The following is a 72089-nucleotide window of genomic DNA, read 5'->3' as shown; positions in this document are numbered from 1 at the left end:
AGAGATACCCTTCCTCTTCCCAGCATGAGGTTGGATGGTGGGGCTCTGGACAACCAAAGGAACTAGTTTGTCCTAAAGGACTTGGACTTCCTCCTTCTCCTCAGTTCCACTGGCAATGTTCTTACCCTTGTTCTCCTTCATGGTGGCTAGCCCTATAATGGAGAAAGCATGAAGAATTAGACGACTAAAAAAAATTGAAAGAAAACTCTTACTTCTACAAGTAGTCTCCTCATGAATGAGATTCTCCTCAGTGGGCTCAAGACGACACATCATTGCCAAATTATGGAAGGACCTATCAGGATAACTGCAAGCTCTTTCTATAGTTGTCTAAGTGTGGACAAGTAACAACTGCATGGATGAGAAGAATTGTTAGACGAGGGAAAGAGCAAATGAAAAGACGAAGTAAACTTCAAAGAAAACATACCCTCAGGATGAAGACGACCTAAAGCATTGGTAAAAGGAGGGAAGGGAGTTCTATTTACATCAATTGGATCCCTAGCCCAATTTCCAAAGACGAAGAAAAATTCCCTCTTCCATAACCTATCAGAAGAACTATGACCCTTAATCAACTATAGATGACATTTTCCTCCTCGTCTTGAGAAGGAGTCTTGGATGATTCAGCCCTCTTGGACAAGCTAGCTCTAGAACTGGAAGTTGCCCTCCACCTCATCTCTTCCTAGAAGACCTCCAAAGGAACTCCAGGAACCCCAGACGAATAATGCTCGTCTTGGGAACTAAAGCTACTACTACCATTGGACTCGTTATGATACTCATATATTTCTCTCACAGTACTACCACTAAACAAAGACATGATAGGAAAAATACAGAATTTTCTAAGGTAAACCTAAGGACGAAGAAAAAGAAGAAGTACCTGACGAAAGCCTAAGGACAAGGATGACTAAACAAGGCTCCTAGATGAGATGGCAGAGGAAAATATCAGAAAAATGAGAGGCCAAGAGAGAGACTGTACCTATTTATAGGCTCTAAGGAGGGTCAGCGGGTTGACATGGACCAACCAGAAGCTGACATGTGGCAATCTCCTTAGTAAACGAATCGACATAATAGGTTGGTCAATGAGATAATGACACATAGCACAATCTGAGGCGTCGAAAACCAGCCACAACAGTGACACCACGCCGTATGCCAATTGACCAATGAAACATCGACACGTGTCAAAAATGAACAGTGAACAAGAATTTTGCTACAGTGACCAAGACGACTCTTGGACAAAGGGGCAACTGATGGTGAACTAAAAATCGGACTATCTCCAGTTCGTCCATAGGGTCATCCAAGACCAGAAGGGTCATCCAAGACCAAAAGTGTCATCTAAGACCAGAAAAGTCATCCAAGACCAGAAAGGTTGTCCAAGATCGAAGGGTCATCCAAGACTAGAAAGGTTATCCAAGACCAAAAGGGTTGTCCATAAGAGTTTTCCAGAGCAAAAAGGTCATCCTAACATAAGAAGACCATCTATATTAAGACGGTCGTCCATGGACATGAGGGTCGTCCATGCGAAAAAGCACCTAGACGACCCCCCAACACTTGGGAACTTGTAATTCGGACCACATGTTACCGAATCCTTGTTCATCGCTATTAAGCACTCAACTTCCAATGGTAGTTGTAAAGGATAAGATTGAACATTCTAACTTCCATAGCAGTTATGGAAGTTAAGTCTAAACTTTCTAACTTCCACAAATATTAAGGAAGTTACTAGACAAGTAACCGCTCCAAGAATTCACTATATAAGGACTCATCCACATCAAATAAAGGTAAGTTTTCACTACTCCTAAAAAGTTGGAATTCTTGAGTTCTAGAGAAAAAACTAACTTAAGCATCGGAGGGTTTTTGGCCGGTTCACCCTAGTCACCGTTGATCTTGTGTTTCTTTCTTTTGAGGCCTTCCAAGCAATCACTAGCCCATTAAAGCCCGGTTCATTCAGCCTACTGATTTTCTGTGCATCATCATGCCTTATAATGAATATCTTCAGAAATGGGCATCAAAATTTAGCATGATCCAATATCAATATGTGCCAAGGATGCATAATCAAATTGCAGATGCTTTAGCAACCATGGCATCCATGATGGATGGGCTGAAAGAAGATGAAGCCAAACTAATAGTGTTGGAACAAAAAGAAGAACCAGCCTACTGCATGACAATAGAAGAAGAGGAAGAAAAAAATGGGGAAGGCGAGTAGTATTCAAACATCCTACAGTATCTCAAGGATGTGGCATATCCACCATCTGTAGACAAGAGTGATCAGTTAACCATCAGAAGGTTGTCTACTAATTACATTATTTGTGGTGAAAGACTTTACAAAAGATCATATGATAGAATTCATCTCCTTTGTGTAACCGCTAAGGAGGCATAGCAAATAATTGAAGAGGTTCATGAATCAAGTTATGGACCACATATGAATGCACACATGCTATCGAGGAAGATAATGAGACAAGGCTACTACTGGACCTCCATGGAAGCTGACTGTGCGGCTTGTTCGCAAATGTCATCAGTGCCAAGTCCATGGAGATCTGAAACATATCCCGCCCATGCCACTGCATACTATGACATCACCCCGGCCATTCTCTACATGGGGGATAGACATTATTGGGAAGATTCATCCAACTGCATCCAATGGCCATGAATTCATACTTGTTGCTATAGACTACTTCACCAAATGGGTAGAAGCTGTCTCATACAAAGTCTTGAATTCAAAGAAAGTTGCTCAATTCATTTAGACCAACATCATCTACAGATATAGGGTACCACACGAGGTTATCTCTGACAACGGGTTACATTTTAAAGGAGAAATAAAGAAGCTACCAAAACAGTTCGACATTTAGCACCACAAATCTTCACCTTACCATCCTCAGACTAATGAAGCAGTTGAGACTGCTAATAAAAATATAGGGCGAATCTTGAAGAAGAGTACAAAGAACTACAAGGACTAGCACCTACAGTTGCCCTATGCATTTTAGGGGTACAAAACATCAATTCGATCTTCCATAGGAGCCACCCTTTATTCATTGGTGTATGGGACGAAAGCAGTCCTTCCTATTGAAATGGGTGTCCGATCACTAAGGACAGTACTGGAAAGTGAAATCCCTGAAGAAGATTGGTTGCAAAGCAAATATGACAAGTTATGCATGCTGGATGAGAAAAGACTCAAAGCCTTGTATCACATTCAGGGATACCAAAGGAGGCTTAGGAAAGCTTTTGATAAGAAAGTAAGAATCAAGGATTTGAAGTTAGGAGATCTAGTGTTGAAAGAAATTCAAGCCCAAATTCAAGATGCAAACGAGAAATTCAAGCAAAATTGGGCAGGCCCGTACATTATTAAATAGATATACTCTGGATGAGCAGTAAGGTTGATGGACTTAGATGCAAATCCTTTCACTAAGCCAACCAACATGGATCAATTGAAGAAGTACCATGTTTGAAGTGGTAGTTGCAAACCAAGCCATAATAAGAAAAATAAAAAATAAAAAAGAGCTCGCTAGGCTGAAAACCCAAAAGGGTGGTCTAGGCAAAAATTAGAGCAACAAAAAAAAAAAAACAAAAAAACAAAACAAAAAGGGTAAGTTGAAAACCCAAAAGGGCAACCTAGGCAAAAATTACGGCAAATAAAAAAATCAATGAACTACATGATGACCTGATCCTTCTATCAAAGGGGGTGAAACCATGCATTGGTCCGGTCACAATTTCCCAAAACCCACCGTTTGCCCATTAACCAAAATTTACCAAAAATTCAACATTTCCATTAAACCATGTCATTACACAAAAACCTAAACCCTAAGCAAACCATAGAAAAACCAAACCCCAAAAGCCTATAACATAAACAGAACCCCTAACCTACAAACCCTAAATAATTCCTAAAAATAAGAGTTTTTACATCAACTTCTAAATAAACATGCTCAATGCCAAAAAATAAGGTCACTCTGTCTTCGGTCTTTTCTTTTTCTGGTCATTAATTTCTTTTGTGTTAGGTGTTTCACCCTCCCTGTCCCTTCTTTTGAATTCATAGTTGTCTTCATTGAGTCTTTCCAAGTCTCTGAGAAATTTTCCTCTAAAAGCAACCCTCTCAGCTTCCTTGTCAACAATCTTATCTATCAGCCAATTAGAATATTCTATAATCATCCTGTGAAAGTGAACCTTAACAAAAGATTGGTCCACCCGGTCAGCCATCTCTAAACCCAATAGCATGTTCTTTATAGAAGTAGGATTTCTTTCCACAGGAGAGAAAGGTCTTCTTCTTTCACCACCAAGCATTCCTAGTTCATATTTCAATTTCCTCAAGAGTTTATCTACTTTGTAGAAAGTTGCCCTCCGCAACCCAATAAGGAAGATGTGATCTGATCCTAGAGACCGTAATAGAAGGGGTGGACACTTCCACCAATAACAGTCCCATTGAATTGAGGAACTGGATTTCTTGCCCAAGAACTTCACCCAATCACTCTCAGTTTGGCACTCAATTTTGATTACAGCCCTGCTAAGAAAACTACTAGGCCCATAATTACCGGTTGTAGGCATGGCAATCATATCCTGTCGCTCTATCAGCCATATCTGCAAAGTCAAAGGACTCCCTAAGAAGTTTCGAGTTTCTCCACCATGAAACATAGCATCCAGTCCTAGAAGAGTTTCTGCCAAGATCAAAGAAATAGGATTGTCACCATCCTTAATCTGGTTCATAACATTTATGGCTCGAGCATCCACAAAACCGTGTCTCCAAGAGCAAAGTAAAAATTCTACCATGAAGCGTAAGGCTAAACCGAAATTTTTCTGCATATTGTCAGTCACTCCATAGGTGCGTTTGGCAATTAGCCGAGAGATAATTGCACGAAGATTCACCATATGGCCTTCAATCATACTATCAGTAATGGAAGTAGGTAGACCGATAGCATCAAACAAAGACTCCTTATGCCTAGGATCACAAGAAACCACTATAGATTTTTTGTTGGATCATAGCCCAGGATAGCAAAAAACTCTTCAATGGTCGGACAGAGTTCAACAGTGTTAAATCGAAACACATGATCTTCTGGATCCCAGAATTTCACAGTAGCACGAAGGAAGTCCCACTTGATTTTGACATTCCTCAAAGCCTTAATCCCCTCTAGTTTGAAGGTTGTAAAATTTGTTCTGGTGCTAAAATCAAAGCTATGAACCCATTTGTTGATATCATGAATTGTTGAATGAGAAAAATTTTGATTGCTAGCCATGGATGACTTTTGCTTGCAATTATTGTGAGTTGCTAACCTTTATGCAGAGAATTGTCAAAGGAGAATTCATTTATATAAGCTACATCAATTCCTAATCAGGTTTGAAATAGGTTTCAAAAGTTGGTAGCTAACTAGGAGAGTGTTTCATGATCACAAACGAAGTAAACATTTTTCAAAAAACGCGAAAATGAGAAACATGCATTGGAAAATTGTAAGGAGTCAGCCCACCGTGGCACAAACGTCATAACGTGGCCCAGTACCGAACAACACTCCAAAAGTGTTGAATGGTACTCCTCACATGCAAAGTGGCATGCAGCCTCTCCATCGTGTACCCATGCAATCCCATGGAATTTCGGGTTCTCAGATTTTTTTTTTAGATCGTTTAACACTCAAAAATATTTTGTTTTAGTCAAACTAGGACAATCTAGCGGGTCTAACTCACTTGTTTTCAAGAATTATCACTTGCATCATTGTTTTCAAAAATAGATCAAATCAATTTTTTTATTAAGACTCATGAATTTATGTTCCAAACTAGGGGCATTCGTCCATGCCTCATGCAATTTAAAAAAAAAAAAGAGATCATCATCATCTTTTCAAAAAAATCATCATTGAGATTTCCAAAATTCATGCATTCCTTTTTAAACTAAGGGCATTCGCCCACAACTCATTTAACTTCAAAAAAAAAAAAGGCACCATCATCATTTTTCTAAATAAAAAAGAAAAAATTTTCATCACCAAAATTTTCAAAAATCATGCATTCATTTTAAACTTGGGGCATTCGGCTCTGCCTCATTCAAGCAAGTGCAGATTCCAACAAAACTAATCAGGATAAGTTTAAATAGATACTACAAGACCTCATCAGGTGAATTCTAAACTTATCTTAGTTAAAGTTGCTACATGATCTAAGGTTATGCCAAGGACAAAGTGCTAAACATGGAAATTAATACAAAATTTTCCAAGGAACACTTCCTTTTGTTTTGCAGGAAAAATAAAAATACAAGTCATACATCACTAGGACTTCGAGTCTGCTTGCGTGAGGATCTCCTTGATCAAGCTAGAAGAGCCACCTTCAGTATTTCCTTCTTGACTCGGGAAAAAGCGAGGATCGTATTGACGATTTTCAAGTTCAAGGCTCCCGATCCTTTCCTCCAAAGTTCTTCGAGTAGCATCAGCAGCTTCCATTATATGTGCCTGAAAAGTCAACAGAATCAGGTGTTAATTACATCATCAAGTACAATTCAAGCAAGAGATACTCAGAGAATGACAAGGCATACCCAACTCGAATCATTGAGCACATATTGGGAAGATTGAGTGCAAGCCAACGATTGCAACCCTCCTATCATCCGCATGCTTTCCTCTTCAAGATCCACATCAACCTGAAACACAAATCCGCCAGATCATAAACCATCAATAAGCCAAGAAGAAATAAGGACAAGGAACTGAAAATTCAAGAACACACCGGATTAGGCCAAGGAACATTCGGCACATGCTCTGGCCTAGTCAAGGGCAAGGAACTATACGTTCCATTAGGATTCATCACATCATAATGCCATGCCGAAAAATGAGGATAAGTCTCCACAATTGAACAAGAAGAACTACCAGCATGATAAGGAGAAGGAATTTCTTCTTCTTCATCTCCCTCTTCTTCTCCTTCAGAAGGTGGAGGCTAAAAATCCAACATGCACATTTTGTCACCAAGCAAAACTATGGAATGAATTTGCAAGATGAAGATTTGACTTTAGAAAGGAAAATAAGTACCGTTTGGCTAGCCAAGTAACCTTGCAAACGAGTTTTAATAAATTCAGGATAAGATTCTGCTGTTCCTAGAACAACAAAGCCTGCACAGGCCTAAGCAATCTCTTCATCAGTTAGAAAGTCAACTTACCGAATGGAGGGACAAGAAGGAACTAGAATTGTTGTAGGAAGATACATATGATGAACTTGGGGCGACACTCAATCACCAAGATACCAATATCTTCCATGCCTACATTCAAACAACCATTCAGCTCCAAAGCCCGTTCACACTCTGCATACCCCTCACATCTAGCCCAAGGATCTAAAGACATCTGAAAAATCACAAAGAAACCCAAAATGTGAAATGGACAAACCATAATCAAGCACTAAAGACCCCGCGCAAAAAAGAAAGAAGAGGTGAAGAAGAAGAAGGATTTACATCATCCGCAGTCAAGTTGTCAATCACCAAGCACCAAATTTCCAAAGAATACCTGGAGGTCACTGACGAAAGATACTAGGGCAACCAACGGAGAAATCTAGGAAAAATGCCAGCAACTTCCTCCCGTATTTCATGACCCACTCCAAAATACTCATTCATCCAAACCTCAAAATTGCCATAACACCATTACCTCAAAACCTAAATAACATTCCAAAGCTCACACATAGCCAAGAAGAATTCCAAACCTCACTTGCCATGTAAATGGAGCCCCAGCCAAGCTTGAAAGACTCTGCCTAGAGAGTTGGGTCATGAAGTGCATCAGAGTAGCATAGGCCATGCTGCCCCAGTCATAATTCCCAATTTGTCCAATTTTTCTCAAGCTTTCTAGGTAGTGCAGATTCACAGTACTGCCTAAATCTGGACACAAGAAAGTCCCAACAAAAAGAAGCATGAACATACGGGTACATTTCGCCGCAGTCTCACAATGAGGAATATTTTCACATAGAAGGCACTACACCTTGAAGTTTTTTAAGTTCAGCTGGAGTAAAAGAATCATTAACAAGAATTCTTTCACCACCCAACCTCAGACCGATGATAATAGAGAAGTCATAAGCTATCAACATTACCTCCCCAATACAAGGAAAATGGAAGTTATATGTAGTGTCCAAGAAGCGTTCTGCCAAGGCGAGAAGTAACTGAAGATCTTTGTATTCATACGTCTCATGATTCAATAAGGCTTCAAAGAAAGTTCCAAATCCTGCTTCATTAATAATGTTTTGATGCTAGGAGACAACGCTGTCCATGCACTTCTTAACATTTAGTGACTACCTCGACTCTTAAGGCTTTGCAACACAAAAGTTCAACTCATCAATTTTCCATGACCAAAACCACATCAAAAAAAAAAAAAACAATGCCCCACCAAAATTTCACCACAATCAAAATTCTTCACATATCCATACACCACTACCATTTTTTTTTCCATAGCCATAGAAAAGTTCCTACACTTTCAAAATAGCAAAAAAATTCCACAAACTCATGTCGATGCACAAATAAATTCCCACATGGCCCAAAATCATAATCACAAAAAATTTCCAAGAACCCACATCACATACCCAACAAAATTTTTCCATGTCCAAAAATCTTCCATACCAATAAAATTTATCCACAAAATCTTGTCATGTCCATAAAACAAAGTTTACACATACCAATAAATTTTCTCCACATCTATCATGAACATATTCACATAAGCCTACCACAAATTTTTCACAATACCAATAGTCCCAAAATCCAAACCAAAATTCATCCAACAACATCACAATATCTACCTACATTGTCAAAATTCCATAAGCTACCAACATTGTCCAAATTGCACCATGATCAAAAAAACATTATACTTCAAGAATGCTCCAAAGCCATTTTTTCAACAAAACCCATTACACAATGCCTCAAATTTCAAACAACCAAATGACAACATCTCACCATGAAACTTTCAATGAAACATGCAAAAACATTTTTTCCAAGCATAGAAACCAAAGAAAAAACTCACCTTGGTGTCTACATGACAATATGGAGCATGGGTCCTAAGGTCTTGAAGAAGTCCATCCTCCTCATGCCAATCAAATGTTGGATCATATTTCTTACCATGAAAAGTAAGAAAAGAAGGTCCTTTGAAAGAAGAAGCCATCTTGATGTAAAAAATGGATTTAGAAAATGGGTTTCACCAAAATGGGTGTGTGATGAAAATGCTCAAAACACAAGGATCTAAAGAAATATTGATAGGGATAGATTGAAGGAAATATGCATGTGCGTAGTGGAAAACAAATGGATCTACTTCATTCATAAAAGTTAGCATGTACTATATAAGTTTCAGAATTTAAGAACAAGGGAGTGTACCTTGGAGTGGTGAATTTAAAAAACCGAAGATCAGTAGCACTTGGGAATACTTTCAATCTTCACTCCAATTCCACTAACGCCCAAGATGTGTGGTCTCTCAATCAGTTTCAAAGGGAGAATGTCAAGAAGTGTCTAACCCTTCTTACACCACTTCACTATATGGTTCTTACAAAAAAACTCTACAGAAAATTCTGTATGTTTTTCCATTTATGTCTAACCGATTATCTAATTGAGCTTGCCTTTTGAGCCTTTCCAGTTGGCTTAAGTGTGTGGCTTGGAGTGGGACCAAAAGGGACCAATAAGACACTAGCTCCAATGGGCCTTAGGCTTTTCTGTCAACTCTTGACAAGTCCAAACTTACCATTAACTATATTTAATACCACTATATAAATATAGTTGCACTCTAGGCCTTATCTATAAATTTTATCTCAAGACTTTATTGTACATGCAACCCCTTCATAAAATATTCGTAGTAACACAAAGTCATGAAAGAAGACTGTCACTTTGTAAATTACTACATCTTAATTCCTTGAGTACCCGGTTCAATCCTTTAAAGTTATTCATTATATATATTTATGAAATCAAATTCCATAAATATATATATATATATGTATATACACACACACATACTTTAGTAACTCCTTACTAAAGTGGTTAGGCCTAACTCTCTGAATAACAATCTCATTAAACTTATCTCAAGGGAATATTTTGTATCTCCGTTAAGAGACTATGAATTTCATCTTGAGAATATATGTTTCATCAACACTAAATGTGGTTGCCCAACATACTGAAGTTTTGACCATTACTCTAGATCTCACTCCTGATATATCAAAGCAACCTACACCTCATGATCAAGTCCATTATTCTCTCAGGATTAAGAGTTCATGCAAATATAAGTCGTGAGTTTATTATTCATTTGACAGTCGTTACAAGAATAATAAATCTCACACGGTCCAGTTCAATATGTTTTAACTCTTAAAACATATCAACATACCAACTATAAATCTCCATTTCCATGATCAAGACAAATCATCTTAGTTGATATGTTATAGTCTTCGCAGATGAAATGGCCAATTTTCATCACCGGCTACGAACTACATTTTGAGTTTACAAGGAACTTGTGATTTACATCTTCTGTGACTAAATCACATCAATCACATACAATGCATCTCATGGACTATATGATAACGTCCCAATATTCATGTTACCATTATTTTTAGATAATAATAAAACAACTTTATTAATTGCCTTAGTCAAGATCAGAATCATTGGTCACAAGAACCTACGTATCCAACATCAATGTCATGGTCGCAGACATTACCTCAATCAAGATCAGATTCATTAGTTACAGGAACTTATGTATCCAAGATCAATGTCATGGTCACAGAAATTACCTCTGTCAAGATCAAATTCATTGACCGCAAGAACCTACGTATCCAAGATCAATGTCATGGTTGTTGACACCTCTTTCGTCAAGATCAAGCCTGTTGGTCGCAGACACCCCTTTCATCAAGATCGAGCATGTTGGTTACAGACACTCCTTTCATCAAGATCAAGCTTATTGGTCGCAGACACACCTTTCATCAAGATCAAGCCTGTTGGTCGCAGACACTCCTTTCGTCAAGATCAAGCCTATTGGTCGCAGACACCCCTTTCATCAAGATCATGTATGTTAGTCGCAAACAGCCCTTTCGTCAAGATTAAGCCTGTTAGTCGTAGACACCCCTATTGTCAAGATCAAGCTTGTTGGTCACAGACACCCCTTTCGAGAAGATTAAGCCCGTTGGTCACAGACACCCCTTTTGTCAAGATCAAGTCTGTTGGTCGCAGACACCCCTTTCGAGAAGATCAAGCCCGTTGGTCACAGACACCCCTTTTGTCAAGATCAAGCCTGTTGGTCGCAGACACCCCTTTCGTCAAGATCAAGCCTGTTGGTCGCAGACACCCCTTTCGTCAAGATCAAGCCTTTTGTTCACAGACACCCCTTTTGTCAAGATCAAGCATGTTGGTTGCAGACACTCCTATCGTCAAGATCAAGCCTGTTGGTCACAAACACTCCTTTCATCAATATCAAGCCTATTGGTCTCAGACACTCCTTTCGTCAAGATTAAGCCTGTTGGTCGTAGACAACCCTTTTGTCAAGATCAAGTATGTTGGTCATAGACACCCCTTTTGTCAAGATCAAGCATGTTGGTTGTAGACACCCCTTTCGTCAAGATCAAGCCTGGTTGTCGCAAACACTCCTTTCATCAAGATCAAGCCTATTGGTCGAGACACTACCTCCATCAAGATCAAGCCCCCTTGGTCATAGACAACTCCATTATCTAGATCTGAATGAAAAACTCTCAGTCACATCAATTGTCAAGAATCATTCCAAAGTTCATTAATTACCAGCTAAGTCAAGTATTTCATTGTTTTCTTAAAATGATAGGGCATTAGTTCTATGTTCCAAAGTTTTAGGTTTGAGGGTTAGGTAATCTTTGAAAATTCAACCTCAATTAAATCATGGTCACTAAAATCCGTGTCTTTGTTTCACATTGACATTCGCTTTTCAAGCTCTGTCAATGAGGGGCATTCAGTAGACACTTGATTCTGCACTCATGATTTAATCAAGAAAGATGACTGGAGTAACCACTTATGTACCCATGCATCAATTTTGTTCTTGCATTACATGCATCATTTTGTTCTTGCATTACATGCATCAATTTGTTCTTGCATTACATGCATCAGTCTATTCATTACATATCATAACAATAATCTTGAGATTCTAATGGTCGCAACGATGTGTCCAGTTTCTAAATCGAACAATCGGATCGAAAGATATCGCATGATCAAGTTTGCACGGTCCATATGCATTGTGGCTAGGAAGAGTTGACCGCACACGATTAATTTAAGTTAATTCTGATTGGTCAAACAATTAAAATTAATTAAATAATTTTGTGATTGGTTGATGATTAGTGTTTAAAATAGGGTTGCACGCATAGGAGTAAAAGGGATGATTGGGTAACAATAAAATTATGGATAATCAGAACTTTATCAAGATTTATTTTAAGGGATTTATCAACAAGATATTTTTTAAGATAATTGTTCTTGAAAAGCCTGAATTATCTAGAAAAGAGATTAAAAAAAATCATGGATGGAAGATGAAAACACATCTAGATACAATGACCAGTCAAAAAACTTTAGAGGGAGAGTCCAAATGGCACCCGAACACGAAAGTGCGTTTGGCATCCAAGAGCCAATTCAGCACTTTCGGAGTTTTGAACGGCACTTTAAAAGTGCCGAATTGCCCCTTTTTGGGCTTTGGCCCAACGGCCTTCGGTTGACGGTAAGGCACACCTTTTTTGACCTTTTTCGGAAAAGGATGAGTCCGGATTCACATCCTAATCGCCCATACCTATTTTTTAGAGATTTCTAGCCTCTATAAATAGTGTGTGGGTCTCATAATTCAGCACCTTTTTTCTTACGCTCTGAGAGGCATACATTTTGAGACTCCCGAATTGCTGATCCTTTCTGAGATTTGCTGCTTAAATTAGGGTTTTTTAGATTTCAAAAATAACTTAATAGGTTTCTTTGAACTCTAAAACATCCTCTCAAGAACAAAGAGTGCTCATGCAAGAGGTTGTTTCTATCACCCTATCCTTTTTATGCTTCTCTTATTGATGAATGTTTTTATCCATAGTATGAATGATTCACCATTGATTTGTTTAAAGCATGATTATTTTTCTATGTGATTGTTATAATCTCTTTCTTGAATGTCAATAATCTACATACGAGCAACTCTTTTTCTTAAAATAAAACGGATCTACATCTTCCTTAGATGTAGATGTGAATTTTTCCTCAAGATAAAATAGATCTGCATCTTCCTTAGATGTAGATCTAAATTTTTCTTAAAACAAAAACAGATTTTGTATCTTCTTTAGATATAGATCTAATTTTTTTTAATTCGTGCAGATTTTTGAAATAAAGAAATAAATCATGTATTGTTGTTTTTGTTGTTTGTTTTGTTTGAGTCATGTAACATAAAATTATTTTATGAATGAGATCCTCGCCATAAAAAAATCTTTTCCAAATGGAAAACAAATCTGATTTTCCTGTTATAAAAAACCATTTTTTTTATCATCACAAAGCAGTTTTGATCTTTTACAAAACTCAAAACCAATTTTTTATCTCTTAAAAACAGATCTGGATTTTTTAAAACCAACCAAAAGACTTTGTTTTTATTACATACAAAACAGATATGAATTTTCTCCTCAAAAACCATTTTTTTTTTACACATAAAAACAAATCTGATTTTTCAAAATCAATTTTTCTAACCATTAAAACAGATCTGAATTTTTATACAAAAATAGGATACATTCATCAATGGTTTTGTGTGGTTTAGTTTATTTCACATGTTCAACATATCATTCATAACATGCATAAAAATGGTACATTGGTCACAAGAGTCTAGAAGACCATACTCTATCTAGGTGGAATGGGTGCCTAACATCTTCCCATTTCGTAACCTAGCCTCCGGATTTAGGTTTTTGGCTAAGTAGATCTAGTCTTGTCTTTATTTATTTTGGGTAGATTATAATTAGGACAAAAAACCATGTATATTTGGTAGATTGTAACTAGAACCCAAAGCCATGTAAAGTTCAAATTTTCAAATTTGTATTTTTTATTTAATCAATGAAACGAAGCAATTCAGTCATGTATTTGTATATTAGTTTTTCTTATTTTTTGTACATAAAAAATAAGTGGTGACTCCATACCACTTACCCAAAAAGAGAGGTGCCCTAAAAAGCACACCACACAAAAATCTATCTTTTGTTAGGGGAACTTTTAAGGTCTCTCATAGGTCCATTAAATCTTTTCCATTTATCTAGGTCAAATGGTAATACCTACTTGCATGTGCTTCCCTTAACATGAAGGGTCCCTCCCATTTTGGCTAGAATTTAGATGGTCTTGCCATACCTCGCTTGACATGGTTTGTTGTCCTCAACACAAGCTGTCCTTCTGCAAACATTCTTTGCCTGTATCTGTGGCTACACTCTTGGGCTTCCTCCCTCTTTTCGTTTAACCTCTCCAAGTCCTCACACCTTTCTCATCACCTCTGTCCCATAGACTTAGGAGAAGGGAGAGAATCTTATGACAGATTTAGGGGAGCTTCGATAAGCCTAAAGCGCGTCTTGTAGATGTGTTACCCAAACCCCGGTGTACTCCTGGCTCATCTTACTGATGATCTTCATGAGGTTTTTGTTTGTTGCTTCCGCCTGCCCATTCCCTTTGCAGTAATAAGGCAATGACTGATGGTGCTTCACCTGATAAAATTCCAACATCTTTCTTACCTCTTTATTGACAAATGGAGTACCATTGTCGCTTATGATTCTGTGAGGTACCCAAAATTGGACAATTATATTTTCTTTAATGAAATTTGTCATAGCTCCTCCGGTGGCTTTGCGGAATGGTATGGCCTCTGCTCATTTAGTGAAATATTCTATAGCCACAAGGATCCATACGTACTTGTAGGAAGGTGGATTCACTGGTCCTACCAAATCGAGCCCCCAAGTGTGGAAAGGTCATGCATGGAGTGACCATGCTATATAAACCTTGTGGGTGGGTATGGATCAAATTGGCTTGCACTTAGCAACTGTGGCACTTTTTCACAAATTCTATTGTATCCCTTTTCATAGTGGGCCAATAGCAGCCCATTTGCAATATACACTAATGCAACTTCTTCTTTCCTTGGTATTCTCGGCACTCTCTTGCATGCACCTCCTTTAACATCTCACCCACTTCTCTTGGGCCCAAACACCGTAATGGGTCCCCATCATATCCCTTCTTAAAAAGAATTCCTTCATGCAGGAAATAACGGGTCACCAGCTTCCTGAGCTTATACCTTTCACTATGCTTCCATGGCAAGGCACATTTTGTCAGATATTGTATGAACAGGCTTCTCCAATTCTTAGTGGCAAACACAGCATAGCTCTCTTCCCTATCTGCAATCAAGTGGCAGGGCTCACATTGGGTTTGGATCAGGTTAGCAACCTTACCTATGTTTGGCCAATAAAAACCCGCTTTTTGTAGCCTACAATATAGGCTGATCTCACAGTAGAACCCACAAGTTCTTCAATTTTCTTTGGGCCTTTTCACGCCCCACACATCTTAATAGAATTCTTCCTATTATTCTGCAATACAGCTCCCCTTTCATCAGGACATAGTCATTCAATGTCTTCAACTCCGCCATGTCTCCATCTCTCAACAAGGCTTCCCTAATAGGAACCCTTCAATCCTTTTCGCATCCTTGCTTCTCTTGAAACCACTGTTGGAGTATTTCGACAATGGATTCTCTTCGCTTGTTGATCTCCACTCTGGTACTATTCCCTTTAAAGGCTATCTGAAAGCCCATCGTGGCCAATGCATTTGCGTATCGATTTGCGCTCCTCTAAGTGTGCTCTATTTCAAATGTGGAAAACTTTTCCTCCATTTTTTGGGCCAATGTTCTGTATGGGGCCAAGCTTGGTTCCTTTAAGGAAAAACTCATTTTAGCTTGGCAGACCACCAGATTGGAGTCGCCTATCACCTTTAAATGCTTGATCCCCATCTCGAGAGTTATTGCTAACCCCGTTAAGTAGGCCTCGTATTTAATAGTATTGTTTGAACACGAAAACTCTAATTTTAATGAGAGCGCTATGATCTCTTCACCATTGTGATAGAGGACCACCCCTGCACCTCTTGAGTTTGCAGTAAAGAAACCATCAAACTTCATGACCCACGGTTCTTTGGCCACTTCTGTTGTAGCCACCTCTCTCCGTACCTCATCGTCTAGCGAGAATTCCTCTTCTCTTGAAAATTGAGCCAACAGGTCTGCTATGGCCTTACTTTTCACTGCCTTAGGTGTTCCCAACTTCAAGTCATATTGCAACAGCTATAATAACCATTGAGATATTGTACTAGAAACAATAGGTTGCTAAAGAAGAGCTTTAATCACATGGGATTTCCTCATTAAGTGTATCTCATAAGCTAGGAAATAATGACATAGTCTTTGCGATGCATAGACTATTGCTAGGCATACCCTTTCCACTGTGGGATACCAGGTCTCCGCATTCCTTAGGATGCGACTTATGTAGTAAACTGGTTGTTCAATGCCACCTCCATCCTCTTGGGCTATCAAAGCTCCAATGGTAAACGAGCTTGAAGCTAGGGAAAACAACAATGGTGTCTTGCGAACTAAGGCTTGTATCGTGGGGAGGTTCATCATGATCTATTGTTGCTTCTGAAAAGCTGCCTGTTGTATTTCTCCCCACTCAAAACCTTGTCCTTTCTTCAGTAACTTCGTAAAATCCAAATTGATTGATGCTAAACTAGGGAAGAACCTTCTAATGTAAAAGACTTTTCCCAAAAAACTCATCAATTCCTTAACTGTGTCTAGTGGCTTCATGGTCACTATTGCCACTGCTTTGGCTAGATCTACATCTATCCCTCTGTTGTGGGCTAGAAACCCCAGGAATTTCTCGACAGACACTCTGAAAGTGCACTTTAGTGGATTCATTCTCAGGTTGAAGAGTTTGCAACTTTCGAATACCTTTCTTAATACTTTGACATGATCTCCTCGTCTTCTTGATTTTACCACTATGTCATCCATATAGTCTTCTAGCTCTTAGTGCATCATGTCATGGAATATAGCAGTCATTATACACTGGTAAGTTGCACTTGCATTTTTCAGCCCGAAGGGCATCACAGTGTAGTAGAAATTTCCTATAGGCGTCCTAAAGGCGATTTTCTCCGCATCCTTTAATGCCATTCGAATCTGGTTGTACCCGTTGAATCCATCCATGAAGGAAAACATGGCATTTCCTACAGCAGAGTCTATTAACAGGTCCATATTGGGTAGTGGGAACTCATCTTTGGAGCAAACTAGATTAAGATTTTTGAAATCAACACAGCACCATATCTGCCCATTTTTCTTCTTCACTAGTACAATGTTAGACAACCATTGTGGGTGTTGAATGGGTTTAATGAAACCGATTGCTAACAACTTTTGTACTTCCTTTACTATTTTCATTTCTATTTTGGTGTGAAATACTTTGGCAGGCTGAGCTACTAGCCTAGCCTCAGAATCCACGTTAAGCGTATGTACCACTAGGCTTAGGTCTAGCCCGAGCATTTCATTGTAGTCCCATGTAAAGACAATTTTGAATTCTTTCAACAGCAAGATCAATTCGTCCTTTTCTTCTTCTAACAACTTTGAGCTTATTGAAATTGCTCTTAGCTTTTATGAGTCTGTGCCCAAGTTAATCTCTTCTAGCTTTTCTTTTTTTCACTTTTCATGTCACTTTTTTCCTCTAAACTTTCCTAGGCCACATAGCATACTAAGCTTTTATTTTGTGACCCTCCTCCGAGACCCCCTCGCATACTGCGAGTAGGTCCCGCGAACCTTTATAATTTGTAAACTATCCTAGCGTTAGGTGTTCAAACTCTAACACATCGTGGCATACCGCTTAGTTCTGAAGTTGGTGCTTCTTTCCTTTTCTTCTTCTGCATCAACAACTCTCTCAAGTTAGGCTCTGGGTCGTCTTAGATGTCCTCCCACTTGGGGATAAAGGTGCCTTATAGTTTGGATATTGAGCTTTCTCTAGATGGTGCCCATTTGTCTGAGAATATGGTTTCTACTAAATGGGCTTCTGCTAGCTCAAATGGCAACAGGTTCATGCTATCCGTATCATCTTGCCATTCAATTTCCCTTTCACACACTGGTGATAGGTAGATGATGCTTGTGTAGCCATGGTCTTCCCAATAATATATGATAGGAAACTTCTGTTTTTATCACATGAAAATAAGCCAAGAAGGCTATTGGTCCCACCTTCAGCCATAGTTGTATGTGGCCTGCAGTATTCTCATCTCTTCCTCCGAACCTTGCTACTTAAATTGTGCATCCCTAAATCTTGCTTTCTGAAATTCTCGCTGCTTGTAGTGTACAGACTGGGATGAGATTCACTGAAATGCCTGTATCAACCAGGGCTCTCTTGATGGGGATTTGGTTTATGGACGTTGCCAAGTAGAGGGGTCTCCCATGGTCTGAGTACCCCACCTCCATGTCCTTATCGCTGAAAGTAATCTCGTTGGTGTCTTGCAGGAAAGCTTTATCAGCTTTGGTTTCTATCGCGATACATTCTACTCCTACTCCTAAGGCAATACTTACTAGAGCCTCCATGGCAATTCTTCATTCGTGAGCCATGAGCTCTAGTTGGTCAAACAAGTTCTTGAATCGAGAGCTCTTCTGTAAGGTAGTAATAGCTACGACAGGCAAGGCCAGCCTTTCTTCTTCATCCTCTCTCAAATCTGCATAAATAACAACTACTGCTACTCCCTTTCCCTTGTGATTCAGGAATGGGTTTCCTTGCACTTTTGATTGGGACAACTCAAGAGTTCCCTCTCTGATTCTATGGTGCACTAATTTGCAGAGTACCTAGCACTCTGCGGTAAGATGCTGCACATAATTATGCAGATGACAGAAATGCAGGTCTCTCCATTCTTCCTCAATGGGTTCTATGGAAACTTGATTGGGTTTGAAAACCCAATCTACGATCCATTTTTCTAGGAGCACGTCTAGCTTCTTTGGTGTACATGGTTTTGGCAGAGGATTCTCATACTCTCTTTCGTCTGACTTCCTCTTTTTTGCATCGGTGGTCACCGTCATGGCCTGCGGCGTGGATCTCCCTTCCTTAGGCTTGTTAGAAGTACGCCTGATTGATTGGGCGGTCTTTCTAGCTTTTTGCAATAGTTGCACAAACTACTAAATTTTCAAGTTTTTCAAGACACCTCTATACTCCATGATCATGTTGCCCATGCACATTTCTACCAATGTCTTCTCTTCACTGTGGTCATAGCAATCGAGGGCTATGTCCTTGAACCTTTTGATGCACTCCATCAAGTTTTCACCGCTTTTCTGCTTAGTTCCTTGCAAAGTTGCAAGCGTTACTATTTCCTCTCAATGGAAATACTTGGTGTAGAACACGTCTACCATGTCATCCTACGTCGGGCTTGATCTTAGTTTCAAGCCAGTGTACAAGGTGTATGCCTGATCTCACAAGAATTTTAAAAACTCTCGAAGACACAAGTCCTCGTCCACTACGTAGAGACCGAGGGTGTCAATAAACTTACTTATGTGCTCAATAGCACTTCCCATTCTACCATCATACTATGCGAAAGTTCGCGGTTCACATCTCTCGAGATACGGCCTACTGAGTATCCTCAGTGGATAGGGAGGTCTTCATATGTAGAATCTCTTCTTGGGTGCCTTGGCCCTTTCTTACTCTAAAAGTGCTATGACTTCAGCCATTGTAATGAAACATTGTTTTGTGTTCTACAGGCTACCACCTAAAGTGGTTTCTTCCTTCTCTACCACGTGCTCGGGGTTATGTTGGTTTCCTTTCTCCTTAGTCTTATCCGCCTTCAATTGGTGAATCTCTTCCATCAACTGCTGCTATGAATGATGGCAGATTGCAACACTTCAATAAATATGTTAGTGTTGTTAGCAAGAATCCTTTGTTATTGCTGCGGCCCAGCCCTTGCTCCATTAGTGCTTTCTACCTGGTTGGGCTAGTGCGGTGTGGCTAGCCTTGATTCCGCCTGCAATGGCATGGTACTCATGTTTCGTGTTATCTTTCATCTTGGGGGCATAACTTACAAGGGATCTATCTGCTTTCCCTGTCTTTTTCCTAGCTGCCAAATGAAGTCGCCAATTTAAATATGATGGGTCTTTGTGTTGTTGGGCTTAGGCTTCTCCTGCTGCACTTCGGCTGGTGATTCTAGGGTAGGAGAGTTGGGACTAACCTAAGTAAAACACACCTTAGGTTAGCTTGTGCACAAGTTGGGTCATCCCAATATAGACGCACCTTGGCAAAAGTCCTAAAGGTACAGCGTGCTCACAGAAAGAATAGTTGTTGTTAGGACATATGTGAATGATGTTAGGAACATATGTCATTTAGAATTGGCTAATCCTTTGGAAAAATGCATTTTACCTGTAATTGGGGAGATCTAGGATATGTTTAATACTTCAAGGAACAAGAGTTCAAGTCCAAGTATTGAAACCATGCAAACCTATCCAAGAAACAAGTGAAGAAGTGTTGGATTTTAAAGCTCGACAGATAGCATCTATCGAGGTTTAAAAGACTTGTTTAACCCGATGCTCGACAGCTGCTCGATAGATAACCTATCTATCGAGATTAATGAAAATCTGTTTTTCAAATTTGATTTCACATCAATTTGTGTATACATATTTAGGCTTTCTTTTGTCACAACCCTAAACATATATAAGGATTATTTTAAGGGCCGTCAAAGGTTGCGCAAGTGTAAGACAAAGTTTTGTTCACGCAAATTGTGATCAAAGACAGAATTTACCCTAGTTCATCTTTCTCTTGAAGAACCTACTGCGTTTATACGCCGTTGGATTTTGTAACCAAGGAGCTTCGTGATCTTCATCGTGTTGATAAACTGAAGGACTTTGTAGCCAACATCCTTCTCAAGTTGGTGAGTAAGCCGCGTATTAAGATCTACGCATTGATTGGTTAGTCACGTACTAGGAGCCATGCATTGAAAATGAGAGATTGTTACTACAGAACAAGTCCAATTGTGTATTGGGGTAAGGGTTCAACTATAGGTTGGTATAAGGTACTGGTATAAGTCCAATAGTGGATTCTCGAGAATGTAACCTTAAAATCATTTAGTGGGGTTTTTGCCTTGGAGGTTTTCTCCATTCGTAAACAAATCACCGTGTCAACTTTATTTTCTGCTGCATATTAATTTAGTTGGTGATTTGTTTGTGCTACCACACATATTGCATGTTAATTGAATTAATTAATTAACTTGGCCAATTAATTGGTTAATATATCACAAAGGGTCAATACATTCTTAGCCTATCAAGTGTTATCAGAGCAGGCACACTCTGATTAGGGTTAATCTTTGTTGTGTGATCCATTGACCTCTATTGTTATGGATAGAGAACAATCGTTAATTATACCTCCTTTATTTGATGACACTAACTATGCATAATGGAAAGTACGCATGAGAGCTTTCTTGTAATAATTAGATGAAAAAGTGTGGCAAGTTGTGGAGATAGGCTGGACCAAGTCAAAGGAAGCGCCGGCCGATTGGGATAATGCTAAGATCAAGGCGACTAACTTCAACAACAGGGCATTGAATGCGTTATTCAGTGCGGTCACGAATGAGGAGTTTAAGAAGATATTCTCTACTGAAATGCCAAGGAAGCATGAACCATCCTCTAGACAACCTATAAGGGAACCAAGGCTATCAAGGATTCGAAGCTTTAGAGGATCACTACAAGCTTCGAAGAGATCAAGATGGAGGAGGATGGGTCATTTGATGAGTTCTATGCCAAGCTTAAGGACATAGTGAACTCAGCCTTTAATCTTGGGGAAACCATTCCTGAACCCAAGATTGTTAGAAAGGTGCTCAGATCTCTACCCGAGAGATTTCATGCTAAGATCACTGCAATTGAGGAATCAAAGGACATCGACAAAATTCTTTTGATAGAGCTGGTTGGCAATCTGCAGACGTATGAGTTGGGTTTGACAAGAATCGAGAAATCGAGTAAGGGAAAGAGCATGGCACTGAAGGTCAAGAGCAGTGATACTGATGAGTCTTCTGATGATGAGGATTCTAAAATGAAATCCTACATTACAAGGCAGTTCAAAAAGTTTATAAGGAATGTCAATGCTAAAGGATTTGACAAAGACCGCAAACAGTCCAGTTCGTCTCAGTTCAAGAGCCAAGACAAAGGGAAAAAGGATACTAGGGATGGCAGTCAGTACACTATTCCCTCAGGGCCTAAGTGTTTTAGGTGTCAAGGTTTTGGACACATGAAACAAGAGTGCCCGACGTATCTCAAGACCATTAGGAAAAGTAAGGCATGAAGATTCTAAAATGAAATCCTACATTACAAGGCAGTTCAAAAAGTTTACAAAGAATGCCAATGCTAAAGGATTTGACAAAGATCGCAAGCAGTCCAGTTCGTCTCAGTTCAAGAGCCAAGACAAAGGGAAAAAGGATGCTAGGGATGGCGGTCAGTACACTATTCCCTCAGGACCTAAGTGTTTCGGGTGTCAAGGTTTTGGACACATGAAACAAGAGTGCCCTACATATCTGTAAACCATTAGGAAAAGCAAGGCACTTGCTGCTACCTTGAGCGACACCAATCTTGAGGATGATTTGGAAAATGAGGATGATGGAATCCTGAATGCCTTCACTGCCACTGTAAATCCTACTGAGGGGATTGTTGAAGATGTGGATGAAGAAGAGGCCTTGGTGGAATCTAAATTTGAAAAGATGGATGAACAAGATGACATCCACACAGCCTATGCAAAATTATACAAGGTCTCGAAAAAGCATGAGAAGTTGTATAGGTTGGCCACCAAGAAGCTCAATGATGTGGAGCTTGAACAAGAAGAAATCTCCACAAAGTTTGATGAAGCTAATCAGACTATTAGAGCACTGAGGTTTGAGAACAATTTTCTTCGCTGAGAAGACCAAGAAGCTTGAGGCAGAACCGTTACAAGTCAGAGCTCAGTTGGAGAGGACTTTAAGTGCAAAGCTTAATGAGATGCTCAGCCTTCAAAAATTTGCTTCTGATCAAACCCGTTTAGAATATGATTTCTCTTCTCCTAATATTGCTTCCTCTAGTACTACTGTGTTTGTTTCTCCTACTAACAATGTTGAATTTGCGAACACTGATGTCAAAACTGTTTTAGCTAGTGAAAACATAGACAAGAGTAAATCTATCTTAGGAGCACCCTCTAAGCTTGTTAAGAAAGAGAACAAAAACCATAGGGCTAAGAATGGCAATACTTAAAAGTCTAAATAGAAGAAGCAGCATCTCTGTCATCACTGTGGAGCGACCAGACATACTCGACCTAATTGCTATAAGTGGTTAGCCACTCAACAGAGCAACAGTATGATCTCATCGGGAAACCAGATTCAGTTTCCATCCTCTCTTGCTTCTCTTAGAGATCTACTCAAACCGTCATGATTTTTTCAATCTTGAACGGTTTCAATACTTCTCCCTCACCGCCGAATCAAGGGTTCGCTAAATGGAAAGGTTCTTCCAAGGTGTGGAAGGAAAAAAGCTTTAAGTGATTTTATCACTTTTCTCTCTCTCCCTCTATTTTTTTTATTGCATTACTTATGTGTTTTGCTTTCTTGTTTTGAGTCAATCTAGTTTTGTGCTATGCTTTGTTTAACATGTTTTTGTTTATTTGTTTTAAGTTTTGCTTTATTTTGTTAACAAATCAGAAAAAATATAAAAACAGTGTGTGTTTTGTGTACATTGGTACTTTTGTACCATGGATGGCCATTGAAACAAAATTTTCTAAACTTGTATCTTTTGTAGCTTAGATGAGCATCTTTATGCACAACTAAGCAAGTGAGCTTTGTGGCTCGTGTTTGTGATGATTAAAATTAAGTAATCTCTTGTACCTAACACTCGTATCACTCTTTTTAACGAGAAGGACTATAAAATCCTAAGAGAAAGGCATAAATAACTATCTCACCACTGTTGCCTGCCAATCATGAAATGAAATCTGTATGCTTCAACATAGCAAAAGTGCAATGTCAAAAGCTTAACATCATTGGATATATCTTTTCTCTCTTTTATATGCCCATGAATGATATGCTTAATAAAAGAAAATATGCAAAGAAAAATGAAAGCAAAAAGAATCAAAATGCTTTATATATGATTGGAAGCGTGTCTTCTAGGAGATGTGAGAGTTATAGGATGTACCTCAAAGGTGATAGTCCCCATCAAGCAATTATGATCATATGTGAGTTAAATGGATTTGCTCATATCTCAAATCGTCATAATGTGTAGACACTTATGCAATCTTGCAATGTTTTTCACATACAACACGTAATATTCTTTGCTACTCTTGATACATGTGCAAGTATAATGTAATTTGGCCATCACAAAGGAATACATGTATTAATGTATGCTCACTAAACTGTCTTGATTTGTTCTTGAAATATAAAATTGGTTAGACTTGTTATGTGTGTGTGTGTGTGTGTGTGTGTGTGTGTGTGTGTGTGTGTGTGTTTTCTATATGCTTGACATTTTTCTTGTTGAGAGATGTTTTTGAGAGCTTAATATGTTGTTTGGATCTTTGGTTGAGTAGCATGTTTGATTGCATTCATGTTTGTGTTTTTCTCTTATTTGAAAATTTTTTTTCGAGCAATCTCGACAGCTTTTCGATACCTCTCGACAGCTAGGCTATCTATCAAGCCTCTTGATCTTCCTTTCTCAATAGTTGCTATCACAATTTCGATCCATCTAAGTGTTTGAGAATTTTTCTCGATAGCTTCTTGACAGCTTCTCAATCCATCGAGTTAGTTTCTATCTCCTCGATAGCTTCTTGATCCATCGAGGTCTCTTCACTGTGGACACCTCTCGATAGCTCCTCGATAGCTCCATCTGTCGAAAAATAAAGCTCGACACCTCTCGATCATCGAGCTTTATGATTTCTATATATAGTCTTCAGCGCGATTTTCTCTCATTTCTCTCTGATCTCTCTCGACAGAAACTCTCTTTTCTCTCTCCCAAACACTTCTCACTCAACCTCTTCATCTTCCCCACTCATTCTTCGACCTCAAAGGTGATTTCTTCCTCTGGTGTGATCTTCTTTCTTTCATTTATCATGCATTTAATCTCCTTTGACCTAACTTTTGGGGTTTTTGAAAACTTTTTGGGGGTTTTTTGGGATGGGTTTTGTTTAAATGATCTTAAATGTTCATGCATTGCATCACATTTGCATTTGAACAATGATTCATGCATTTTAGATGTGTGTTTACTATGTTGAACTGATGTGTGCTGGTAGGTTTAGATTGGACTGAGCCCATGATGTTTTTATTGTTACATGTCACATGCTCATGCATTTTTCATGCATACGTACCTTCCTTTTCTATCTTTTTTATACTGATCAGTGTTGGTACTTTTCTATTTGTCCCTCTCTCTCTCTCTCTCTCTCTTTCTTTCGGTTAGTTGCTCTATAGCACCTAAACATACTCTGTCCCAGAACCCTCTTCGTTCCGAGGGATCTACTTCTGATTCTACCCCCTCTCATATCAGTATCTATGATGATAAAGCCTGTAAGGACTTTTCGGAGAACTTTTCTCGACGAGGCATTCATTCAAAACGCAAGTCATCCTATCGGATTTTTCTGATACTAACCTTCCCACTATCATCTACAGTAGGGGTTAGGAGTCACTTTATGATGTCCCGGTCATTTGTCCTCATGTGATTATACAGGAGTTTTACTCCAATATACACGGATTCGATTACACCGTACCTCAGTTCTCTACTCTTATTAGAGGTACACATATTGTAGTCATTCCGGATCTTATATCTAAGGTGCTATATGTTCCAATGGTAGTGCATCGTGATTACCCCGACTATGATCGTCTTAAGATTGTGTCTAAAGACGAGCTTATGTCTCTATTTTGTGAGACGCCTTTATCATGGGGTGGTCATCAAAACACCCCTTACTTGGCCTTTGCTAAAGGTCCGAGGTTCTTGAATATGGTGATGACATTTGTTTTACATCCATTGTCTCACTATAATTCGATTATTGAGCCTCGTGCTAGCTTTTTGTTATCCCTCCTTGAGAGGCTTACCATAGACTTTCCCTCTCACTTCATACTCTCCCTTATAGATGTCTATAAGGATACGATGACTCATGATAAGCTAATCTTTCCATCAGCTATCACACGAATCATTCGCCACTTCTCTGTCTCCTATCCCATGTCAGACCACTTCTTCATCATGTGTGCCATAGACACCGTGACCTTTAGACTGGGTAAGGCCATAGACCGAGACGGCAACTCCTCCGGCTTCCTCGGCTCCATCCACATCCACTTTTTCTTCTTCTGAGGGTGGTGTGACGCTTGAGGCAATCATGGTATTGCTTCAGCGCATGGATGCTCGTCTTGACACTCTTAATGATGAGTTGTGTCAAGTGAACACCCGTGTCGGTCATATTGCACAACGACAAGCTTGCCTTGGTGGCTTCGTCGAGTCTCCCTCTCCTTCTCTAGAGGCATCTAAGGACAAGGACGATGATGGTGACTCCGATGGTGGTGATGCTAATGAGGATGATGGTACTAGCTCTTCTGGTGACGAGGAGATGACTACTTCTCAATGACTTACCCTTTGTCATTCGTGACAAAAAAAGGGAGTAGTTTTGGGTATGAGAATAGTCATGTACTTAGAAGGAGAGTTAGTATAGGAGATATTTATGTTAGGGGGAGTGCTTCTTTTTCTTTTAGGGATATAGTGAGGACTTTTTGTATCTTTTCTTTTCTTTCTTTTTAGATACATTGTTCTTACATTGTGATAGCAAACCTTGTACTCTTTTATTGATATATATATATATATATATATATATATATATATTGAAGTTGTTATTACATTCTTCTACCTATCTCTTCATGTGTTGTTTTTTTTCTCTCTTTATGCACATGCTTCTTATTACTTGTATGCAATCTTTTATTTATGTTTCACACTAAGTTGCCGTGATGAGTTTTGTTTAAAGTGTTTCAGAAATACAGGTTGTCAAAGTCTTTCTTGCCATTAAATCTCTTCTTGAAAAGTTTTTCAAAAGTTTGTGTTAGGATAGAATGTATAGTATTCAACAAGTGAGCATAAGTTGAGTGATTTATGACTTCTCTCATATGATCATTTGTTTGTTGTGATTTTGTTATGAATTCCCATGGGGGAGATTGTTAGGACATATGTGAATGATGTTAGGAACATATGTCATTTAGAATTAGCTAATCTTTGACAAAACACACTTTACTTGTAATTTGGTAGACCTAGGATGTGTTTAATACTTCAAGGAACAAGAGTTCAAGTCTAAGTATTGAAGCCATGCAAATCTGTCCAAGAAATAAGTGAAGAAGTGCTATATTTTAAAGCTTGACAGCTAGTTCGACAGATAGCATCTATCGAGGTTTAAAAGGCTTGTTTAGCCCGATGCTTGACAGTTGCTCAATAGATAACGTATCTATCGAGATTTATGAAAATTAGTTTTTCATATCTGATTTCACACCAATCCATGTATACATGTTTAGGCTTTCTTTTGTTACAACCCTAAACATATATAAGAATTATTTTAAGGGAAGGTTGCACAAGTGTGAGGCAAAGTTTTGTTCATACAAATTGTGACCGAAGACAGAATTTGCCCTAGTTCATCTTTCTCTTGAAGAAACTACTGCGTTTATACGCCATTGGGTTTTGTAACCAAGGAGTTTTGTGATCTTCATTGTGTTGATAAATTGAAAGACTTTGTAGCCAACATCATTTTCAAGTTGGTGAGTAAGCCGCGTACTGAGATCCGTGCATCGATTGGTTAGTCACGTACTGGGAGGCGTGCATTGAAAATGAGAGATTGTCACTACAGAATAAGTCCAATTGTGTATTGAGGTAATGGTTCAATTGTAGGTTGGTATAAGGTACTGGGATTCCTTTACTTGTAACTGCTTGTTGTAATAATAGTGGATTCTCAGGAGTGGTAACCTTAAAATCACCCGGTGGGGTTTTTGCCTTGGAGGTTTTCCCCATTCATAAACAAATCACCGTGTCAACTTTATTTTCTGCTGCATATTAACTTAGTTGGTGATTTATTTGTGCTACCACGCATATTACATGTTAATTGAATTAATTAATTAATTTAGCTAATTAATTGATTAATTTATCACAACGGGTCAATACATTCTTGGCTTATCAGCTGTTACAGATATTATAGTAGAAACACAATACGGCAAGGTAACTAAAACATTTTTACGAATATCACTAACGCCTAAATAACAACAAAGGAAGAAAAACATGGTCGTGGCAGAATAATACAACCACAAATATCAAGATTACAATAAACAATTCAGCAAAAAGGTAACAAATTAAATATTCATCAACCAAAAAGTAGAGCTCGTCTGCCCAAAGAAATGAGCTTAGTTTTTTAGCAAACACAAGTCCAAAAAGGAAGCTGAACTTCAATGTAGGTAACCTCAGAAAAGGCTTCTGCCATAGAGATTACACACTCTGAAAAAATGACCTAGATGACTTGAACTCTAATTCTTAAATTCACAAAGAATGAGTTTGTAGAGAGGGAGAGAAATGGTAGCCTACTGATGCATGCCCCTATTCCTATCGCTCATGCTTTTCTTTGATTTCTGTGTTTTTCTTTTATCTCTTTCTTCTTTCTTGCTCTATCTCTAAGATTGTGTTCGTTTGGAGGTGAAATAGGGTGGATGGAAAACTTTAAAGAGAAAATGGGAAATAAAACTAGTTGGAGTGTGTTTGGTTGGGTGGGGAGAAAATAAAATGAATATTGGAGCCTAGGTGTTTTCTTCCCTTACCCACTAAAAAATTTTCTCCCCAAATTGGAGAGAAAACTGAAAGGAGAAAATGAGGCTATTTAATAGACAAAAATGCCCAATTCCTTCTTCTTCTTCTTCTTCTTCTTCTTCTTCTTTTTGTGTTGTGGGACGTTGCCTCCCTTTTTTCTTTTTTCTTTTCTTTTCCTTTCCTGGGCTAGATGTTGGCTTCTTCTTCCTTTTTTTTTTTTTTTTTGGATTTCCTAGGAGTCTCTTTCTTCTTCTTTTTTTTCTTCTCTTTTTTTTTGTTTTAACTAGACATGATTTTTTTTTTTTTGACATGATTTTTAATTTTTAGTAATTTGGGTGATTTTTTTTTTTTTTTTTTAATTGGCTATCATTTTTTAACAAGGGTATATGAGTAAATTTATACAAACTCACTTTTTCCATCCTTCCATTTTTCCACTTCCAACCAAACAAAGAGGAAAGAAATTAAAATCTTTTCTATCCTCCCACCATTTTCTATCCTCTCACTTTTTCACTCCTCCAACCAAACGAACTTTAATTCTTGCCGTTGTTCTTCTCCCCTCCCCCCTTTCACTGTTCACAACTATTGCCTCTTATACTGCTTGTCATGATAGGATTTACCATTTTTACCCCTCAACTGCTTTTAGCTCATTGTGGGTGTCCTTCCAAGCTGCCCATTGGCTTGCCAATTGCCCAACCACTACCTTTACATTGTGCTGCCTGTGCCATGCCTCATTCCCAGACAAAAATGGCTTGTTTTATCTTTTACCTCCCTTTATTCTCAATACTCTCATCTGGATAAGAGCTAAACCTCTCCCTCATCTACCTCTATGGCATGCATCTAGTGGCTCCAGCTCATACTTATTTCTTTTTGGTGAGATGCCATCCTAATAGGACATTTCTGCCCAAAGAGGTTTGAGCGGGAACCCCAAAATAGGCTCTCCCTTTCTCTATATCACCAGACCACACCCTCTCATACCCTTGACCCATGGCTCACCTCCCATGTATTGGCTGGGTACAAGTAGGTGGTGCTTGGGCTCTGTGTTTATATTCCACTTCCATCTGAATCCATTACTTTTCTTGTCTTCATGCATTTGCTATTGCCTCTATGTTTGTCTGATTCTACTGTATGTTTTGGTAAGCATTTAACTTTGGCGGCGTGAAAGGCATATGAGCATTTGGGTTCACGTTTTCTGACTTCCACCTCTTCTTTGGATTGGGTATTACTTGGGTGCAAGCCCTCTCTTCTTGCCTGGCCCAATCTCCTTCCTGTGTTTATGGGCCTCTTGGTTGAAGATTTTGCCATGACATTGCATTGTTCCTGCCATATTATTACCTATCTTTACTAGCGAACATTCCTACTATGCCAGCCCATTTCCCACATTCTTATCTCTTCTAGGCTTGATTAGCCAACAATCCTTGTTATGCTAGCCCATTTCATTCTTTAGGCTTCCTCAGCCCATTTGCTTCTTGTTTACCTTTTCTACTACCATGGGCTTTTGCTAAATCATTTGGGTTTTCCCGGTCCAATTACTATATTTTTACCTCTCATTGCTTTTTGGGCTTATTGACTTTTAAACCAACCTAATGAATTTACTAATTCATTTCTTGAGCTTCCTCGACCCATTCACCCCATCTTTATCTCTTATTGTTCCCATGGGTTTATTGCTTTATTCCTTGGGCTTCCCTGGCACATTTGCTTCTTCTTTACCACTTAATATTCTTGTGGCCCTGCTGACCATTATTCCTGCCATTCCGGCCTGCTGGACTTTACTTTATTATTTTTTCTTCCCATTTTCTTCAAATTGGTGGGCTTCTTTTGCTATCGAGCCTTTTGTCAAAAGTGGGTACCAACAAGAAGTCACCATTATTATTTATTAGACCTTACTGGTATCAAATTGGTCTCTTCAACTTTTGGGCCATTTTTTAAAAGCCTTTCTAAGCATTTAGATTCATTTATATTAATTTATCTTTAATTCAATCACACATTTGTTTTGTCTATGTGATTTTAGATTTAACTATCCCATACATTGCATGGGTTAGCAACTAGTACTAACTAATAATCAAAATGTTTGATTTTTTGTTGGTTGCTTCTCATTGCATCATGTGGCTATATAAATTAATGTCACATATGCATTTAAAAAACACCAAACAATTATTCCCTTTTTTTATTTTTTTAATAGGCACTTTTTATTGAATAAGCAAATTTTCATTAAGTGGGCACAATGAACCTTCGGTGGTGGGAGCTAGGAAGTCACTGCTACAATTCTGATTGAAAGTTGTCTGCTTCTCTTTATTGTGGATTTACCTACTAATCCGTACCACTGAAGATTTCTTTCAGGGGTGGGGCTCTCAATTATGCCAAAGATAATTTGTCACTTAGATTGTATGCCAAAGACATCAAGTCTCAACTCCATGCCCAAAAATGATACAAGAAATAAAAAGAATTCCTACAACAAGATACAATTGCTTTAGTTGCAACGTGATGTTCGAATAAGAATGTCTTTTATTTTCTTTTTTTCTTTTTGGATTAAGGATGTAACTCTAGGTAAGTCATTAAAGAACAAGGGCTTGCAAATATTGAAAACCCTCCAAGAAACCCCACGATTTCTCAACAAGCAGATTATAACAATCTTTATTATCAAATACATATATACTTCATGCATCAATAGTATAGAATAGAAAGGAAATTAAGAGGAAATAGATTTCCAATTTCAAATCTTTCAATATTTCACATTCAAGAATACAAATGATGAAATTCAATTTCCAAGATTATTTTACTGAACATATTTGAGATAATAATTTTGTTCATTCATGTGTAAAAACACTCTTTTACTAACAACCAAACCAAGCAATATCAATACTACTCTTAACAATATTGCAAAAATAAGAGATAAATTTAAAAAAGAACAAGCATTTAATCCACTTGTATGTAATACCTTTCGTTTAAAAAAAAAAGAAATTGAATTGACAACTAATAAGATATGAAAAATCCATCGTGCTTGAATGGGATATAAGATCCAGTCACTTACATAATTTCCAACTACAACGAAAACAACATTGTAGTGAATGGATGTTGTCATTAAGGTTTGAAGAACAACTTTCTGCCGTGCTCTTCCACCATTTAAATTCACTTCACTGCCATGATCAATTAATATGCAGGGTATGATGAAAAGGTAGAGTTGGAATCAGGATAAGATCAATTACAATAAGAAGAAAAAGCATATAATTTCTATGTGAGATTAGTCTATATACCCAAAATCAAGAAAACCCCCAAGATCCCAAGATACAACCAAATTTATTAGGTTCTACAAATAACAATTTTAAATAAGACTCACAATTTTTTTCTGTTTCTAAGAAAGATGGAAAGAGAAGAAGTCGAAAAGAAGTTATTAAATGAATATGAACCAATATTTATACCCAGAGGATCATGACCCTTCAATAGACACATTTTCATTTAATATGCACATTTTCGATCAATAGACATATTTTTATTCAATGGGTAAATTTTTATTCAATAGACACATTTTCATTCAATCTATATCTTTTATATATATCTAAATATAAAAGGGTTATGATTTTTTAATATGTACCTTTTGGTATGAAGAGTTATGATCTTTAAATAAGCACCATTTGATATATTAAGTATGAATGGTTATGATCTTTCAATAGAGAGCTTTTGGTTTGAAGGGTCATGATTTTTTAATAGGCACATTTTTGGTATATCCAATATGAAAAGTTATGACATTTTAATAGACATATTTGATATGAAATGTTATGATCTTCCAATAAGTATCTTTTGATATATCTAATATAAAGGGCTATGACATTTTAATAGACACCTTTTAGTATATTTAATTTAAATGGTTATAACCTTTCAATAATTATATTCTAGTATATACATTACAACATATCCCATATATACGACACAAACTAAATTAGAGACTTAACATTGTGTCTCTTATTCTATTTTACAAAAAACTAATAAATAAAATAATATTGGTTTCTTCTGACTAACTAATAAAATTTGAACAAAATTTTTAAATAACTATAAAATGTAAACAATATTATTAGTTGGGGAACGTTTCAAACTAATTTGGTTTCTAACAAATCGAGTTCATTGAACTTTGGGCTTATAAATCGAGTACAATGTTCTCGATTTCTCCGTCGCGGCACCGGCTGATGTGGACAAAATGTCCACATAGATTTAAAAATCGAGTCTATTAAACTCGTTTTAAGAACTCGAGTCTAAGAGACTCGATTTGTGTTCAGTGTCCCATATCTCACCAACACTCAGTCTCGCTCTCACTCTCACCAAAACACTCTCAAACACCTCACACACTCAGTCTCTCGCTCTCACTCTCAAAGCCACAGATCACACTCATCTCTCACTCTCAAAATCACAAAAATTCAAACACTCACTCTCTCTCTCATAGTCTCTCACTCTCAAACACCCAAACGCTCAACTCATCGGCGGCTCTCCCTCTCTCTGTCATTCTCCTCTCAACTCATCGGCGGCTCGGGCTCATCGGTGGCTGGTTCTGTCGTCGGTGGCTTGCTCTGTCGTCGGTGGCCCCTCTCCTCGTCGGACTGTGACCATCTCTCTGACCCACCGTCTCTCTCTCACTCTCAGGTAATTGATTCTTAAATTCATTATTTATTTAACTGTTTGCTTATTGAGAAATTTTACAACATACCAACCACACTACATTTCATGTGTTTTTGCCTACTTTATAAGTGATTTCCTTCAAGTACTTTAAAGAGGATGTGGCGATTATTTTGTATAAATCAGCTCTTACTGGATGTTAGGTTGATTCATTAGCTTAAATAAATTTGTGTCCTACAATTATCAAAAAAAAAAAAGTGTGTCCTACCAAGCACCTTCAAGTTTGCAATTTAAACCGTGGCTAGCCTTTAGTGTATTACTCCATTTCTTGTACTATTTTGTTATGGAGCTTCTTCCATTAGATTGTGAGGGTAGATCTAGTTGCACTCGTATTCCAGTTCTTAAAATTCTCTTATTTTCAAGAACGAAACCCCCTGGTTTCAGCATTTAGTTAATGCTTTCAATATTTTTCTTGTCTGGCCCTCTTGAGAAAGAGGGATCATACTGCACTCATATTATTTTCTATTAAAAAACAGGATCTTGAATTAAACAAGAAGCTAGTCATTTCAGCTTTGCTTTTATTCTCAAAAAAAAAAAAAAAAAAAAGTATAACAAAATTTAAAGGATACATCACTGTTGTTGAAGCTCTATTTGACTTGTTCTTTTTTTTAATTTCAAAAAAGAAAATGAAATGGTGAATGCTTATAGAATGCCAACTACTTGGTGAAGACTTTCTGCTTCATTTAAAATAAGGGAAGGGGAGGCATAGTTTATCCAAGCATTGTTGAACGATGTAGTTCCATTTTATTTCTAGATATATTAAATTTGAGGGAGGTTGGACCTTGGTGCAATGGCAAGTGCCATCCATGCAAGGGATTTGTCATGGGTTTGAATTTGGGAATCGGCTTCTTCAAAATTAGGGGTAAGGTTGCCTACCAACTATCATTTCCAAACCCAGTAGAAGCTGGAGCCCTGTGCACTTAGTACTAGCTTTTTAGATTTATTGAATTTGAGTTTTAATTCTTTGGGAGTGGATAGATACATATCATGTGTATTTGAACTATTTCCACTTTTTTAATAGAATTATTTTTACTTATAAAATAATATGTAATTCCATTTTTGTGTTCATATACGATTTCTTCCCTATTTCATGGTTTTAAGTTTTTATTTTTTATTTTTACATGTTTATGGATTTGGGGTTTTTATGTTTTCTTAATGAGATATGTCTACTAAGCCAATCCCCCCATCTCCTATATCTGTTTGCTTCTTGCCTACCAAAGTGTTTTGTTTTCCTAGGAGTAGCGGCTCCTTTTTCCTTTCTAATTTCTTTGTAAGAAAACAAGCTTTTTCCTCATGTCCTTCCCTGACCTTATATGGAAAATGAAATGCTTAAGGAAAAGGGCCCTCCATGCTAACACAATCCTCATGAATGTGATTGAAGTTTGGTGATTGAGTTTCAAACATAAATGGATTTAGATGAGTAGTTGATAGAGAATTTATTGGGTTTTTGAATGAAAGGAGGGTGTGTGATTGGCGTGTTTGTGATGGTGGGATTGGATGCTCTAGCAAACTGTCATGTAGTTCTGATGACTGAGAAAAGGGGGAAAACGTTTCTTCAAAGTCTGAAACCAAAATGGCTCCCATCTTCTTCCATCAGTTGCTCCCCAAGATGTAATCCCAGTTTTCTATCACTTTCCAAGTCAAAAGCCAAGCATGGGATTTTTTTTACAACTAAAACTGAAGGACGATCTTAAAGTATTTGACAATGTCAACACTTAAAGCATGAATGACTGCTTTTTTGTTGTATGTTTCTTTTTATTTTCTTATGTTTTTTGTTTTCAAATATGTATGGGTGCTGATTCTGACCCTTCTCGCCACTTCACTTTTTTTTTTTTTCCAAATATATATAGGTGCTGATTCTGACCCTTCTCACCACCTCACATTCTTCTTAGGAAGTCTTTATAGAAAATAGAGAGATAGAGAAGAACAGAGAGCTGTGGGGGTTGGGGAAGGGGGGCTGTATGAGTAGGCATAATTTATCATGCCATTTTGGAAGAGTAGGCATAATTTAATGGGACATGTTTCAGATCTTTAGAAACAGCAGAATACTACCAACAAATTTGGTCATGCCAAAAAAATATCCTGGTAATATCTGCTAGAAATTCCTTGTATGTATTTGTTTGTGGGAAATGAGACTTGGGGACGGATTTACTTTAAAGAAATCATGCTAACTTCAAAGATATAAAGCTTTAGGCAATTGATGCATTTTCTTCTAATTTAATATGTAGTATGGCTGCCGTTGCTGGGGTGGATGATGAGTTCGGTCCTGGTCCCAGGGTTCCTTCGGTGTTAAGGTTTCTAACAGAACATCGATCATCTCGTTTGGGAAGGCCAGGTAAAATTAAAATCGACGACCTGCTAAATTTCTATATTCTTTTCTTATCCTTTCACATTATGTTGATTTTTTTTTTTCATTTCTAAAATCCTAAGTTTGTCAATGGTATCACTAGCTTTGAATGCATAGTAATGTTCTTGCAAAATGGTCTCTAAATAATTATCTACCTCTTATCATTTTCATTTTAGGTTATACTCCTGATTTTGTTGATGTAATTCTTCTTGAGCATAACCTTAATCTTGATATATAGCTTTTGTATTTTTGGTTTTTGTATAAAAAAAATAAGAAGACTACAAACCCTTCATTAAATAAGTTGTCATAAACTCATGGAAATTCCAATTGAAGAACTTATAGTCTATTTTCCCAACAATAGCTACAATCATTTATACAAAGGTTATGGCATATTACATCTCATCACCATGGTTCTATCATGTGTAGGATCCGGGGGTATTGAAATGTCGTGGCCGTAATGAGGAGTTTCGAAAACGAAGCCCGATGGTGGATGATTGCGTCCTCGACATTGTCAAGAGAATTGGATTAGAGGGGCTGTATAGGACTCAATTTAGAGAGCTTGACCATAATTTGATAACGGCCTTTGTTGAGCGATGGCGGCCTGAAACCCACACCTTCCACCTTCCACATGGTGAGATGACGATCACATTACAAGACGTGGAGGTTCTGTTGGGGATTCCAATCGATGGTGAGGCAATTGTTGGAACTTGTGCCTTGAAATGGGCTGTTGAATGTCAAGAAATGCTTGGAATTGTTACTAATTCCGTGGTGCTTAAAGGACAGAGGATCCAAATCAAGAAGCTACTTGAAAAAATTGACCAAGGGTTGCCCGATGGTGCAGAAGAGGTTGTTGTGCATCAGTATGCACGGGGTTATATTCTAGCACTCCTAGGGGACACAATTTTCGCTGACAAGTCTGGCGATAGGGTGCATACGATGTGGTTGCGGATGTTGAGGGACCTTCACAATCCACCTCGGTACGGTTGGGGGAGCGCTTGCCTTGCATGGTTGTACAGAGAGTTATGCAGGGCAACCGACAAAAACGCTAGTCAGATTGGTGGGGCCTTAATACTCGTTCAATATTGGGCATGGTCCAGATTCCCTTTCTTGTGCCCAAGGATGGACCTCCCACCAGATGGTGCATATGGCCCACCATTACCATCTTCGCCATTTTCTATTAAGTAAGTCTCTTCCTTGACCGATTCTCTCTATTTTTTTTGGATCCATCATTTTAAACGATATGACACATTGAACTTAGCATTATTCAACATACATATCCTTTTTCTTTTTTATTACATTGCATATTTGGTAGATATTGATTTCCTCTTTCTTCATTGTAGGTTGGTTTGGGTCGTGAGCACGAAGAATAGCCCCGCCGAAATCTGTTTGGTTCGGTACCGTCAGCTTCTAGATTCTATGTATCCCAACCAGGTATCCAAATTGTGTTTCTTGTAATGTTATCTTAGTCTATACTGTTATAACTGTAAAATATGTCAATTCAAAATAATGGAATATTGCATAATGTGCTGCGCTTTTTTTTTACTACAACAGGTGGTGTGGCAACCATATGAAGCCGAATTAGGCCACCTGCCTGCGTTCTGTGTAGCAGGACAGGACATGTGGACGGCGAGGGTGCCGCTTGTATGTTTCTGGCTAGTAGAGAAACATACACCGGATCGTGTTCTTCGTCAGTTTGGGATGGTGCAAGAAATTTCCGAAGATGTTGATACTGACGATGCCCTTCATAAGATAGACTTGAGGGGGAAGATTGAAGTGGATTGGAGGGTCAGACATTTTAGCCACATCCAAGTATGGAATACGAGAGCACAGAAACTATGTCATGGAGCACGACTAGAGGGTGCTATGTCGAGTGTTCATCCATACTTCGGCTGGTATGGTAAAGTCACATGGAGGTTTGTCGACCACACTAGCGCCTCTCTTCTTATTACGGTAATCGCTTTGACCGTTCTTTCCAAATTTTGTTGCGTATTACCATTTTTACGTTAGGTGTACTAATTGTATTACAAAAATTGCAGGTCGCCATGCACAAGCAGATGTTGATGCGTTATGTAGTAGACAGTCCTGAGCACAAGCTGATTACAGCTATGCTGAAGGAAGTGGATCGCCTTCACCGTCTAGCTGCCCATCTTCCCTTGGAAGATGCGGATACAGCAAATCCAGAATCGCCGTAACATAATGCACGACCAAGCACGAGCTCAACTCCTGCCAGCCATAGCCATGGCCAGTGTGTTGCACCCCATCAAGGCCAAAATCAACCCCCTCCACCCCCACATGCTTATCCTGCCCCAGAGTTCCCTCTACCCCTACATGCATCACCTGCCCCACAGTTCCCTCCACCCCCACATGCATCACCTGCCCTAGAGTTCCCTCCACCCCCACATGCATCTCCTTCCCCAGAGATCCCTCCTCGTAGTACTCCCGCATTTCCTGACCTACAGATCCCTGTACCCACTGCACATGCATCTTCTCACCCCGAGATCCCTTCACCCACCCTATGTACATTTTCTGACCCCGCGCATCTATCCCTTACTCCACCATCCTTTCATCTCGGCATTGATTTCAATGACACCCCTCAGGTCATGCACACTCAATCTCCCTCGTACAGCATTGGTCATATACACCATGTACCACCCCATAGTGACTCCATGTCATTCATGCCCACTCCTGGACTGCATACAGCTCCTATGACTATGAGCCTCACTCACATTTCGTCAGCTACACCATCCTCCCCCGCAGTTGTAGTATCTTCAGTTGTTGGGAGTCAAGCAAATCAACCAGCTGTGCATGTCGAGAATGAGCAAGTTGATGAGCTACAGTCACCCCCACAAGGTCGGCCTAAACGCACAAGAAAAGCACCTCCTTGTGGGACAGGTGGTCACAAAGCAGGACACAAGGCTGGTCCCACGGTATGCATTGGTCATTTACTAGCTTTGAATACTTTCGTGACTGCTGTTATAGTTGGTATTAAAATTCATTTGATCCATTGTTTCTTTGTAACTTCGTCTTTGCAGCAACGCAAGGAGCCTGACCAAGGAGATGCGGTACCCCCTCCCCCACCTACCAGACATTATACAAGACAGCGTAAGCGTCAAGTGCCATAGGGTTAGCACCCCATCTGCCCATAACCCTATGCTTTTCAAGTGCCATAAGGTTAGCACCCCATCTACCTCTCTTAACCCTTGATTGTTTATTGTTCCTTAACCCTAACAAGATTGTTTATTGTGCTCATATGCTCATATGCCCATATGCTCATATGCCCATATGCCATTCTTTCTTTTTTTGATATCATAGTCGTGAGTTTGGATTTTATACATAATGTTTATGTGCTTAATAATGAGTTTTATTTCTTTTGATGAATATGAATGTTCTTTGTAGGTGAACATACTTGTTGTTGCAAGAGAGAGTGACCAGTATTTGCAGTGGCAAAATTTCATCCCCATGAAGTTTGTGACTTTCTTACTTTCTTTCTGCATAATCAAAGAATATGAGTTAGTGTTCTACAAATCTGTCATGTGAATCTTGACAAATTTTCTTATATTTTGAAAATTATGGTTGTTGTGTGTTTAAACAAATAACTTTGTTAGATGCACTGATGTAATCTGGTCCAACCCATCTTCAATTTAGTTGCAATTAAGCTTTTGACTGCAGCAGATTTTCCTCTCATAATTTTGAATTGGTTTCATGTACAGGATACAGTTAAATATGTTGAAAACCAATTGCAAAATATTGGTGGAAATGTGAAAAAGTTCTATTCTGATGTTGTCCAAGATGCAATAGTGGATTCTGTAAAGCGTGAAGCTCAAGCTGTGGCTTTGAAAAGTAATGCAGCTATTGGCACCTATTTGAAGTCAATGATGGGTGATGAAAAAAAGCAGGAAGTTACTGTCATAATGCAGTCAAATGTGCAGCACATGACACGTGGATGGGTTGGGGATGGAGTTGGAGGGGGTGGAATTTGTCTGGCAGGGAAATGGTGGGATAAAGAAGCATTAAGGATAGCTGAAGAGGTGTCTCTATCATTTGATGGTGATCTCCAAATCTATGCCTTCAAAACTACTTTAAATTCCACCATTCAACTCCGCATTGACAACCTCTCTAACAAGTAATCTATCTACCTATCCTCTCAATTATAAAGTCTCATTCTACTTGAATATTTTTTCATCTTTTTAATTAAAAGAGTGGATGTTGAGTGCTTTGATTCATTAGTGGTGTCAATCCCATAAATGTTGTGATGTCATGCTTGTATCCCACCAATTATATGCCTGTTGAGAGAGAGAGAGAGAGAGAGAGACGGAGCTTTATGTCTAATAACAATGATTGTTTTCTTATTCTAAACATCAATCTAGAAAACTAAGTCTGCTTTTATCAGATGCCATGATGTCAAGTTTCTTTTTTGTATATTGTATTCATGATCCAATCCGCAAGACCCATGATTGGGAATATTGTTCTGGACAAATCTGGCTTAACCAAATTGAACTTGATGTGATGAAGTTTTTCCTGCGAAAAATGGTGATTTCTCGAGTTCAATAGATCCCTAGAAACTGTTTTTCTTTCGTTGATTTTTCATGAATGGGCAAGTATGTTTTAGAAGTTATACTTCTTTCATGCACATTCCAATTCTTTCCCACACATTACTCCTATTATTTTTATAACTTTATGAGACTTCTCTGCTATATATTTTTATTCTTCATAGTTTTCGGTATGCGAATGTGCAAATTTAAAGTAAGTCGTGGGTTTGGATTGGTTGATAAAATGAGATTCAAAAAATACCCATAGCCCCAAATGGTTGGGCTGTACAGAAAAAGAGTTATTTGTGAAGTTAAATTATGTCTCATAATTCAATTAGGAGATTGACACAATTTTTCCTACCTTTAAGGGATTTGACGGAAGGGAATAGTTTCATACAGACAATTGGCCTGAGAAGGGAGAAAGGTGCATAAAATTTATAAAAAAAATTCTCAAAGTATGTTTTAAGGCTCTAAACAAACTCAACTGGTGGGCTTTGACTAAAATGATACTTCTTCTCACAAGAGTGGCGGGTGAAGGGTAAGGTTGTGAGTTTAGAACTCACTAGGTGCATGTGTAACGTATCAATAAAAAGAAGACTCTAATCAAACTTAAGCCTTTTGACTTTGTGTCAAAGGTGTATGAGTGTGTCAGGCCAAATTCATTTTATTTTTCCATTTAAATTTTTCTCATATGTAATTGATTAGAAAAATTTGTTGTTGTTTTTAAATAAAAAAAAAATTTATTTAATGTGATCAGATTTTCTTGCTAAATGTAACTTTCTATAAATCATGCATGCCTTTTGCTTAATAATTAAAGCTTCTACAGCTTTAACTCAATGTGATTTGCAGGTCTGGTTCCCCCAGTATGGAAGATATTGAAGCCTTTTCTGTAACCTATAGAGCACGTTTAGATGAAGCACAGCTCAATAGATCTATTCCTGAGAATATATCTTTGGAGGTATTTGTTTCCCAATTGTTTTCATTTTTTAGTGTTAATTTGGGTGGGGGAGACTCAACTCTACAACATAGAAACCTTAAATTTAATTTATGGGTGTAGATGTACCTAGCTGTGCACTTGACATGTAGGCCTGTCTTTGATAGATCAAATGATCAATTATATTATTTGAGACGTGTTGTTTGTTTCAAACTCTTTTCAAGATTGAAAGTTAATATAGGTGAATCTGTAATAATAACTATTGGTAATGTGTTGGCTCTTTTCAAGATTGAAAGTTAATATAGTTGAATCTTGAAATAATAACTTTTGGTAATGTGTCGGATGTAGAAGAACTAGCGGCTATTTTTGGTTGTAAGATGTAAACCCACCTATAAAATGTTTGAGTTGTCATTTGGTTGTCCTTTCAAATCAACAGGAGTATAGGATAATGTAACTTAAGAAATAGAGAGAAAATTGGCAACCTGGAAAAAACTTTATTTATCCAAAGGAGTTAGGATTGCTTACCGAAAAAGAGCACTTTGTCTTGCTCATCAACTTATTTTCTTTCTCTTTTCCCTTTGCTTGTTGGTATAATAAATGGACTTGAGAAATTGCAATTTGACTGTCTTTGGGGTGGCTTTGGTGATGAGTTCAAATATCATATTGTTAATTAGAAGACAATCTGTACGCCTATTCAATTCAGGGAGTTGGGTGTCAAAAAGCTGTTGCCTTTTGACAATACCTTGTTAGGGGAAAATATTTTAGGATTATGTAGTGGAAAGGGAGTAAGGGACCATCTTTGGAGAAGGGTCAGTAAAAGTATGTTTTTGTGGGAAGGGTGGTATTCTAATGAAGTTTGTAGTTCTTATAAGACAAGTTTGTGGAAACATATAAGGGTTGGCTGAGAAAATTTCTTCAAATTTATTAGATTTGATGTGGGAGAATGATACTCTATTCTTTTTTGGTGTGACCTATGGTGTGGAGATACTCTATTGAAGGAGACATTTCCTGAGCTATTTCAAATTCTCAAAATAAAATATGCAACGGTGTCATATTATACAAATTGGTTGAATGGTCACTTTTGTTGGAACTATGCTTTTTTTTTTCCCATTTTCTTTCTTACCTTTTTTTTTTTCCTACATTTTTCCATTTTTTTTCTTACTTTTTTTTTCCTTTCTTTTGCTTACTAATTTTTCTTACCTTTTTTTTCCCATTTTTTTTCTTACCTTTTTTTCCGTTTTTTTGCTTACTTTTTTTTCCCTTTTTTTTTCTTATTTTTTTTTCCTTTTTTTTTCTTATAGTCTCAACAAGAGGCACCAACACAGATGAGTATAACAGCTAATAGAAATAATTAACAACTAATTGAAAGATAAAATTAACCATTCATAATATCACAATATAGAAACAGGTACATTGGATACAGAATACTTCGATTACAAGTGCATTCAGTGATAAAAGAAAATAATAATTGTGCCAATACAACCCAGTAGTAAGTTCAAATACACAATAAGGAGAACCACAATTTACATCTAGAATGGCATTCCAAAATCGAGTATCTGCATACCTGAGAAAAATTGAAATATTGTCGTTAGGTACCAACAGCCAAAACAACGGTACTAATCTATGTAACTTGGATGATTGATACAATCATGAAATTTTATATAAAAGCATCACTTACCTAAGTTGGGTCAGTATTGCTTGTCGAAGCCCCACGAGAAAGCGGACATTTTCTACGGTTATGCCCATGTTGATGACACAGTCCACAGCTCTGCTTTTGTTGAATCTCCCTCAAGTCAGAATCTGGCCTTCGGCTTCCCGGTTTTCGCCGGACCCCATCCATCTCATTCCGTATCCTAGACTTCACAGGTCGGCCTTTGGCCCACAACAGGTCTAGGTCAGGCACCCACTTTGGACCTTCCACATCCCTCCACAATGACTCTGACTTTGGCACCACAAATTGGTGTGAGTAGGTGCGAATGGCGTTGTCCAAACTATAACATGGGTCAATATATGCAGTTCCATCTTGCCCCAAGTACTGAAGAACTGTAATCGCATGTGAACAAGGGATCTTTCGATTTTGCCATTTTCCACAACCACATGTTCTGGCCAATATGTTTACTTCATGACTATGTTGTCCCCCTCCAGAGCTATGGATGTTGTACGCAGTCATTACTTGATATACACCATGGACATTATTAAACGGCCTTACTTGGTGTGTTTTAGATTTTTTCAAATTTGTATCAAAGATTTCTAAGGCATATTTACTCCACACCTTGCCCTCCAAGAGATCATGAGTAATTTTTTTGTGTCGATCATGGAAATACGCAACAAGTTTGCTCCAAGTGAATTCAACCAAAGGCAAGAATGGCAAAGCCACGGGCACCTTTTGAGTACTCCATTGAAGCACTCTGAGACATTGGTTGTCATAGCCCCATAACGGTATCCACCATCACGTAGCTGGGTCCACTTCTCTATATCCTCTTTCATTAGATATGTGTATGGCATGATGGATGGGTCAGGTTCACTTACCTGTTGTTCAGTGGCTGATTTCTTCCTAAGGGCCTCGATCTCGGCTTCCTTGATAGGTTGCATGTACAACTCAAATTTAGCTTCCTGAGTAGCATACCTCGCTTTCAAGGCCAATGACTTTAAATTGGCGTCTTGAAAATGCGTGTTGAAGTTGCTAGCAACATGTCGAAGGCAATATCTGTGGTATACTCGTACTCGTCCATGATCATCTCTAGGCCAGTTGGCAATTGCGTTTCGAATACCCTTATGTCGGTCAGAAATTATGCATATGTCCTTATTTGCTATCACATCCCCCAGTGCAAACCCTCCGACGCAATCTAAAAACCACCTCCAACTAGGCCCTAACTCTTTGTCCACAACAGCAAAGGCGAGAGGCAAAACCTTGTTGTTGGCATCGGTGGCCATTGCAATCATCAACACCCCTCGATATTTACCATACAAATGGGTCCCATCAATACTGATTACTGGTTTACAATGTCTGAATCCTTCAATGCAAGGAGCGAAAGCCCAAAATACATATCGCAATATTGTAACACCTTCCTCCCTCGGTTCAGTGAGATACCAGTACCGGGTGCCAGCTTCTTGATCCAAGTATGCCAATAACAACTTTTTCAGCCTTTCGTAAGACTCTTCCCAATCGCCGAATATCTTTGCAATAGCCCTTTGTTTCGCATCCCATACCTTATAGTAAGAAAGCTTATGTTCATAATACTTCCCTTTGATGTAATCTCTAAGGTGTTGAATTGTTGCCGTGTGATTTTCTCGCAACATTGGAACAAATTCTGCTGCAAGAAAATTACAATCCATCATTCTACCATCAAGAGCCATGCCAAGGGTCATACAACTGTGAGGACCCCCATAAGATGTGACCATCCATGTTCCCTGTTTAGGCTTCATGACTGCTCCAACGTACCACTTGCATGACTCATCCATGCATTTCACATACAGTCTACTTTTGGTCGACCTACTAGTCAGAAAGTTTATGTTATGCTTTGCAGCATAAATTGTTAATGCACGTTTCACAGCTTTTTTATTCGCAAAAATCAAGCCCGTACAAAAATTCATGTCCGCATTCCAAGAAGAAGCAAATGCTTGCTCACCAACTTCAGGATCAACCATATTTTCCCAAGTATTTTCATAAAATGATAAGGCGGGAGGTTCATAAACGGGGGTTGCATTTGTAACATGCTGAACTCTAACAGTAGGGTTTGCATCATCTTCATCGCATTCATCCATATCATCAACATTAGGATTGAGAGTAATTTCATGGTCATCAACACCCCTATCAAAGTCACATCGCTCAATCCTCTCTTCGTACTCATCTCTATCATCAAGATCTTCCCCAACACAGTGTTCGTCTTCAGCTATCGGAACCAGAGGAGTCACCTCGAGGGGTACAAAATTGATCTTCATATCTATTAACAGGTTCGCTCTCAACTGTTCTTGGTGTCTCTTGAAAAGGGGGTGTATAGCCTCCCAACGTGGTGCACTGATCATCTAGGACTGCAAACTGTAGAGATGTAGTTGTTTGTACAATATCCTCTATGCCGACTTCTGCACGCGGCTCCAAAGTGACGTACAACTCAAAATTTGCTACTTGTTCCCATTGACGCATCTTGTGAAACATGAACTTCACATGTTTGTCTTCTGTTATCGCCATATATCTGTAATTAATGCATTGATTGAGGACTTCATGTGGAGAACGGAAAGTAATATGTATGTCATGCAAAGTAGGGTTCAGTTGCAGCTCTTCCATAATTTTTATCTTCAAATCACTTAAGGTCTTTAACTTATGGCGTATCATCATATAACAGCACTGGATACCCGGACCTTGAAATGAAAATCCGTCATAAGGGTTGGCATTGCTAAGGGATCCACCGTAGTATATATTTATATAGATCATTATCAACCTATAGATCATCAAGTGCAATTGTGTTAGTGACAAATTTATAACTCTCAATCAACATCAATCACAAAACTTTGGGTATGACATGCCAACAATACTAACCTCAACCAAATTTGCATATACTCACATCCAAATCATTCTAGAGGCATGACTTTCAAAACCCATTCAAATAAGATATGATGAACAAAAATATTATAGCAACTAGTTACCCATTGAAATCTTTGTTACAAATCTGAAACAACTATATCTTGAAATAATTTATACTAAAAAGACTGTAATGAGTGTCTTAGGTATCAAACTCATAATCTATTTCATACCAATGACAAAAACCTAAAAGTACTAAATATTCCTAACAATTTATCACAATATTTAGTACTAAATATTCCCAATATTAATTTTGAATAAAAACCTAGCATAATCACAATATTTGGTACTAAATATTTCCTCAATACTAAATATTCCCAATAATTAATCACAATATTAATTTTTTTTAAAAACCTACAAAATAATTTAATCACAATATTAATTTTTTAAAAAAACCTACAAAATAATTTAATCACAATATTTACACTAACAAAAAATAAGCAAATATTCCCAATATGTTGTAATAACATAATTAATCACAATATTTGGTACTAAAAATTCCCAATTTACAATCACAATATTAATTTCCTAAAAAAAACTTAGCAAATAATTTAATCACAATATTTACACTAACAAAAAAAAAAATTCCAAATATGTTGTAAGTTATAATCACAATATTTAGTACTAAGTATTTCCAATAATTAATCATAATAATAATTAAAAAAAACTAACAAATAATCACAATATACTAACAAACTACCCACAAACAAACAAACTAATCACAATATTTACACTAACAAACTACCCACAAACAAACAAACTAATCACAATATTTACACTAACAAACAAAAAAACAAAAATTTTCCTAATATGTTATAATTGTTTCTTAAAAAAAATAACCTAGCTAATAACCACTATATTTAACTAACAAAAAATATTATCAATATTGTAAAAAACATTACCTGAGAGTTGATGAAAGTTGATGAAAGATGAGTGTGATTGTTGTGTGAGTGAAGTAAGTTATGTGAGTGATGAGGGTTGTGTGAGTGATGAGGGTTGTGTGAGTGGTGCTGCTGTGAGAGCAGAAGAGAAATGAGAGCATAAGTGAGCCGGGTAAGGGGGAAAAAGGTCCCAGTTGGGACCCACATGACACGTGGATGGGTTGGAGACCATTCACAGAAATCGAGTTTAGGAGACTCGATTTTTAGAAGCAAATAAATCGAGCCTCCTTGACTCGAGTTACATCCACGTGCCCGAAAACCATGGTGCCCAAAAATCGAGTCCAATAGACTTGATTTACCTTAAGTGATCACGTGACCAAAAACCGCTTCCACTGGACTCGATTTACTAAAGTGATCACGTGCGCCCCCGTGAGTGTGAAACATAGAAATCGAGTTCATTGAACTCGATTTTCTTGACCAAAAATCGAGTTCAACAAACTCGATTTTTGTGCTTACGTGGCCTCCTTGTCCAGCTCAGCCAGTGCTGCGATGGAGAAATATGAACCGAAAATCGAGTCCAATAGACTCGAATTGTTAGAAACCAAATATGTTTCAAACGTTTGCTTACTAATGATATAGTTTGAGTTTTGTAAATACGCCATAAAATTTGTGCTATTTTTTTCAATTTTTTTTTGTTTTTTTTTTTTTTCTGAAACTCATTCTCTCTCGCTCTGTCTCTCTCTAGATAGATAGAGAGTATCCACCAGCTAAGGCCCTAGATGACCGCTCAGTGATAAAAGGATCTCGGGGTGCAGAGACAGCCAGGAAAACAAACCCTTTTACAATTACAAAGGGGACCAAAATTGTTAAGTGTTATCATCCTCACTTCACGACGTCTCGTGTTCCACAAAGCAGAAGGTATGTCCCAGAAAGTAAAACACTACAAATTTCCAGCTCCATTTCGTCCATTGATTGTCTGCAGTACGCCTGAAAGTTCTAACCTTTTATTTATTTTTAATTTTCTTTGTAAAGCTTTGCTTTCTGTTTAATTTCTTGTCTTGGATTTTTCTTTCCTGTAAGAATTTATCAATGTCTATCATTCAAAACCCATAGAATTATTATTTTTATTTATTTATTTTTAATTTGTTAATTTCCTATGGCTTCGTTCTTATTTTGGGTAATATGAAATGGAGTATTGTGATGTTTCTTCTATTAGTTGAATTTTTTAACAAATATGATATGTTTAAATTTGTACAGACGGCAAGTGTGGAAGTTTTTGCAAAACTAGTGTAGTGGTTATGGTGAAAAGCAATTAAATGGTATGCTTTTTATTTCTTTACCTATTTTTCAACACCAATAGTTATTATAGTGCATATTTTACGAATACCAGATTCCGTAACATTTGTGATCGGTCTTGTTTACGAGATTGCAATTACAATAACCAGACTAATTCAACTTGTTAGTTTCATTGCTAGTCCCAACACATGTTTATTCCATGCATTGACAGTAATTGCAAGCTTGCTAGAAAATTAAGAATGGGGACGGATTTTTGACTGACACAAGACTGGTAAAATATGTGTGTATTACACTATTACTTTAAAATGATTCTCCAACTTTTATCTCCAACCTTCCATGATTATGTAGATACCTCTTTGTTTGAAGCTTTGCCAGGAAGCTTCTACTTGTTGAAGCTTGGCTTCCCCTAATTCCAAAACACAACAATAGACTTGCAACTATAGTATAGGAAAAAGCTTCTCTTTGATAGCGGTCAGGAGGGGGGGGGGGTCGGAAAGGATCTGATCGTAGATCGAGACTTAAACCTGTGCGGGGGTAGGCGGATGTAGCCAAGTGGATCGAGGCAGTGGATTGTGAATCCACCACGTGCGGGTTCAATCCCCGTCGTTCGCCCATCAATAAATGGACCATTGTATGAAGTTTTTAAGACCTCACTAATCAGCCTTACACTTTTTAGTTCATAATGAATGAAGTGAACCCCCGGAAACGAGAAGGAAACATATCTACATGTTCAAATGTCATTTTTAACGCCTTAAGTTTTTGGGATAATTGGTAATTCATGATATTAGAGTAGGAAATCCTAGGTTCAAAATTGTCTCCACCCTACCTCTCATATATATATATATAATAACAATAATAGTAAATCACTTGTTAGGCCCCACTTATTATAGGTGAGTTGGGGACTATTAGAATATTAGTTAAATAATTAAATTCATTATTTCTATTCAGCTTAAACTTTTGAGACAATTTTTATATTCTTGAAAATGAGCTATAGTCATTTTGTAAACATTAAGGGGGCGAATATAGAGCTTGTCCCCATAAAGGGATAAATCAGTTGCAATTAAAACAAAAATAGATGAAAGGAACTTTCAAATGATTGGAGAAATGCATTCTTATTTTCCATTTTTTTTTCCAAGACCTAGTTGGAAAAAAAAAATCACCAAAATTAATCCTTGGGAAGAAGAATCTAGAAAAATTTGTGGAAGTCCATAATTCATGGATGACTAAAAACTTTTGGCTGCATACTACTAGTGGAGCTGCTTGAATAAGATCAGTTTTGGAGTGAAGATTATCCTGCATGTAAATTAGATGAAGAAATCTTTTTTTTTTTAATTTATAAGAATGATATTTATACAAAAAGCTACTCTATGCATGAAAAGCACGGAGCAAACCCAAAAATTACAAAAAGAAAAAAATAGAGAAAATACATAAAAGAAAACCAAGTGATACATTAATTACAAAAGAGAAAGAGAGCTAAGAAAAGAATGGAGAGAATCACTAGTTGTGAGTCTTAGGATTAGTGCCCTAAAATATGTATGACATTATGTTCTATGTAATAAATTTGTTTTATTGTTATCTAAAATAATGATGGTATGAATGTTTGGATATTATCATATAGTCCTTAAGATGCATAGTATGTGATTTAGTCACTTTTGTTAGGCTCTTTTGTAGTTGTACTTGGTTATATAATGTATTATAAACCTGGTTTAAAACACTATTATTATTTTCGTGTGTGTTCTAATAAATATTACTGTTTACTCAAAAAAAAAAAAAAGATTTAATCACAAAAGATATCACAAGTTTTTTGTAAACTCAAAATCTTAGTTTGTAGTCAGTGATGAAATTGGGCATTTCATCTGCGAAGACTATAACATATCAATTAAGATGATTTGTCTTGATCATGGAAGTTGAGATTTCTAGTTGATATGTTTTAAGTGTATAAAACATATTGAACTGGATTGCTGTAAGATTTATTATTCTATTAACAACTATCAAACAAATAATAAATCTCACAACTTCTCATTTACATAAACTCTTAATCTTGAGAGAATAGTGAACCTGCTCATGAAATGTAAGTTGCTTTAATATAGCAGGAGTGAGATCTACATAAATAGTCAAAACCTTAATATGTTGAGCAATCACACGTAATGTTGAAGGAACACATATTCTCAAGATGAAATTCATATCCTCTTTATAGAGATATAAAATATTCCATTGAGATAAATTTAATAGGATTGGTTTCTCTAAGTGTTAGGCCTAACCACTTTAGTAAAAAATTACTATATTTTATATTTTATGAAATTAGATAATTTCATAAATATACATGAATAACTTAAAGGATTAAATCGGGTACTTAAGGATCAAGAAGTAGTACTTTACAAAGTGACAGTTACACATTATGACTTTGTATAACTTCGAATATTTTCATGAAGGGGTTAAATGTTTAATAAAGTATTGGAATATAATTTATTAATAAGGTCTAAAGTGCAATTATATTTATATAGTGGTATTAAATATAATTAATGGTAACTTTGGGCTTGTCAAAAGTTGACAGATAAGTCCAAAGTCTATTGGAGTTAGAGCTTTATTTGTCCATTTTGGTCCCACTCCAAGCCACACACTAAAGCCCAATTGAACTGGGCCAAAAGGCTAACCCAATTAGATAATCAGTTATTTATTTAATAAGAGTTATTAAATAAAAGTAACTACTAAGTGCAAAAATATGTGTGATTAAAAAGGAGAAAGAAAGAGAGAGTTCTTCTTAACGGAGACACTTGATTATTCTCTTGAAAGATTACATATAGAACTGATTAAGAGACCACACATCTAGAGCACATTATGGAATTGGAGTGAAGATTGAAAGACATCTCAAGTCCAATTTTCATTTGTTTTGAATTTCATTGCATTAAGGTACGCTCTCTCCTTCTTTGTTTCCAAAACTCAAATGTTACATACTATCTCACATGAATGTAGTAGATCTGTTCATATTTCGCTGTGTGTTTTTGTATGAGATACAAAACTGTATTTTACATGTGTTTTTCCTACAGTGAGTCCCCAAGCCCGAGACCAATTAAAAAGAATTCCATGGAAAGAAGCAAGCATTTGATCACCGGAACTATCCAAATCTTCAAAAGCCTACCGATTTCATTCCTTCCAAATACACCATAGTATGCACAATGGAATTAAATTCCAGATCTGAGACGAATGCTTCCCCAACCAATTCCACCAGCCAAAAAAAAGATTTTGAATCGATCTAGGTATGACCCACGACAATCCAAAAGTTATAAAAACAAAGTTCTACAACCGATAAGTCATCTCACAATGAAAAAGTAAGTGGTCTACTTTCTCCCCCCAGTTTCGACACATAATCCACTAGTCCACAAAATCCAAGCCCCTCAATCTCAGGTTATCACTCGTTAGGATCTTATTCCAAGCTACATACCAAACGAAAAAAGAAACACGCCTAGGGACCTTAACTCTCCATATACCTTTCCAAGGGAAGAAAACTAAGGGAGAATCCCGCTACTTGTTATAATACAACTAGATGTCAAAATCCTCATTAGGCTTCAACTTCCATCTCATCTGGTCTCCAACATCCATTGAAGGAGTATTGGTTCCCAAGATACGAAGAAAATGCCGCCCTTCATTTATCTCCCAATCATTAAATTTCCGAATGAAACGAACATCCCAAATTCTTCTATCCTCCGCCCTCTGCCTTGACAAAGAAACTTCTACAGAGGCCTCCCTGTCAATTGCAATATCATATAGCCTCAGGAAAGCCAATTGGAAAGGTTGATCCCCATACCACCCATCCTGTCAAAATCTCACTTTATTCCCCAACCCAACAACAAACTGAGCATTTTTGCAAAAATCCTCCCAGTCCATACGAATACCTCTCCACAAACCACACCCATGAACTCCCCTACCTAGCTTTGAAGTCCATCCGCCCCAATCTTTCCCGAACCTTGAAGCTACCACCCTCCTCCACAACCGATTCTCTTCTTTCCCAAACCGCCACAGCCATTTCCCCAATAAGGCCTTACTAGAAGTAGTAAGTTTTCTTATACCCAAATCACCGTTGGTTATAGGCACACAAACTTTATCCCATCCTACGAGATGAGTCTTGCTACCACCCCATAGAAAATCCCTTTGCAACTTTTCAATTCTATTAGCCACAAAAGTAGGAATGGTGAATAGTGATAGAAAATAGGAAGGAAGACTAGATAACATACGGTACCTTTCGTTCTCATACCCAATAGCAAGATTCTTTTGGGCAGATAGCTGGAGTTTGGGAATGATAATTTGATATAATTTGCTGCTGTCTCTATTTCTGAGTGATCGTGTTGCTTGAAGTGAAGGTGGGACAGTGTTGGATCCTGCAATTGTTGTTGAGAAATGAGAAGCCTTCCATGCCATTTCCTTTACCATTTGCAAAACCTATAAAATGTTTTCCTTTGGAGGTAAAGCTGCAGATGGATATTTCTGCAACTTTCGCCCATTTCACCTCCACTTACAAATGGTTCATATCCCAGACTTGTCCTTAGCGGAGCAGTTGGTGCACTTGCAAAATGGGCCTTTGCAGAGGGTTTCTTTGGGGCACGTAGAGTCTGCCTCTCTAGCAAGTCTTCCTCTTGAAGCTTTGAAAATGGGTGCCAGATCTTTGCGTTTCTTGATGGCTATTTTGGTTTGTTTTGTATTCTTTATTTTATTTAACTATAGTTTTTGGTCATTCTGGTTTATGTACTTTTCTTAGCAAAAACAAAATGCTCAAGATCATTAATGTAGCATAACCAAAAGTTATTTTAATATTTCATTTTTGATTTTTAGTGGATAATTTCAGATTGTAACGTAGTTATTTGTTTAGTTTGGATTTGTATCTAAGTTTGGTTAGGATTAGTTGTTCATCATTATCCTTTGTTTAGGATTATCGGATTAGTATTTGAAATTTTTTATGATTATCAGATTAGTATTTCAAATTGTTTAGGACTTGTTTAGGAGAATTTATCCTTATCATTGAGATTCCTGAAAGCTGCATATAAAGCTCCGGATGATTTCTTTTATATTCACAGACTATGATTATTATTGTTCAGATTATTTGCAAAAATTGCATTGTGTTTGTTTGGTGGTGAATCCAAACACCTTAGGGGGGAAGCCTAAGGTTTATGGTGGGACTAATCTAGGTGGGAAGCCTAGGTTGTCCTACATCAACTTGGTATCAGAGCTCAAGTCGATCTATCAAAATTTCAGCAACCCAAAGTCTATCGTTCTTTCCACCACTGTCAATCCAACATCATTGTGAACTCCTTTCAAGCCAAACAGGAAACATTCAACCACTTTGATCAACTCTACAGCCCAACCAGCAGTACAACCCATGATCATCAACACTCCAAGCATGTCTCACAGGATCTTTGCAATTACCACCAATCAAGCCATCTTTGCTCAGAAACAAAGAACCCAAATTCCACCACAAAAGCCACAAAAGATGTAATCCCACCATTCTTCCCAATGCAAGGCTCTAAAACTTAGAACCCTATTCCCTTCAAAACAAAATCAATAACCCGTCACAGCAACTCTCACACCCCAAACCCATTTTTGATTTGACCCATACAAAACCACAGATTCAGATATGCAAAGCCCACACTGTCAGATCAAGAACAAGAGAATTTGAAAGTCAACAAGTAGCCACCGATGTCACTATTGGAATCACGTCGCCGAGATCCATCGTCGCTGACACGCCGCCAACACCGCTTCATGAAACACGGGTTCCACCACTGCGATCTGACTTGCGAGCTCCGATCTCCACTTTCGAGCGTCGCCGACAGTGAACACTAGTGAGCCCAAGCCGCCTCTTGGCCGATGACTCTAGCGAAGCTTTGTGACTGCTCTGCAGTCTCTTTTCTCTTTTAGTTTCCTCTGTTTCAAGTTTCTTTAGTTTTGGTGTTCTAATGTTTGAATTTGGCAGATTTTAGTTTCATATTGTAGTTCTTTCTTTATTGTATTTCAAAAAAAAAAAAGACTTCCTTTCATAAAGAACTTGAGAAGCAACTTAAGGAGGCTGGGAATAGACTCCTTAACCCTCCTTCCTCCATTGATGACCTCCTCACTCTTCTTGATGAAGTTGAAAATTTGTTAGGATATGTGGAGCAAACACCATCCAAATCAATGTGAGGTGCACTTTTACCCTCAGTGAAGGCACTAATTAATAACAAGCTTTTGAGACATGCTGAAATGGATGTGAAGGTTTCAGTTGTATCTTGCATTATTGAGATTATAAGGATAACAGCACTAGATGCCCTATATAAGGATGAGCAAATGAAGGAAATATTTCAGTTGATTATGGCAGCATTTGAAAATATGTCTCATATGTCTACTTGCTCTTATAAGAAGTTGGTTTCAATTCTTGATACCATTGCAAAGGCCAAGTTATGCTTGGTGATGCTGGATCTTGAGTGTGATGCATTGGTTGTTGAGATGTTTCAAAGTTTCTTGAAGATAATTAGGTCCAACCATCCACCTGCTGTTCTTTCAGCCATAGAAACAATTATGAATCTGGTCATAAATGAAAGTGAAGACATTTTCTTGGATCTTCTCAATTCACTTTTTGCTAGTGCAAAGGAAAGTTAGAATGTTTCACCTACTTCATGGAAATTTAGGGAGCAAATAATCATTAGGATTAATGCCTAGCTATAATGGCACCCATTCAAAAACTACTTAGCAAGCTTGAGGATGCACATGATGTGAAAGTTAAAGTTGTTGAATGTGCTTTTGATCAACCCTCTATAGGAAGATCTACATCTCGGTGAAGTCGAAGAGGATAAAACCGCACCGCTTCCTATGGTTCATAAGGTTCAAGATGAGATTATATTGATTCAACACATTGATTTTGTTTCCAGAAATCTATGGTGTTGTAAAATTGAAGGTTATTCTACTCTCACTGCTTCCTAGGGTGATTTCTGATCTGAAGGAAGTATTAAGCACCAAAGTCTTAATTCTTCATCACTACAAAACTCGAGGTCGAGTTTTCTTAAACAGGGGGAGTATAATGCAAGAGCATAACCGAAATTTATTTTAATTTTTCATTTTTGATTTTCAGTGGATAATTTCATATTATAATATAGTTATTTGTTTAGTTTGGATTGGTATCTAAGTTTGGTTAGGATTAGTTGTTCATCATTATCTTTTGTTTAGGATTATCGGATTAGTATTTGAAATTATTTAAGATTATATGATTAGTATTTGAAATTGTTTAGAAGAATTTATCCTTATTATTGTGATTCTTGGAAGCTGCATATAAAGTTTTGGATGATTTCTTTTGTATTCACAGATCATGATTATTATTATTCATATTATTTGCAAAAATTGATTTATGTTTATTTGGCGGTGAATCCAAACACCTTAGGTGGGAAGCCTAAGGTCTACGGTGGGACTAATCTAGGTGGGAAGCCTAGGTTGTCCTATATCAATCATGCACTATTAGGTTTTAGTATTTTTCCATTTTTGGGAAATTTATTTTTATAGTTAAGGAACATTTGTGGAAGCCTCAAACCATATGAATTTCATGTTGAAAGCATTAAGTTGGCAAATTCTTACTTTTTTTAGAGAACTGTTACTTTCTTAATTGAAATGTCCTTTTATACTACTTCAATTAATGTTTTTTTTTTTTTTTTGTTCTTCCTCTATCTTCTTTTCATTCCCTCAACTTGAATTAACTCACTTTTTTTCACTAGTACATTAATCGCTCTCCTCCGAACATGACCAAACATCTCTAGCTAGTCTCTTTCATCTTTAAGTGAATTCGTCATTTCAAAATCTTATATTTCCTTGTATTTTTACTTATCCACCATAACATTCTAATTTTAGGTACTATACTCATTTTATGAAGAGAACAACCCAACATTCAGTACCATAGATGCTGCTGTTGGTCTGTTTGTGTTAGTTTAGCAGTAGGTGTTTGTGGATAGGTGCTGCTGTTGTGTTCTTTGGCGTTTGTACTTTCCGATCATTGTACATGCAATACATCGTGTACAATGATCATTTATTTAAAAGCTGAACAAATGAATAAGATTTTTAACGTCAAATAAATAGGCATCCGGTTACAATAATATTTAGTTTATTGAGTGAGATAGAATAAGAACATGATGTATTGCATTTCTTTTTTCAGATTTATAGGGAAAAGTATATTAAGATTCTGTTATAAGACACCTTGCATTCTTTCAATATAATGTTACTCAAGATATAATTATATGGACAAAATGCTGTTTATTAGACCTAATTGATACTGTTTTATTTGAAATTAGAGGAAAATAAACTAGAATGGGTCTATGCAATAATAGTAAGATGATAAAAGCATTATCTATGCAGCCCAATTCTATTTCAAATTGCTTTGGCACCATAGGAATATATATATATATATATATATATATATATATATATATATATATATATATATATATATATATATATATATATATATATTTATTTATTTATTTATTTATTTATTTATGTCACTCACTGGTCTAAGCTTTGGTAATGATGAAACTTTAAAACAATTGCATCATCTTCTTTGCAAATGGAGCTTAGTGGCTATGCGTATTGGGCAGACTCATACAAACAAAAGTGATCCTTTTGAATAATTCTTATAAAATGCAAGGAAGTTGTAGCCAAAATTACTACTGATTCAGGTGGCTTGTACGTTAGGTTTTAACTGATTTGGATTCAGGTTTTGTAACAGAAACGTGGTTAGATTCTGAAAAGTTTTTTATGGACACTCCATATCAGAATACAACACACCCTGAGTTGGATAAACCAGTTCCTAATGAGAAGGCCATGGATTTGTGCACAGAAGACCTGGGCTGTGTGGAGAGGATAAAGGAGTTGCACGATTACCTCGACATGGTAAATTTCTATTTTTAGTTATTTATTCGCCAGCCCCCTTTTTTTTTCTTTTCTTTTCTTTTTTATTAGTTACTTAAATGTCTGTAATTTTTGCTCCTCTTTTATTTTTTAAGTTATTTTTCTAATTGTGCTTTTTATGTTAATAGCCGGTGAACATTTTTTCTATTTTCTAAATTCACGATTAATACTCCTCCTCCTCCCCCACCATCTAACTATTTAAAAAAACAGGATTAATACTAAGTTGATCCCATGACATAATCATGAAAGTTTAATTTGTAATGGGACCCACATGTGAAGTTCAATTGAAGTAAAAGTTGTGCGCTTTTAACTGTGTAGTAATATATGTCTTAAGTTTAAAACACTTTCCAATATACCTACTTATCTTCATTCCCATTTCTCAATTCCAAGGGATATAGCATACCGTATAGAACAACTTCAATGAAATTTTTGTTGGGGTGGCTTGGGAAATGATACAAAATGTCACTTGGTGAATTGGTCTAAGGTATGCTCTCCTATCTAGTCTGGGGGTCTAGCAATTTGAAATTTGAGATACTTTAATGAAGCGTTATTGGGAAAATGGTTGTGGAGATTTGGGTCTGAGAGAAAAGCATTATGGAGAAGAGTTACAAAGGTTAAATATGGAATTGAGGAGGGAGATTGGTGCTCTAATTTTGTTCCAGGCTCTTATGGGGTGAGTTTATGGAAGACTATTAGTAGTGGTTGGTCTACTTTTTCTTGTTAGATTTAGTTTGAGATTGGAGATGGGGCTAGATTGAAATTCTAGAATGATGTTTGGTGTGGGGATAATCTTTTGAGCAAGTGTTTTCCAGAAATATTCAAAATCGATAATGTTAAGGAGGCTTATGTGTTGATCTCATACAATTTCCTAATGGGGTTCTTTATTAGGACTTGGAATTCTTGCGAGCAATTCAGGATTGAGAATTAGAATCCTTGTCTATTTTTTGGTATATTATATATGGAGTCTCGTTGAGGGGTATTGGTGAGGATAAGATGAGTTGGATGCCTACTAAGAGTTGGGGATTTGAGGTGAGCAGTTATTATTAGGCATTGTTGGGTGTATGTAATCGGTCTTTCCCTTGGAGAAGTATTTGGAAGCAAAAGGTTCATTGTAGAGTCTCGTTTTTGTTTGGACTGCAGCTTTGGGAACTATTTTAGTTTACAAAGAGAAAGATGTTGATTCTAGATTGGTGTTATATGTGCAAGAGTAATGGAGAATCAATCGATCATCTTTTATTACATTGTCCTATTGTTTTTGTGTTGTGGTCTATGGTGTTCACTTTGTTTGGTATATACTGGGCAATGCCAAAGATTGTGGTTGAGCTCATTGCATGTTGGCAAGGAAATTTTGGTCATCATCGTAATGGTGTTATTTGAATGGTTGTCCCTCATTGTTTGATGTGGTACCTTTGGTGGGAGAGAAACAACTGGTGTTTTGAAGATTCTGAAAGGACAGGAGCCGACTTAAAACTATTCTTTTTTAAAACACTATAGGACTGGATGTTTATCGTAAGAAGTCATTCTATTTTTTCAATATATGATTTGATGGATGCTTGTAATTTGTGTATTTGATTGTTTTGGTCCCCTATTGTATACTTGGTTGACTCCTTTTTATGACTTTGAATAAAATTTTCTTTGCTTATCAAAAATATATAAATTTGTTCCTCTTTCCCCATTTTACCAATAAAAAAGAAAAAGAAAAAGAAAGTTATGGTCAATTTTGTATTCAAAGACAAATGTGTAATTTTTGTAATTCCTATGAATATAGGATATTTTGGTAATTTAGTTGAGTTTATAATTTTAGAGGAAATCCTAAGTATCTTGGGTGTTATTTTCTCTGAGTCGAAGTTAGCATTTTATTAAGTTTTTAGATTACTACTCAAACTATAAATCTTAATAACTTAGAACAAGCTTCTTGTTTGTATGCCTTGCCTTAGGTAAAGAAGATAGGGAAGCCAGGTTGCTCTGAAGAAGTGCTGGAGGTTGCCTTGAGTTCTATATCCTCACTCATCAACTTCCTCTCCGTTGCGTCTACACCAAAACTCCATGCCTCACTTTGACAAGAAAGTATATCTTCCAGTCTCATGTGCCTATGTGAGACTGACATGTGGGTCCCATGGGACCCACATGTCAGTTTTACATAGGACGCATGAGATGAGCGCATTTTCAAAATTTCACCAATTTGACAGGTTTTTATTTTGTTTGTAATGTTAGTTGGTATGAGGAAGAATCTGCTGGTAATCGTATTGCATTTGGGCCTTGACGTCCACCTGTTATGTAATTAGTAGAAGAGATACCCCAGATGTAATGTAGAGCATTTATGCAGTTAAATATAAGTACAATGTATTTATATAATATATATATATATATATATACACACACACACACTTAAGTATCCTACAAAACAAGCTATATCCAACAACTTTCCCACTTGCATACTTTTTTTATTTTTAAAATTTTTTTAAATCAAGCAAAATCCCTAACACGTAGATGCTAAGATCCATTTTATTTACAAGTTTCATTTTTAGGTATCCAGCAAGATCCTCCTGATATCTCATAGAAATAGAAAATGGCATTGTTTGTTGGTTTGAAAATTTCTGACCAAATCCCTCAAAAATTGTGAAAAGTAATGATTATCTTATGTATACATCCTTCCTATCACAGTATGTAGGTTCTACAGCCTTATGAGATCTACAGAGTGTGGGAGGAAAGATATATATATATATATATATATATATATATACATTGAATTGAATGCATAAAATGCATTCTCCATGATAATGTTGTATTGCAACTAAAGAAGAGTCAGTTTTTCCCTCTCTTCATGGGGTTGTTCTTCCATTGTACACTACAGTAGGCGCCATCACATTCCTGAAATACATTACTTTCCCATTGTGAATTGTAAAACTTTATGGTCAAAGGACAAGATATTTACCAAGGTATAACCAAACAAATTAGTGATTAAAATAGACAGGGTTGCGCTTGCCTTTTCGATTGATTTTTTGCAGGGTTAAATTGTCTATGGTCTCGCCAACTGCTCGGATGGTATAATGGCACGTCCCTAGGCACCTAGGGGTTGAAGGGGAAAGGAGGGGTTTTGGGTAGTAAGTAGGATATTCAAAACATGTTAAAATAAAAAATTATGGCCTCCTTTTCCTTTTCTATTACAGGATGATGATAGTAGGTAATGGCCATACGTTATAAATTGCACTCTTGTAAGATAGTGGACCAAAACCAGAGATTAATTGTAACCACAAAATAAGCCTTTTTGTTTGTTAATTTTGTCCCTTGTTGCAACTAATAGAAGACGAGAAATTCCACACACGGCTCATTCGATACAATTTGAGAGTTAAAATGATAAATTTAAGTGAGATCTTTGTCACACTTTGATATGAGATGAACCAGTATGCTAATACCAAGCATGATATTAACACGAACCACTACAAGGAGTATAATTTTTTTTCTTTTTTCTTGCTTTTAATAATCTTAAAAGAACTAATAGGTTGACAAATTATATTTCGTTGCTTTGCTGATTCCTGCTCAAAAATTCCTATAACATTATATACATACTCCTTGTTTATTCAAAATATATGGATAAATCTGTCCATCTACGGGAAGTGATAGTAAACAGAGCATCTCTTAAACTGTTTATACAAAACCATAATATCATGTGGACAAAATCACCCTAATACAATGGAAGACTATTTATACATGTATATCAATTCTGCTATATATACACAAAATAGTAGGATAATTATACAAAACTAGCTCCATGTACAAAATCATTGTCTCTTCATGCTGTGGCTCTTGGCTGCACTAAAGAACTTCCTACAAAACTGAGCAACCAAATTTCTTAGGTAAGGGAGGCATGATATGAAGATTTAATAGTATGCAATGAATGCATGGTAAACAAAACATTTCCATGTGGACATGACTTGCTTATAAATAGTTCATGCTAAAAGGATTTCATGAGCTTTTTGAACATATCAATACTATAGGGGTAAACATAATATCTGATAAATTGTAAGGGCATAATATTTACTGCCAAATTCTAAACATATAGCATGATTCCATTATATATAAACATAACATGTTCCCTGATCTGTTATGAAGAAAAGCATACTCATACGGTTACATAATATAGCAAAACTATATTGAACATGTAATTGTACTTTATCTTTGAAATTTGACCTCTCGTGACCTAATGGGTGCCAGTCTTCAAGGAACACAGTCCTCTTGTGGCCTCATGATTGCCAGTCTTCAAAGATCTGAAGAGCCTCTCATGGCCTAATGGTTGGTAGCCTTCATAGACTTGTCAATCCCCTTATGGCTTAGGTTGCCATGTCTACAGGGAATACAGCTCCTCGTAGCCTAAAATGTTGACGATCTACAGCGAATAGAACCTCTCGAGGCATAAAGTTGCCAGTCTACAAGGATCACTATTGCCTCGTGACCTATGGTATTAGTCTTAAAGGCCATCACACTAAAAACAGTTCTTTGTTTCTAAAATAAATCATGCTTTTATCTTTTAATCTCTCTCTTGGATTACTAGGCTAAAGTTCATAGCATATCCACAACTAAATTCTAAATAGTTTCATAACTAAAACTTCTCAAAATGTAATCCTGATCAATGCATAATATCCTTTATAAACAATATCAAAAGGAGTTTACTAAAAGCATTGCATTGATCCTTTATAAACAACATCAAAAGAAGTTTGCTAAAATGTAGTGATACAAATCATATATGTATACTAAAAACATGGACTGTTAAATTTTCATGGCATAATCCCTACCTCGATTAGCAACTGAGTACCAAGAGTCTCAAGCAGTGTATGAACTTTTCCTATGCTCCCCTACTCCTTGAAATAAATAACAAGAGCTGATTAACACTTGACTTTAAAACCTTAGCTTTTGATTTAACTCCAAGTTAACTAGCTGCTCTAAGCCCTTACTAAACCCCACACAATATGTTCTAAGCATCCCAAATGCATAACAATTACATTTGCACATGACATATCAAGAAAATTAGATTTTTTTTTTTAACTTTACGGCTCAATCCTGCAACTTTAAACATACTCATACAATCGCACATGCATACAAAACTCAACGGCCAATTTCATGTTCAACATGGGAACTTTTATCATGTATTGAATCAAGCTTTAGAGCTAAGTTTGATCTTAAATGTTGTTAGGACATGTAAATCATGTTAGGAACATATGTCATGTAGAATCGGCTAATCCTATGACAAAACGCACTTTACTTGTAATTTGGTAAATCTATAATGTGTTTAATACTTCAAAGAACAAGAATCAAGTTCAAGTATTGAAGCCATGCAAACCTGTCCAAGAAACAAGTGATGAAGTGGTGGATTTTAAAACTCGATAGCTAACTCGACAGATAGCATCTATTGAGATTTAAAAGGGATCTTCAGCCTGATGCCCAACAACTGCTCGATAGATAACCTATCTATCGAGATTTACGAAAATCAGTTTTTCAGATATGATTTCACACATATTCGTGTATACTTGTTTAGGCTTTCTTTTCTCACAGTCCTAAACATATATAAGGATTATTTTAAGGCTGTCAAAGGTTGCGCAAGTGTGAGGCAAAGTTTTGTTCATTCAAATTGTAACCGGAGACAGAATTTGTCCTAGTTCACCTTTCTCTTGAAGAAGCTGCTGCGTTTGTATACTGTTAGGTTTTGTAACTAAGGAGCTTCGTGATCTTCATCATGTTGATGAATTGAAGAACTTTGCAGCCATTATCTTTCTCAAGTTAGTGGTTAGTCACGTACTTGGATTCGTACAAAAGAGTAGGCCGCGTACTGAGATCCGCGCATCGATTGGTTAGTCACATACTAGGAGTTGTACATTGAAAATGAGAGATTGTCACTACAGAACAAGTCCAATTATGTATTGGGGTAAGGGTTCAACTTTAGGTTGGTATAAGGTACTGAGATTTCTTTACTTGTAACCGCTTGTTGTGATAATAGTGGATTTTTGGGAGTAGTAACCTTAAAATTACCTGGTGGGGTTATTGCCTTTAAGGTTTTCTCAATTCATAAACAAATCACCATGTCAACTTTATTTTCTACTGCATTTAACTTAGTTGGTGATTTGTTTGTGCTACCACGTGTTTTGCATGTTAATTGAATTAATTAATTAACTTGACTAATTAATTAGTTAATTTATCATAATGGGTCAATACATTCTTGGCCTATCAAATGTCAAAGCTACCGTAATTATTTGGAAAATTAGGCCATGGTAGTTTAAATAAAAACACCTTACTTTATAAAATTGGGTCACTCAAAGGAAACTAAACTATCAATTTCATATATCCTAAAAGAGAACCCTCCCAAAATTTAAAGATTAGCACAAGGTGAATTCCGTAACTAAGGGCATATGGCTTGTATGTGCAAGTTAGGTTTAGGAAAAAATAAATATGCTTGTGTTCTCTAATCCTTAACGGTACATCTAAACATCATTCTTGTAATATGCTAAAGATGACATTTTGTATGGAGGACAAAGAATAAAAGCATTAAGAGAAATGAGCAAGAGTGACAAAGTGATTTACGTGAAAAACCCTAAAAATAGGCGTGAAAAACCATGATGGGATGAAGGACTTTGTGTCCTTATCCCTGTAAAACTATGTAATATTTTTGGGAAGAATGTTTTGTTATACGTTGTTCTTATACACATTTTCTTCTCTATTGCTACCATTTTTCTGCTCTCTTTTCACGACCCATATTTTCTGAGAAAGTTGTGTTTGTGAAGGTAAAGGGCTAAAAGGTGGCTCTACACATGACAAAGGACAACAAGAGAAGGAGAGGGAGAAGATTGAAAGGTGGAGAGAGTTACTCATGTCCCAGAGCAGTGGTCCAAGCCTATACTAGCCAATAAAGAGCACATTACAGCACCTAACTAGAAGGGGGCTAGGTAGAGATGGCAATTGCTGCTCAACCCACAGGTACCCGACCTGACCTGACCTAACCCGATAAAGAATAAGGTCGAGTTTGGGTTTAAAAAAAACCCGAAGTGAGTTTGGGTTAAGTCTGGGTTTTGGTAAAACCCAGCCTGAATCCAGACCCGAGCCCGAGCCGACTCGATTAACTATTGAATTACCAAAACACCCTTGTATATATATATAGTTATAAACCCTAAAATTAATCTCTCATTTAAGCTCACACACTCACAGCCCCCCCCCTTTCATTTCAACTGATTCTCCTCTCCCACTCTCACTCACTCTCAATCTCACTGTTGGCCCAAGCTATCACCGCCGGTCCAAGCTTTATCACCTCTAGCCCAAGCTCACTCACTCTCACTCACTCACAACTCACCGCCGGCCCAAGCTGTCACCGCTGGTCTGTTCTGTTATGTTCTCTTCAAAATATTTTTTATTTTTATTTTTATTTTTATTTTTATTTTTATTTTTATTTTTATTTTTATTTTTATATATTGTATTCAGTTTGAGAATTTGAGATGTTTGTTTCATATGAATCCCATTTGCCGAGAAAAGGTACGAGGAATCACGTGACATCATTGCTTGAAACCCAAATTGAGTTCCATTTGCCAAGCAAAGGTATGTTTTCTAATTTTTTTTTTTTTCCCAAAACTCTTCAATTTCTATTTTGTTGATTTATATTATTATTGCACCCAAACCAAGTCCCAGTATTCATCAAAGAGGGGTTTTGTTGATTCATATTATTTTAAAAAAAAGATTAAATACGTTGATTCATTTATTTAAAAAAAGATTATACTGAGTCCCTGTATTCTATTTTGTTGATTCATATTATTTAAAAAAAGATTAAATACGTTTTTCAGTTATTAAAGAGAGGCTTCTTAGTTATTTACAAGAAAGGGAAACTGTGTGATTTATCAACGCTAAATTTTGGGTGTATAGTTTGGTTATGTATTTTGGGTGTGGAGTTTGGTTTGTCAATATATGTTAAAGCCTTGTCATGTTAGCTATAAAAAAGTAAGTGGACATTTCATTTTTGATGAGTGAATAATTAAGTGTAGTTTAATAGAAAAAAAATCCTATGGGAAAATGTTTTTCAAAGAAATCGTAATTGTTTAATGGAAGAAATTGTGTTTATTATTATTTTTGTTTGTTGTGAATGCAGTGCCTAAAAAGGAAATGGGAGACACAAAAAAATCTGATTCTCCCTTGCCAGGCAGAGCTCTCGTAAGAACCGCACGTTGTCCCTTACCAGCTATGCGGTCTCCATCACCATTTTCACGATCATTCTCGCCATTGTTGCCTTCTAGCAACTCACCCACAAGATCACCATCACCTTTATGCCCATTAAACAATGAGTAAATATTTGAATTTGTAGTTAGTCATGTTTAATTATGATTGGATTGATAGAATTTGTGAATAGGTGTAATTATGAATTTTTGTCAATTAATCAATGATTATGTGTAATAATGAATTTGTGAATATTTGTTTTCATTGATAGAATTTCTAACTCCCAAACTTTTGAACCAATTGGGAGTCCAACCCCAATGGTGGACTTAGTGGGAGAGGACCTAGAGGTAGAGGAACAAGAAGAGACAGAGGAAGAAGGAGAGCAAGAGGCTACAAATAAGGATGTGGATACAACTAGAAAAAGAAAGACTACCTCAGATGTTTAGGAGCATTTTATAGGGAAGAAAGTTGATGGGAAATCTAAAGCCCAATGCCATCATTGTGGCAAGCTTTACTTGGGTGAGTCTAGCCAAGGTACAAGCCATTTGCGTAATCATTTAGCAAGATGTCAATGGTTGAAGTTTAAATATGTGACAACAAGTGTTAATTAAACAACAAAATAAGGTAGTTGGAACGATAAGTTTAAATCCTTACCAATTTGATCAAGTCAAAGTGAGGAGTAATCTTGCTCGTATGGTCATCCTATATGAATACACAACTTCAATGGTTGACCACATTAGGTTTAGAGAATTTGTGGGTTCTCTTAAACCTTTATTTAAACTTATCTCAAGAAACACTTTGAAGAGTGACATTCTTAAAATTTATGATAATGAGAGTGAGAAAGCTTTGAAGATAACAGACAAGAATAGAAGTAGGATGTCAATTACAACTGATATGTGGATTTTGAGTAACAAAAAGAGAGGGTTCATGGTTAATACCGTTCACTTTATCGATCACACTTGGACGTTGCAAAGGTGGGATTTAAGGTATTTTTTGATCTATGAATGTTTAATTTATTAAACCATATGAATTGTACCATATGTCATTAATCATAGTGTTTATTGAGTTATGTTATAATTATTCCTATTATTTTCATAGGTTTGTTTATGTTTCTTCTCCACACACTAAAGATGTCCTTCCCAATGTCCTTGTTGATTGTTTTTTAGAGTGGAATATTGATAGGAAGTTGTCCACAATAACTATTGATAATTGTAGTACTAATGATGCCATGATAAGACTTCTTTCGAGAAAGCTTGATACTAGTTCTCTTACGTTGAGTGGGTCTATGTTGAATATGAGGTGTGTTGCACATATTTTGAATTTGATTGTTCAAGATGGATTGTCTCTTATTGGTGATGGTATTGAAAGGATTCATGATAGTGTGATTTATTGGACTGGTTCACCAAAAAGGAGGCAGAAATTTGATGAAAATGCATGTCAATTGCGTGTTTAATGAAGCAAAGAGTTGGTCTTAGATTATAAGACACGTTGGAATTCAACTTTCTTAATGCTTTCTATTGCATTGATTTATAAAGATGTTTTCTTTCATTTGGCTAAACGTGAAGCATCTTATACTTGTTTGCCACATGATTATGATTGAGAGGTAGCCAAAGATATTTGTGGAAGGTTAGAATTATTTTATAGTGTGACTGAGTTTCTCTCTAGTTGTAAGTACCCCACAACTAATATGTATTTTACTTTGGTGTGTGAGTTGAAAATAACATTGAATGAATGGAGTTTGTCTTCAAATGAGATGATAAGTAGGATGGCAGAAAGCATGCTTGCTAAATTTAATTCTTATTAGGCTAATGTTAATGTCGTTATGGCTATTGCAGCTATCTTAGATTCAAGATATAAGATGAAGTTGCTGGGTTTTAATATCCTAACATTTATTGTAATAATTATGATTTGGAGATTGAAAAAATTAAGAATCTTTGTTATTATTTACTTGATGAGTATGGAGATTTAGATGAGTCCCCTATAGATAATAAAGGAAGTTCTCATATGCCTGCAAGTACTTCAAATTATGTGGCACAAATGAAATTTAGGTTGAGTGGGGAAATGTCATCTTTTGATTTGTTTGTCAACAACAGTTCAAGTAGTTTAAAGAAACATGGGAGCGCTAGAATGGAATTTGATCATTTCATTGATGAGGGAGTGTTGAAGAGTAGTGAAGACTTTGATATTTTGGCTTGGTGGAAAAGTAAAGGTCTCAAGTATCCTACTTTACAAAGGATTGTAAGGGATATTAGCCATTCCTGTCACAATTGTTGCTTCACAATTTGCCTTTAGCACTAGTGAGAGATTGTTAAATCCACACCGTAGTAGGCTTGATCCTAAGACTATAGAGGCAATGATGTGTGCTCAGAATTGGTTGTGGAGTGAATTCAAATGTTAGAAATTGTATAATTTGTATTTATAAAATGAAATCAAAATAGTATTTTTTTTCATTTGCTAGTTATAATTTGATGAAGATTATTTCACTTTTTAATTCATTGTTGTTGTAGGTTCTTCAACTATGCCAGAAGATTGTACACTTCAATCAATTCTTGATGATGGGCAGCCTAATGAAGAGGATGAGAGTTGTGTCATAGCTATGGAGGAATAGACTTTTTGTATTAATTTAGTAGTTTTTTAATTTCTTAGACTTGTTGGATTAACTTTTGGGATTTATTTTGTATCTTTTTAATTTCTTGGACTTGTACTACTCAAGGTTTTTAAACCCGGACCGGACCGTAGGGTTCGACTGGGTTAACCACGAACCTCTCACAAACAGGGTTCTTTACGCCTTAAAAATCGGTCTATGTCAAAAAAGTAGGAAACCGTTAGAACCGCGGTCCAACCGCACGGTTCTGAGAACCGTGATCAGACCGCTTCTCACGGTTCCATACTTCCCTTTGAATTTGAATCTTTAAAAAAAAAAAAACACAGAAAAATAGTACATCACACTTACAGCCATTGTTGAAGGCTGAAGCTTCAACCACCGTGAAATGCTATCAAACTTGAGATCGCACCACCATCTTCCTATTCTTCTTCTCTGTTTCGCTCACACTCCCTCTTTGCGTTTTTTACAAGCACTCTATTTCTTCATTTTTTTTCCTCTGGAGTCTTCTTCAGTTTTTGGTAAATGAAGTCCTCTTTTTTTGCTTTTGCTTTATTGTTGTTGCTTTCCTTTACTGCTATTGCTTTCCTGTCAACCACGTGCTTTCCTGTCAACCATTTCTTTTTTTTTTTGAAACAAGTTGTTTGACTTGTCAACCACTTTTAGTCTAGACTCTACCCTTCGTATTTAACCTATAGTTTTTTTAAAAAAAATTCATAAATGGTGGACTATTCAAATGGGCTTGGGCATAAAAAAAAAAAAAAAATTGGATTGTCAAATGGGCTTAGCTATGGCAAACATTAATTTATCTCTTTACAATTTTATTAGGTCTCATAAAAAAAATATTGAGTACTCAAATGAGTTTTGTCATGACTTAAGAGTTCTAACAAATTTTTTAAATATATATATATATATATATATATATATATGTATGTATGTATGTATATAATTATTTATCTTTATTTTTAGACAAATTTTCAATTTTTACTAATTTAATATATTTATTTATATTTTAAATAATTATTAAATTAATTATGACGTCATCAATGTTCGACCTCGGTTCGACCTCGGTCCAACCTTAAAAACCTTGAACCTCTCCCTTTTGCGGTTCATTGAACGGTCCGGGTTTCAAAACCATGGTAATACTTGTGATACTTATTTCTTGGACTTATTGGATTTATTCTATTTTTTTGTTTATCAGGTGATTTTAGCTATGATTTATTGATTTATGATTAAATGGTTATCTTAACTAGGTGATTTATTAATTTATGATCTTAGCTATGATTTATTGATTTATCGATATATAATTAACATGTGATTTATTGATTTATGATATTAGCTATAATTTATTGATTTATAGATTTATAATTAACTGGTGATTTATTGATTTATGATTAATAGCCTATGATTTGGCATTTGGGCCACATTATAAGGGCTTGAATTTGGACGTCATAAGGCTTGAATTTAGGCAAAAATAAATCTGGGCTCAATTCAATCTTTTTTTTATTGGGCCAAGATTTGGGTTGCGGATTAGGCCCAAATCTGGTAGGGCTAAACAAAGCCCGCGAGGTGGGTCTGGGTAGGCAAAAAAAACCCGTTTATTAAATAGGCTGAGTTTGGGCCCACGGGGTCAGTTCGGGTATAGCAAAATGCGACCCAAATTCGGCTCATTGCCATTCCTAGGGCTGGGTTCTCTCTCATGGTAGTGCTCGGTGTTCTTGCCAAACCATGCCTCCTTTACTCTTCAATGATGCTCATGCTATTGGCATGAGCCAAAGGAATGGTTCCCTTCACTGATGTCTATTCCCTTGCAGCTCAATGTCATTTACATGGAGGGTCAGGATGCCATCTTTAGTTAATAAATTCTTATGTCATTTTCACAAGCTTGTGCACTATACATTAGCCCCCTAATTGTTAATGGCGTTTTTGACCAAAGTGATAGTCACATCCTTTCAACGTGAGTGCTTTTACAATCATGTCTCTTGGTCATTTGGGTTTTGACACACGGTGTTCAAGGGGGATTCTAGTTGTTTTGGCGTCTCTTTGTTTCTTGCAATTGGTGGACAGCCATAATGCTCCATAACTCTTGTGTCTTTTCACTGACTTTGGTTGGTGTAGACACTACATTTTGTACCCCTTACAGTTCGAGCCCTTGTTCTCTGATGATGGGTAAAATTCTAAAGCCCAAGGTTGGTATAGGGCCCAATCAGATTGAAATTGAATTGAGGAAGGTTTTTATGAAAAATATAACTCATTTTTATGAGCTGAATAAAACTATTTTTGGAAAATAAAGGCCACAAAAATCCTAGGGCATGCATACATAGACACATGTATGTGTTCGCATCTTCCAGACTTGCGTACGCATGCTTTATGCATGTGTATGCCTACACACCTAAACGGGCATACATACACATATTAGGGTTCCAAAAACTTTGAAAGACAGGTTTTTTTGCATTAAAATAAAGGTTTGGAGTGAATCCCACATCGACTGGGAGCCATTCCAAATCCCCATTTTCTCAATATAAAAGGCATACATGGTATCTTTTCAAAACACACAAAAAAACCTAAGGGAAAACCTAAGATTCACTAGAAATAGTGAATCAAAGAGGGAGTTTTACACAACATCCTCAAGTCAATATTCTTCTGATTGAGACCTTTTCTAGTCTTGTTCTTTGAGTTTTGAAGTTTACAAATCAGTTTTGTTTGGTTGTGAATGGATTGATTGAAGGGAATGGTCATAATTAAGCTTGAAAAGCTTTATGTTTGAGGTATTGAGTTCTAACCTTTGTCTTTTGTTTATTTTCTTGTTTTGTTTATGTTTTAACATGTTTAGGTAGCTAGGGTTTAGTAGCTTTTTGTTTTAAAGCATGTTAGGTTCTTAGATTTAATAGCTTTAGTTTCTGCTCTATTTTGTTCTGCTATTTCTGGGTTAGGGTTTGGGTGTGTATGCGTATGCATGTGTTCTGCATGCGTATGTATACCCGAAGTATGCATACGTATACAACCGGGCTACAAACGCAAGTCTTATGTATGCGCATGCATACTTGTGCCCAGAAACTTGAATTCGACCTTTTATGTGTTTGTTTCTTTATTTCTTTTGTTTAATATGCCTATTTTCTAGCTTGTTTCCATATGTATATGTCTCTGTTTCTCTAATTGTTTGTTTAATCATCCTTAACTTGTTAGATTAGGGTCTCCCTTTAATGTTTTCTTTGATATACCATGAACACGCATTTACATGATCATGCATTGATGTATAGGTGCTGTGTTGCAGTGAGGTAAGTCATGCATTTGCATGAACATGCATTTTGGATGATGAATGTAATGAATATGTTTGTTTAGTGCTTCGATACTATGCTTAGATGTTTGGGTTATATTTGTTGTTAATACCTTACTGTCATGTCAATGTTTCTGCCCTTATGATATTTTGTTTATTTGCTATCTTGGATGGGATAATATGATATGCATGATAGATGTATGCTAGGCTTGATGTGAGTTGCCATGATAGATGTGTGTTGGGGTTTCAGGATGATTGATGTCATGTTGATTGTTAGATGTATGTTAATGTGTGCATCAATATTGAATATGCCTTTAATGAGATTAAGACGTAAGGCACAATGAGTGGAAGTCGACCCACAGGTTGGGTGGGGTTGGGTGCCTAACACCTTCCCATCCCCATACCTCAAGTCCAAACCCATACTCTGGTAGTAAGATTAGTTCTTCCACGTAAGGGCGCTATATATATAGTTCCTAGACCTAACATCTTTTCTCTACCCCTGTCCACTTGGCAGAGGCGTACTCCCCTCCAAGAAGAAAGGCATTGCGCCCACAGTTGATATTCTTTAAGAAGGAACATCTCTTTTCAGAACCTTCATTCCTTTCTCATCTTTTCTCTTCTCTCTCTTTTTCTATCAAAGTTTCTTCTTTTTAAAGATAAAAGAATGGTTGTTGTTTCTTCTTCTACTTGGTCCAACTCTCTAGGCTATGAGTCTAATGGCCATTACTTGGGGGTATGAGGTCTTCTTGGAAGAGTATGATCTCCCATTTGATGACGTTTTTAATTAGGGTCCTCCAAGGTGGCGGAGGAGGAGGGGTCCTCACAGTGACTCTGACTCTAGCACTGAGGAGTCACACTAGGGCTACAGTTCCTCACAGTGACTCTGATGATGACTTTGATGCCTACAAACCTTTATCTCCTTGAAACTTTCACCTTTAAACCTACAACCTTCTTTTGTTTTGTTCTTTTATTTTGTATATGCTTGTACTAAGGTCCTTAGGTTGTAGGCTTTTTTTTTTTTTTTTGGTTGAATGTAAGGGGGTTCAAATATGGGCCATTTTGATGTAACAACTTATTATACATATAAAGACAAAGTTTGTTATATATATATTGTTCACTTTCCTTTTTATTATTATTGTTTCTATTTTTATGTATATTTTGCACTTTTTCTCATAATAATTAACCATTTGCTTCCAATACGAATGTAAATATA

At 36.9% G+C, this 72089-nt stretch overlaps 1 protein-coding gene and 1 long non-coding RNA gene across 3 annotated transcripts; both read left to right on the top strand.

Moving 5' to 3' along the window:
* The first annotated feature begins 47312 nt into the window (after positions 1-47312).
* On the top strand, positions 47313-59165 carry LOC142606849 (uncharacterized). Of its 2 annotated transcripts, none has more exons than XR_012839187.1 (4): positions 47313-47519; positions 47859-47920; positions 56617-56792; positions 58748-59165. It is a non-coding gene; the product is annotated as an uncharacterized LOC142606849 (long non-coding RNA). The 2 variants fall into 2 exon arrangements; XR_012839188.1 differs by having other exon boundaries at positions 47356-47519; positions 56629-56792.
* Positions 59166-65873: 6708 nt separating this feature from the next.
* LOC142605769 (zinc finger BED domain-containing protein RICESLEEPER 2-like) lies at positions 65874-66450 on the top strand. Its single transcript, XM_075777209.1, has 2 exons — positions 65874-65983; positions 66096-66450. The coding sequence occupies exons 1-2, from the start codon at positions 65874-65876 to the stop codon at positions 66448-66450; spliced, it is 465 nt and encodes a 154-aa protein (XP_075633324.1).
* Positions 66451-72089: the final 5639 nt, after the last annotated feature.

Source organism: Castanea sativa, chromosome 8, assembly GCF_040712315.1.
Source record: "Castanea sativa cultivar Marrone di Chiusa Pesio chromosome 8, ASM4071231v1".
In the NCBI taxonomy this organism is placed as follows: domain Eukaryota; kingdom Viridiplantae; phylum Streptophyta; class Magnoliopsida; order Fagales; family Fagaceae; genus Castanea; species Castanea sativa.
This window is presented reverse-complemented; position numbering and strand designations above follow the sequence as displayed.

What these genes read in the sequence shown, in the direction of transcription:
- LOC142605769 (XM_075777209.1), top strand. Translation starts at nt 65,874, where the DNA reads ATGTCAATTACAACTGATATGTGGATTTTGAGTAACAAAAAGAGAGGG. An exon ending in TTGCAAAGGTGGGATTTAAG is followed by an intron (nt 65,984 to 66,095) that starts GTATTTTTTGAT and finishes TTATTTTCATAG; the next exon opens with GTTTGTTTATGTTTCTTCTC.